Source organism: Scyliorhinus torazame, chromosome 9 (assembly GCF_047496885.1).
Source record: "Scyliorhinus torazame isolate Kashiwa2021f chromosome 9, sScyTor2.1, whole genome shotgun sequence".
In the NCBI taxonomy this organism is placed as follows: Eukaryota; Metazoa; Chordata; class Chondrichthyes; order Carcharhiniformes; family Scyliorhinidae; genus Scyliorhinus; species Scyliorhinus torazame.
The window spans coordinates 164,224,522-164,296,610 of NC_092715.1; the positions used below are offsets into that span (position 1 = coordinate 164,224,522).

Below are 72,089 nucleotides of genomic sequence, written 5' to 3' on the forward strand. Positions count from 1 at the left end.
TGAAGGGGTATTGTGTTATTGTTAATCTTTTCTTGTTACAAAAATGTTTTGTTCCGTTAAAGGTTCGTTGGCTGTCCTGTGACTCAGTTCATCCACATCTCTAAACAAAAATAAAAAAGTTAGGATCTGTTAAGCCAGGTTTCTCTACTGAATGAGTTGCCGTTACCACTGCAAAACCAGTTCTGGGAAAAGGGAACATGTTGGGCATTTTTTCTGATTTTCCTGTCATTCCCACCTCCAAAGCCGCCTCCATTAGCTAGGAAATTCAGCCCATGGCTTGTATCTCAAAAGTTAACATGCATCCTTTTCCACTAGAATATTAAAATGTCACTGTAGCTAATTCATCTTACTGTTAATTATTTTATGAATAATTTTTAAGTTTTAGAAAGAACAAAATAGATATTTTCACCTGATCTATACAAACATGGAACAAAGTCACAAACTAAAAGATGGATTGAAAGAGTAACTGATCCAAGTATTTATTTAGACTGCTTCATGAATGCAAGTTGTACAGAATTTGGGCACAGATAGTTACATAAAGACAAAAAATGTTGATCCCAGACACACTTCATCAAGAGCTTTAGTAATTATAATTACATTATCATTGGTATGATTTGGATTATCAAGTTGAAATGTTACATTGCACTGAAAAAAAGATTTGGTCCATGTATTTGGTCATAGTTTGTCATAGACATTCCATCATTGCGTTGCTCTAGTTACTTGCAATTGTATTTATGTACAATGTCAATGTATTCTTGAACATCCTCTGTGGATCCCATTACAATTGGTGCCCGCTGGTGAATGGATTCTGGTTTAATGTCCAGTATTGTCTCCGTACCCGTTGTAGCCATGCCTCCTGCTTGTTCTATAATGTAAGCCATTGGGTTGCATTCATACATCAGTCGAAGCTATAAAGAGAACATTCACCAGTTTATTTTGACTTGTAAAAACATCCAATATAGGTTTGCTCAATTTACTCTCCTTGCATCATCAGAAATCCCACCCATACAGCTCAATGAGCACAGAAGGCATTAGTGATCACACAGTAAACATACAAACCTATTTCCAATAGAGGTCGCTGTTGGGTGGTGATCTGAAATTTCCCTCCCTAGTCCCGTGTCTCGTCGCTGCTGGATCTGAGACCAGTTAACACAGCAAAGCTCAGAAAAGGAGAAACCTGACCCTTGCTACATCGTAAAGAAAGTGCACTCCAAATGTATAGAAGAAAAAAACTGGAATGAGGGAAAAGACTAAAAGCACTGCAGCAGTACAGGGCCTTGGTGAGACCACATCTGGAGTAGTGTGTGCAGATTTGGTCTTATATAGGAAGGGATATACTTGCCATGGTTCACCAAATTGGTTCCTGGCATGGCAAGAGCGATTAGGTCGACTGGGCCTGCATTCACTGGAGTTTAGAGGAATAAGAAGGGATCACGTATCTATTTCTGACAGGCTGGACAGATTGGATACAGGGATGTTGTTACTTTTGGCTAGGGGGCAGGGGGTAGGGGTCTAGAAAACAAGGTCACGGTCTCAGGATACGGGGTAGGCCATTTAGGACTGAGATGAGGAGAAATTGCTTCACGGAGGGTGGTGGGCCTGTAGAATTCTCTACAACAGAAGGCTGTGGAGGCAAAGTCACTGAACATATTTAAGAAAGAAATACATTTCTAGACTCGTCAATTGTGTCAAGAGGTATGGGGAGAGTGAGAGAGGGTGGTGTTGAGATAGAGGATCAGCCATGATCATATTGAATGGCAGTGCAGGCTCAAAAGGGCTGAATGGTCTACTCTTGCTCTGATTTCTATGTTCCTAAAAAAAAAAAATGCATTTTAAACTCCAACAATTGAAACCTGGGGAAATAAAAATCCACGTGTAAAAGCTAATTTTTTGTTCCAGGCAATTTGTTTCACAATAATTAAGCCTCAGAATGCTGTTAAAAATAGTATCTCGGAGTGACACTCGGCGCAGTGGTGAGCACTGCTGCCTATGGCTCGTAGGACCTGGGTTCAAATCTCGGCCCTAGGTCACTGTCCGTGTGGAGTTTGCACATTCTCCCAGTGTCTGCATGAGTTTCACCCCCACAACCCAAAGATGTGCAGGTTAGGTGGATTGGTCACACTAAATTGCCCCTTCATTGGAAAAAAAATTGGGTACTCTAAATTTATAAGAAAAATCCGTATCGAGACTGAATTGGATAAACACCAAGATTGCGGGAATTTGCTTCATATCCATAACCCAAGTTCAAGAACTTCATGTCGTTGAATGTTTGTGAGAGGCAGTCAAGAGGTCAATTTAAGATGCTAACAGTTGAATGTCACAACTTGGGCAGCGATCTCACAACTTTATATCAGCTTTCACCTCAAGTTGCTGCATAAATAATGATGAGCATCATCAGCCTCATGTTTATTTTGACAGTAAATTCTGGTCCCATAGAAATTTCAGTAGAATGAAAGCATTGATATTTTCCATTAAAATATTATTTTAAAACAGAAACTAAGATAGACATCACTTGAAGGTCAATATTTAGTACCCATTCCCAATTGCCATTGTGAATGTAGTGGTGAACAGCCTATTTATCAACTGAGTGGTTTACTTCAGAGGACAGTTAAAGTCAAGCACATTGCAGAGGGTGTGAATCACATACATCGCAGACTATCAGGCTGGTGGTTTTCCTTACCTAAAAGGACATTAGTGAACCAGATGGGTTTTAAATGTCAATCCGGTAGTTACATAATCACCATTATCAATACTAGCTTTAATTCTAGATTTATTTAATTAGCTAAATTTGAACTCCTCAGTTACCATGGTGGGATTTCCCCATATGGCTCCAGTTCATTTATCCAGGCCTCCAAATTACTAATCCAATAGCATAACAATTCTGCTACAGCCCCACGCAATCCAGGTATGACATTTAGAACATAAAGATCAGGGGCTGGATTCTCCGTCCCGCCGCACCACATTTCTGTTTCAGCACGCCGGCGGGATGCTCCGTTACGCCGGCCAGTCAATGAACCACTCCTCACATGACAAGCGCTCTTCATTCCGGGGATCATTCTTGTGAATGTCCTCTGGACGCTTTCCAAGGCCAGCAGATACGAGGCCCAAAACTGTTCACGATACTCCAAATGCAGTCTGACCAGAGCCTTATACTACTACTATTAATAATAATCTTTTATTGTCACAAGTATGAAGTTACTGTGAAAAGCCCCGAGTCACCACATTCCGGCGCCTGTTTGGGTAAGCTGGTATGGGAATTGAACCCGCACTGCTGGCCTTGTTCTGTATCACAAACCAGCTGTCTAGCCCACTGAGCTAAACCAGACCATATACAGCCTCAGAAGTACATCTCTGGTCTTGTATTCTAACCCTCTCGACATGAATGCTAACGTTGCATTTGCTTTCCTAACTGCTGACTGAACCTGCACGTGAAGCTTAAGAGAATCTTGAACTAGGACTCATAAGTCCCTTTGCACTTCTGATTTCCTAAGCCATTTCCCATTTAGAAAATAGTCTACGCCTCCATTCTTCCTACCAAAGTGCATTACCTCACAGTTTTCCAAATTTTATTCCAACTGCCACTTCTTTGCCCACTCTCCTAGTCTGTCCAAGTCCTTCTGCAGCCCCCGCTTCTTCAATACTACCTGTCACTCTTTGTATCATCTGCAAATTTAGCAACAGTGCCCTCAGTTCCTACTTCCAGATCGTTAATGTATAACTTGAGCAAAGTTGTGGTCCCAACACCGTCCCTGAGGCATGCCACTGCTCATCGACTACCATCCTGAAAAAGACGACTCTATCCCCACTCTCTGTCTTCTGCTAGTCAGTCAATCCTATATCCATGCCAGTATCTTACCCTTAACACCAGTGGCTCTTGGCTTATTTAACATCCTTGTATATGGCACCTTGTCAAAGGCCTTCTGGAAATCTAAATAGATCATGTCCACTGGTTCTCCTTTGTCTAACTTCCTTGTTATCTCATCAAAGAACTCTAACAGATTTGTCAGACATGACCTCCCCTTGACAAAGCCATGCTGACTCAGTCCTATTTTATCATTCACTTCCAAGTGCTCCCCAATCTCATCTTTAATAATGGACTCCAATATCCTACCAATGACCAAAGTCAGGCTAACCGGCCTATAATTTCCTGTCTTCTGCCTCCCTCCCTTCTTAAACAGGGGTGTTACATTAGCCTTTAGCCATTTTCCAGTCCTCTGTGACCCTTCCTGCCTCCAGTGATTCTGGAAAGATCACCACCAATGCCTCCACAATCTCCACAGCTGTCTCCTTTAGATCCCTGGGGTGTAGTCCAAAAGTTCCAGGTGATATATCCATCTTCAGACCTTTCAATTTCCCCAGAACTTTCTCCTTCGTGATGGCCACGACACTCACCTCCTTATGTTTTGGTATCCCGCTGGTGTCCACCGTGAAGACTGATGCAAAGTAACTATTCAGTTCCTCTGCCATTTCTTTATTTCATAATACTACTTCTCCAGCCTTATTTTCCAGTGGTCCAATGTTTATTCTTGCTCTCTCTTACCTTTTATATATTGAAAAAAAACTCTTGCTATCTTCTTTCATATTACAAGGTGGCAAACACTCACATTTCATCTTCTGCACCTTATTGCTTATTTAGTTGTCTTTTGCTCACTTTTAAAGGCTTCCCAATCCTCTGGTTGCCCACTAACTCTCGCCACCTTGTATGCTTTTTTCTTTTGCTTTTATGCCGTCCTTGACTTCCCTCGCCAGCCATGGTTGCCTCGTCCTCCCCTTAGCATGTTTCCTCTTCCTTGGGATGAATTTCTGTTGTACCTCCCGAATAGCCCCTCAAAACTCCTGCCATTGCTGTTCCACTGTCTTCCCTGCTAGGCTCTCTTTCCAATCAACTCTGACCAGCTCCTTTCTCATGTCTTTGTAGTTACCTTTATTCAATTGTAATACTGTTACATCCGATTCCAGCTTCTCCCTCTCGAACAGCAGGGTAAATTCTATCATATTGTGGTCACTATCCCCTATTGGTTCCTTCACCTCAAGTTCCCTAATCAGGGCAGCACAGTGGTGCAGTGGTAGCGCCGAGGTCCCAGGTTCGATCCCGGCTTTGGGTCACTGCCCATGTGGAGTTTGCACATTCTCCCTGTGTTTGCTTGGGTTTCGCCCCCACAATCCAAAGATGTGCAGGGTAGGTGGATTGGCCACGCTAAATTGCCCCTTAATTGGAAAAAATGAATTGGACACTGTAAATTTATTTTTTAAAAGTTCCCTAATCAGGTCTGCCTCATTACATATCACCAAATCCAGAATTGCTTGTTCCCTACTGGACTCTACCACAAGCTGCTCAAAAAAACTATCTCGTAGACATTCCACAAATTCCTTTTCTTGGGATCCGCTACCAACCTGATTTTCCAAGTCCACCTGCACATTGAAGTCCCCTATGATTATTGTATTGCCTTTCTTATATGTCTTCCCTATCTCCTGATTTATTTTCTGCCCCACATCCTGCCTACTGCAAGGGGGCCTGTACATAACTCCCATCCGGGTCTTTTTTCTTTGCGATTCCTCAACTCTACCCAGACAGACTCTATGCCTTCCGATCCTAAATCACTTCTTGCTATCGATTTGATTTTGTTCCTTACTAACAATGCAAACCACCCCCCCCCCCCCCCCCCCCCCCCCCGCCCCTCCCACCCATCTGCCTGTCCTTTCGATAGGCCACCTTGGATATTTAGATCCCAGCCCTGATCCCCTTGCAGCCACGTCTCTGTGATGCCCACAACATCGTACCGGTTAATTTCAATGTGTGCAACAAGCTTGTTTACCTTGTTCCGTATACTGCGCACATTTAGGTACAACACCCTCAGTCCTGCAATGATCATCCCCCCCCCCACCCCCATCTCATATTTGTCCCCCTTTTTGCTCTACCTGAAGTTAGATTCCTGCCACCTTCTCTACTCTGTTGTATTACGTGTTCTGGAAACTTTACTAATCTCTCCTGAGCCCTCGGCCCCTTAACTATTTAAAGTCTTCGTCATTAACCTGTCGTTCTACCTTCTCCTTTTACTTGTATTTTCTAATTCTCCATGCAATAGAACCCACCCCCCCACTATTTCTCATTCAGCTTTGGCTCAGCAATGGATGGATGGGGGTAGGGCCGGGTCACCCTTATGCCAGGATATTGGGGGCTGGGACATTTAGTGAATGAGGGTGGGTGAAGGGAAGGTTACCCCTCCAGGGTCGAGGGTGTTGCCCATGTCTACGGATGGGGGGGGCGGTCATGATGTCTGTGGGTGGGTGGGGGATCCCTCAATTTAAGTTTGAGATCTGGGCACAGTATAAAAAGGGCGATCCGATCTCCAAGGAGCTGGTCTTGCTGACATCTTTAGTCCTCCACTCCCAAAATGTTTTGAAGTGTGGGATTATTCATTGAGAATCTCCCCAAAGAGATTACTAAATATGGGTGAATAGCGATCTGGATCTGAACTCCCAAACACTCAGTGGGAATCGCCCTGCGAAGCCCATATAAAATGACAAGTCACTTTTTGGAAGAATCGCACCCTACGATTAACTTCTTAGATCGCAAGCAGACTTGTGCAGAAGGTGGTAATGATTCATCGTTTGCAAGTGAGCCGTCAGCATTCTGTAGGATAATTTTGCAGAACTAGAGTTTGGATGTTCTTTTTTCTTACCTTTCCTTTAGGACTTTTTGAATTTGCTGGGTACAGGAAGATTCCTCCATACATCAGAGTCCTGTGCACATCCGCAACCATAGAACCAATATATCTCGCACCATAGGGAGAGCTACCATCCTATGGGTTAAAGACAGATAAAGTGATTTCTTGAACAATGAGGCTGTTGATTTTCTGTAAATAAAGGTGATATTCTTGACCATACCTCAGGATATTTCTTCTTCGTCAGGTACTCTGTGACTGGAGTGTCAAAGTACTTTGCATAGCCTTCATTAATACTGTAAATATTCCCCTTCTTTTTCATTGTTACATTCCTGTTCACCAAAATGAATTCCCCAATAGCCTAATGACACAAATTATTGAGGTCAGTACAAGTGATAAACATACATTTCAAAGCGAAGGATGTACTGACACCTTAAAATTTAGAAACACTTCATTGCAAATCCTTTATACTACACATTAGTCGTGAAATTATGCTGCACTTTGACAGCATTTTAATTCCGACAGCTGACAATGACAGATGGCAGATTTGGATTTATACATTTTATTCACAGAATTTTTGTTGTCACGTCCTGGAGTTTTCAAGGTAGGTTAAACCTAGACAATTTGTTTGTCTGTACATCACAGAATGGCAGAGGAGACAATCACTTTTTAAAAAATAAATTTAGAGTACCCAATTATTTTTTTCCAATTAAGGGGCAATTTAGCGTGGCCAGTCCACCTAACCTGCACATCTTTGGGTTGTGGGGGCGAAACCCACACAAACACAAGGGAGAATGTGCAAACTCCACACGGACAATGACCCAGAGCCGGGATCGAACCTGGGACCTCAGCGCCGTGAGGCCGCAGTGCTAACCACTGCACCACCGTGCTGCCCAAAGGACACAATCATAACATCTCAGCCTGGAGTTTTGCTCCCGCATTGGGTAGAGGGATTCAGAAAATTTCCCTGCTCTCTGCCTCAAATGGTGGATACTCTGGGGTGGGGGGGTGGGATATCGTGGGGGATGAAGGAGAGTGCGGGATAGAGAACCCCAGGATGCAGAACAGAAGTGGCCACAGGGACTGCAGAGTGATGAGACAGACTGGTTAAAAGACCCATCTCGATTTTTCAGTTGTTTTCTTCAACATTAGATCCTCTAGCTCTCACCCTCACACACTCTCACCACCACCCCATCCACTGCCCATGCATGCTAATTCATGCAAACCCATATCTTCCACTTACTACCCTTTACCTTTCCACCCTACATGCCAACCTACCCAGTATCCACCACACTCAGACTTAAGGAGCCATGTTACGAATATCTATTATTAGCTTCACTGTATTAAAAAAATAATTCATGAAATCTAATTCAATAGATTTACATTCCCTCAAGTACTTAATCTCTTCTAAAAATAAGCAGTTATAGTCATCACCCCAAATCAGAGACCGCTAATCCGTGAATAACCTATTTGAGTGTCAATTAAACTGTGATCTTCGGATGATAGGTCATGGAAAGCAGCTAAGCATGAATAATGTTCTAATGATAGCACAAGGGTTATATCAACAAGCAGCTTTTGAAACTACCAGAACAATCTTTTTCAACTATAACACACCAGCAGTTTGATCAATTTTCGAAAGGGCTGGGCATTGAAGTAACTTCAGAGCTTGACAGTTCAGCAGACCTGATCTGCTCTTCAAGAAAATTCTGATCTGCTCTTCAAGAACATTTAAGACTTCTCGAAGTATTCATAACTCCCATAGACCCTTGCTGTAGTGAAAATAGGAAAGGATCTGTTTGAACTTGCTGAGTCACATCCCTCTCCCTTTCCCCGGTTGTCAAAAATGGGATCCGTCTGAAATGGGGGTGGTACTTCTTGATCCAAGACTGTCTGCCATTTTAGAAGGTCCCTGTGGCTCTGAAAATCTGGGCCCTACAGTTCATCCCAGTGCTGCTTGAGAACAGTGACAGAGCGACAATCAGCTCCTATATTGAATTTCTCCCGGCCCTACATGGCTGGCGCGGGTTCGCACATGCGCGCCATGGCAGTCTCCGCACCGCCCCCTGGGCAACATGCCGGAGCCCTACGGGGGGGGGGGCACGGAGGAATATAGGCCTCCTCCCCGGAATGAGCACGCTTGCCAATCGGTAGCCCCTGATCGCGGGCCTGGCCATCGTGGAGCTCCCCCGGAGTCGGGACCCCTCACCAGGACGGACCCAGTGGCCAGAACGCCGAGGTCCCGCACGGTGGGACCATATGTAAACCATGCCGGTGGGACTCGGCGGGCACTCGGCCCATCGAGCGCGGAGAATCGCTGCAGGGGCCGTTTTCAACAGCCCCCGACTAGCACCGTGGCGACCGCGTGGGCGTGATTGTTGCCAATTCTCCAGTCACCGGAGAATCGGCAGCCCGGCGTCAGAGCGGCATGGCAGGATTCTCGTGTCCCCCTGACGATTTTCCGACCCAGCGCAGGCTCGTAGGATCCTGGCCGTGGTTTTCTGGCTGCAGGCAGACTGGGGGCTCAGCAAGAAATGATCTTTATAGAACTTCCCCAATATCAATATGAAAATTAAAATTTCCCTTTGTAGTTCAAAACCTTTGCTCGTACTGTTTAGGATTTCTGTAAAACCTCACAGAAGAATGGCAATTGGTCAATGATTAGAAACCAATCTTTCCTTCTCTTTGTTGGAATATGAAAACATTATGGACTAAATGCGATTGAATGAGTTGGAGGGGGAAACACAATTCAGCATAAGATTTTTGCTAGTTTACAAATCACAAGAAAATTTAACTGAAATTTGACCGTCACTGTCAAAATTAATTTATAACACTGTAGCCATTGACAATAAAAATGAACATTATGATATCTTACTGGATCCAGCATGAAGCAGTTCACTCCATTTCCTGAGGATAATACCAGCATTGTGGCACTGCCGTACAAAGCATAACCAGCTGCTACAATGTTACGGCCTGACTGCAGAGCATCCTTTTCATTTGGCGGGTCACTGGAAGTCTTAATATAGAAAATAATGGTGATTATCAGATTGAATGATTACAAAACGCTACAAGTTACAATATAAGCATTGCATGGGTGAAAATTTATGTTGGTTTGGAATTTGCAGTGTTTTTGACAGCAAACTGTTGGCAGAGATGAGGGAGTTGTGGTCGGTCATACATTGCTCTGCCACAGGCTGTGGACCCCAAATGCCAGAGGCAGAAAACAATTGATCTGAAAAGAATTCCTTTTCTGTTCTATCACGGTTAAAAAAAAAACTCGTAAAAAGTTAAGCTTTATTTAATGAGGTGCAAATGGTTTTTTTTAATGGTGATCTAAGTAATAACTGCTGCTGGTCAACCAAACTGGCACTGAAAATATAATTTTATACTTGTGGAGTGTGGTTAAATGTACCAACTATGGGTGGCATGTGGCACAGTGGTTAGCCCTGGGTGACTGTGTGGAGTTTGCACATTCTCCCCATGTATGCATGGGTTCACCCCCACAACCCAAACATGTGCAGGTTTAAGTGGATTGGCCATGCTAAATTGCCCTTTAATTGGAAACAAATAATTGGGTATAAATTTAAAAAAGAATTTAAAAATGTACCAACTATGATTGATTATGGACCTTTAAAAATCCATCTTCTACCTTATCCCAACTGAGTGTCGCACTCTTTATTTTGCTCTCTACAATTTTTTAAAAAGCGATGGGGGTTTTCATTTTCTGGTTAGATGAGAATTGTTTAATATGACTGGCTGCTTGATGATGCCACTACAGCTCGCACTGGCAATCCCCATTAAAGAATGCTACAATCCACTTCAAAGCAGGAGAGGTAAAGTTCTCGCCCCAGAAATTGCAAAATCATTCAGCACAGCTTTCTTCAAGGTCAGCTGCTCACGTCTTTGCTTCATCACTAACCACATAAATCTATTTCCCGGATAATCTTTTTATCCCCCTCTTCTATCTGTATGTCTCAAAGATGGAAAATAAGAACATGCAAAATAGGAGCAGAAGTAGGCCTTTTGGCCCCTTGACCCTGCTCCGCCCTCAACAAGATCACGACTGATCGGTTTGTTTTTCAAATTCCACATTCCCATCTACCCCTTTGATTCCATTGCCAAACAAGAATCCATCTACCTCCACCTTAAAAATATTCAATGATCGTGCTTCAACCACCTTCTGAGACAGAGAGTCACATAACCCTCAGAGAAAAGATTTCTCCTTATCTCGGTCCTAAATTGGTGACCCCTAATTTCAAAACTAGGGTGTCCCCTAGTTCTGGACTCACTCACAAGAGGAAATATCCTTTCCACATCCACCTTGTCGAGACCATCCAGGATCTTCACTTTTATGTTCAATTCCATTCGTAATAAAGGATAGCATTCCATTAGCCTTTTCGATTATTTGCTGTACCTCCATAATAATGTTTTGTGACTCATGCACGAGAGCACCTAGATCCCTGTACACCTCAGAATTCTGCAGCTGTACTCTGCTGAAATAATATTCTGCTCTTTAATTCTTCCTACCAAACTGAACAACTTCACATTTTCCCACATTATACTCCACCTGCCACAGTTTTGCCCACTCACCCAAACTACCCATACCCATCTGCAACCTCCTTATGTCCTCTTTACAACATACTCATCTTTGCGTTATCTGCAAATTTAGCTACCGTGCCTTTGCTCCCCTCATCTAAGTCATTGATATAAAATTTAAAATATTAATGCACAAGCACAGGCCCCTGTGGGACTCCACATGTCACATCCTGACAATCAGAAAAATACCCATTTATGCAGACATTGTTTTCTGCCAGCCAACCATTCTTCTATCCATGCTAATATGTTGCCCCCTCCACCATGAGCTTTTATTTTCCACAATAATCTTTGCTGTGACACTTCATCAAATATCTTCTGGAACTCCCAGGTACAGTACTGGTACAGGATCCCCTTTATTCAGTGCATCTTACTTTTTCAAAGAACTCAATGTGATTTCCCTTTCATAAAACCATGCTGATTCTGCCCGTTCCCTTGAGTTTTTTGTTAAATTTAAAGTACCCAATCCATTTTTCTTCCAGGGCAATTTAGCGTGGCCAATACACCTAATCTGTACATCTTGGGGTTGTGGGGCAAGACCTACGCAGACAAGGGGAGAATGTGCAAACACCACACAAACAGTGATGAGGGGCCGGGATCGAACCTGGGTCCTTGACGCTGTGAGGTAGCAGTGCTACCACTGTGCCACCGTGCCGCCCCAACTGTGGGTTTTTCTAAGTGCCCAGCTATAACCTCCTTAATGATTGATTATAACACTTTCGCCATGACAGATATCAAGCTAACTGACCTAGAGGGCACGATTCTCCGGCCTCGTTGCGGTGTTGCTCGAGTAAAACAAGGCCGGTGAACAGTGGGAAAGGCTGAAAATGAGAACAGCACCAGGCGGCAAACAGTTTGCGATGCAACCGGCCCGCTTCTGTAGACCCAGACGGGGAGTTCCACAAGGGCCCAGGGTGTACAAGTATCGCTGGTCATTTGAATAGGTGACAGACAGCGCAGGAGGCTCTGCCTCAACAAAGAGACGGGGTGGCGCATGTGCCATGTCCTTGTAGACTTGGCACCTCATTTAAGAGGAGGTCACCCCTGCTCCCAGTTGCCATGAAGGCCACCGCAGCCCGGAACCTTTACCCCTCAGGATCCTTTCAGGACTTGAACAGGGACCTGTGTGGCATCGTGCATCCGACAGGCCATGGATGCCCTGTGTGCCCGGGCAGAAAACTACATCAAATTTAACAGGGACCAAGCCCAACAAGATACCTGGGCAGCAGGTTTCTCCACCATCGCCAGGATGCCACAGGTCAAGGGAGTAGTGGATGGCACGCATGTTGCCCTGTGCTCACCGGGTCATCTGGGGAGTGCCTGACATTAACAGAAAGGGGTTCCACCATGAACATACAGCTAGTGTGCGACCACCGCATGAAGATCATATCATGTATGTGTGTGCACAGTTTCCAGGGATTATGCATGACAGCTACATCCTGGGGCAGTCGGTCATCCCCAGCTGCTTTGAAGACCACCCTTGGATGGGTGGCTGGCTCTTGGGGGATAAGGGGTACCCACTGAGGACCTGGCTAATGATGCCAGCACGTAAGCTGGAGAACGAGGCAGAGATCCGGTACAATGAGGCCCATGTGGTCATCTGGACTGTGATTGAGCAGTGCATCGGACCTCGATGCGGTTCTGATGCCTTGACCACTCCGGTGGTGCACTCCAGTACACCCTCCGGAGGGTTGCCCGCTTTGTGTCCTCCATAACCTCACACAGCAGCGGAGCAACAAGGTGGAGGTTGGTGATGAGGAACAGGTGGCCAACTCTGAAGAGGAGGAGGATGAGGGTGATGAGGTGTCACCGGACCAGAAGCGCTGGAGCTCGAGCGCAGGGAGTAACCAGAGGATCAGCTGGAGGTTACAGGACAAGCGGCAGCAGCGGGGGTCCAGCAAGCTCAGAGGGCCAGGGAGGCCCTCATACACGCCCCACTTCACTTACGACAAGGCCTGGTCAATCATCGCTACCTTACCCACCCACATCTCCCACCCTCCCAGGGTCCGTGTCAAATCACTCCAGGGTGCTGGGACAATGTTGGCACCGTCAGTGGGTCACTGTGACCTACGCCCTCCCCCCACCCCCATGTCGTCAGTGATCCTTGATGTGCTTGGCCTTCCTAGCTCTACCGCTATGTTGAAGTATCTCCCCAGGATGCACATTGGAGGTGGAGGCAGCCAGCTGCTTCCTTGTTCCTTGGCCTTCGATGCCCCTGGTGGACGTCCTCCGGGGGCTCTAGGACTGGAGGGCCTCTGTTCACTTGTTCCCGGCACATGGAACAGCCAAATTTACTTACTCTTTCCTTTTTAAATATTTGTATAAACATGTTATCCTTTCTTTATATTTCTAGCTAGCTTCCTTTCACACTTTGAACTTCTTTCTCCTGATTAACCTTTCAGTCACTCTGCTGTTCTTTATATACTGACCAATCATCTGACTTGCCTTTCATCTTTGTGTTTTTTCTTGAGGTTTAATGTTTCCCTTAACTTCTTTAGTCAACCACGGATGGTGGGTCCTAGGTTAGGCTTGGCCAAAGTACAGTCCACAGGCCAGATGGGGCATGCAAAGCTCCTCTATGTGGTCCCCAGAACTGGATTTGAAAATACAGGTCAAACAGGTTAAGTGGAAAACTGTTTGGAAGTTCTTCCAGTCACAGGCTGTTTCTTCCTCATATGTGTTGCTGTCGGCTCAAGAGCTGATCAGCAGCAAATGCGGAAGAGGAACATTCTGAGATTGGAGGGCACTATCACGAGTGCTGGATGGCGGGATCCTGCGAAACAGCGGGCGGGGAACAGCCTGCAGGGGAGCGGGCTGGGGAAAACAGCCTGCAGGGGAGCGGGCTGGGGAAAACAGCCTGCAGGGGAGCGGGCTGGGGAAAACAGCCTGCAGGGGAGCGGGCTGGGGAAAACAGCCTGCAGGGGAGCGGGCTGGGGAAAACAGCCTGCAGGGGAGCGGGCTGGGGAAAACAGCCTGCAGGGGAGCGGGCTGGGGAAAAAACAGCCTGCAGGGGAGCGGGCTGGGGAAAACAGCCTGCAGGGGAGCGGGCTGGGGAAAACAGCCTGCAGGGGAGCGGGCTGGGGAAAAAACAGCCTGCAGGGGAGCGGGCTGGGGAAAAAACAGCCTGCAGGGGAGCGGGCTGGGGAAAAAACAGCCTGCAGGGGAGCGGGCTGGGGAAAAAACAGCCTGCAGGGGAGCGGGCTGGGGAAAAAAACAGCCTGCAGGGGAGCGGGCTGGGGAAAAAACAGCCTGCAGGGGAGCGGGCTGGGGAAAACAGCCTGCAGGGGAGCGGGCTGGGGAAAACAGCCTGCAGGGGAGCGGGCTGGGGAAAACAGCCTGCAGGGGAGCGGGCTGGGGAAAACAGCCTGCAGGGGAGCGGGCTGGGGAAAACAGCCTGCAGGGGAGCGGGCTGGGGAAAACAGCCTGCAGGGGAGCGGGCTGGGGAAAACAGCCTGCAGGGGAGCGGGCTGGGGAAAACAGCCTGCAGGGGAGCGGGCTGGGCAAAACAGCCTGCAGGGGAGCGGGCTGGGGAAACAGCCTGCAGGGGAGCGGGCTGGAGTAACAGCCTGCAGGGGAGCAGGCTGGAGTAACAGCCTGCAGGGGAGGGGGCGTGCAGAGGCCACTTTGAGGAGATGCTGTCTGCGAGGCCAGTGTGAGATGTTGTGGAGCCTTAGGTTGGGTGAAATTTTTAATTTTATTTACTAATTTACGGGATGTATGCTTCGCTGGTTAGGCCAGCATTTATTGCCCATCCCTAGTTGCCGTTCAGAAGGTGGTGGTGAGTTGCTTTCTTGAACTGCTGCAGCCCTTGAGGTGTAGGTGCACCCACTGTGCGGTTAGGGAGGGAGTTCCAAGATGTTGCTCCAGCGACAGTGAAGGAACGGTGCTATGTTTCCAAGTCGGGGTGGTGAGTGACTTGGAGCGGAACCTCCAGGTGGTGGGGTTCCCAGGTATCTGCCGCTCTTGTCCTTCTAGATGGTAGTGGTCGTGGGTTTGGAAGGTGCTGTCTAAGGAACCTTGGTGAGTTACTGCGGTGCATCTTGTGGATGTTACTCATGGCTGCCACTGTTTGTCGGTGGTGGAGGGTTTGAATGTTCGTGGTAGGAGGAGCAATCACGTGGGCGGCTTTGTTCCGGATGGTGTCAAGCTTCTTGAGTGTTGTTGGAGCTGCACCTGTCCAGGCAAGTGTAGAATATTCCATTACACTCCTGACTTGTGCCCTGTAGATGGTGGACAGGCTCTTGGAGGAGGGGGGGGGGGGGTCTTTATTATCTGAGGAGTTGCGAATGGTGCTGAACTTGTGCAGTCATCCGCAAACAATGGTAGTTGGACATGCTTACTGCCATCTGTGGAAGATCGAGTGTGTTGTGAGTGAGAGAGAAGTTGAGGGAGTGTGTGTTGAGGGTAGTGAGAAAAAACTGAGAGAGTGAAGATGTGTGTGAGAGAGAGTGTGGCTATATATGAGAGAGAGAGAGAGAGAGAGAGAGAGAGAGAGAGAGAGAGTGTGGATGTGTGTGTGAGAAGATCAAGTGTGTTGAGTGAGCATATGTTGGGGAGTCTGAGAGAGAAGTTGGCGGAGTGTGTGTTGAGGGCAGTGAGAAAAGTGCGAGTGTGTGAGAGAGTGTGGATGTGTGTGTGAGTGAGAAAGTGTGGATGTGGTGAGAAGAGTGGATGTGGTGTGAGAGAGAGTGTGGATGTGGTGTGAGAGTGCATATGAGTGAGAGTGTGAGTGAGAGTGAGAGTATGTGGGGATGAGTATGAGACTGAGTGAATGAGTGGAGGTGAGAGTGAGACTCTGGAGTTTGTTATGGTGAGTGTTAGTGTGCCTCATGTCAAATTGCTCACTCAACTCTCAAAAACCCACACACCCCAATGCATACACACTTCCCCCACCACATACACTGACCCTCTCACTTGCTTGTCATTTTTATTACTTATACTTTTCCTTAAACTTTGCATTGCCTTACTTTTGCTCAAAAATAATTTATTTCCTTAAAATCCCAATTTCTTTTTTGAAATTCAGTTTATTATTCAGGCAAACCATACCTTTGTGAAATTTGTAAATTGGCCCTCGAGTGATGATGATATTTATGCCTTACAAGCCAGCTGTTTAGCCCACTGTGCTAAACCAGCCCCTGGTTTATGCAAATGAAGCCCCCTGAGATAAAAGGTTGGAGAAGCCTGCACTAGGTCATCAGGAGAACTCACAATGAATTTTGAATATTGCAGAGCTAGTTGTTTGGCAATATGAAAAATTAAATATATCATCCACAAGAGCATAAGAAAGCAAGAAGGGCCTTTGTCATATTCATTAAAATATGAAGAATGAAATAGAATAGAAGACTGACTGAACAATATTTCCTGACAATTTATGTCTCCTGCAGCACATTAATGGGAAATAACACACTTGAATAGGATCAATTATTAAAGAAGCCAAAAGATTGGATTTGAGAAAAAAAACCAACACAACATGAAATAATCCCCAATTTAAAAACCTTTTGAGTCAAAGAGAACTGACCCTGATATTGGTAGTTGGTAGAAGACGACCCATAATTCTAATCAGCAAAGACCATGTTTGAACATTAATACGCTCACATTGCATTCCTCTGGGTGCTTTTCTAATACCATTACCATGACTTAAATTTTACCTGTAAAAGTAGTAGCAGTAAATAACATCAGTAACAGATTGCCCATGGCTAGAATGACCTGGCTGATGAATGCAAAAACAAAAAGATGGAAATTATTCTGGTCAATTATTACACTTGATATTGTGTATCCAGTTGATCAATTGTTTTCCTGGGGTTACCACTACTCTGGTTTTGCCAGTTTGAAGGTGTGAACCCGCCCCCTAACCTCCACCTCGCACCACTGCAATAAATCAACCCAGTCCAGGGAAAAAGAACATAAGAGCGAGGAGCAGGAGTAGGCCATCTGGCCCCTCGAGCCTGTTCCGCAATTCAATAGGATCATGGCTTTCTTTTTGTGGACTCAGCTCCACTTACCTGCCCACTCACCGTAACCTTTTATTCCTTTAACTGTTCAAAAATCTATCTACCTTTGCCTTAAAAGCATTTAACGAGGTAGCCTCAACTGCTTCACTTGAAAGTTTAACAGTACAAAAATAAAACAGAATTCCCAGTGAAACTTGATCTTTTTCTTTTTTCAAAAAAAGTCAATGGTAAAGAATTCTACCATAAGTAAAGTGTTACCTTTTTATAGATGGCAAAAATTGTTCCAATGGAAACAAGACAATCAATATTGGAAGAGCCATCTAGTGGATCAAAGCAGACAATATACTTCCCCTGAAAATTAATGATAGGTTTGTCAATACAGCAAAATTGATTCCTCTTCCACCCTATGCATTGCTAATCATGTACAATATATTACACTAGTACTTACTTATGTATACATTAATTCCAATTTTACAAAAGGTGCCGTAGCCTAGCAACTGACCTGTTGGTCTGGGTCCACGATGATGGCATTTTTTTCTTCTTCAGACACAAGAATACATGTGCTGAAGGAGGATTTTAACATGTTGATTACCATGTCATTGGAAAGTACATCGAGCTTCTTCACCTCATCCCCTGTCACATTGATTCTGCTTCCAGAAAGCCCATAACTAGAAAATAATTTGAATGTTAGCATCATTATTCAAGTAGAGTATGCGCAGTCATATATGCCAATATGCAATGTTTAAGAAATTATATGTTACTCCTTGTAGTATTGCCCTTTGTAACATTTTACTGAAGTTGCAACTCCTTTCCATCATCAATATCCCTATTTATACCTTTGAATCTGGGATTGATGTATATTATTGGTTTAAAAAGAGTCTTCAGAATTGGAAAGGTCCTTCCTTAATAAACAGAAAGGGAGAAGGGCCTTTGTAGCTGAATTTCATTTTTGTTGCGATCATATTGTGCGATGCTACAATGACTTGCCTACAGTTTGTCACTGTCGCCTCACAAACAAATGAAAATTGTCATTAAGACCAGAGTACTTTGTGCATCTCAAAAATGTTACTTTAAAGCAGGTTGCTGCAACATTATAAATTGTTTTATTATTTAGTTTAGTTTCAACATTTTAGGTGCAAAAGGAGGCTGAAGAGCTGTCAGATGAATAAGACTGGGGATTTATTTTTCAATTATTCTTATGTGGGTATCACTAGCTGGGCCAGCATTTATTACACATCCCTAATTGCCTTAACCCTTGGACGGAGTGGCTTGCTAGGCCATTTAACAGTCAACCACATTACTGTGGGTCTGGAGTTACATTACTGGAGTTAGGGGCTGGTTCAGCACAGCGGGCTAAACAGCTGGCTTGTAATGCAGAACAATGCCAGCAGCGCGGGTTCAATTCCCGTACTGGCCTCCCCGAACTGGCGGCGGAATGTGGCGACTAGGGGCTTTTCACAGTAACTTCATTGAAGCCTACTTGCGACAATAAACGATTATTATTATTGCTACATGTAGGCCAGACCAGGTAATAAGCGCAGATTTCCTTCCCTAGTTAACCAGATGAGTTTTCCCCACAATCGGCAATGGTTTCATGGTCATTACTAGAGTTTTAATTACAGATTTTTATTGAACTTCAAATTTCACCATCTGCCAAGGGATATTTGAACCTGGGTCCCCTGAACCTTACACTGGGTCACTGGATTACTGGACAATACCACTATACCATTGCCTCCCCAATATTATATTCACAAGGGCAATTGCAAAACCAATGAGCTTTGTGGTATAAAAGATGTAGCTGCCTTACTGGAATATTACATCATGCAAAGCACAAATAAACGCCAAATAGAAGTTAATTGCCGAGGGAACATTGATGTTTACTGGTGAGCAAAAATTACTGGTTTTCTTTCATACTTCCCAAGATGCCATTTCCTCCAAGTTGGTTGGTGATAACTAAAGTATTTGAACCAGTTAAGTACAAAACTGGCACAGCATTGAATGCATAATGGTTGTGTGATGGATGTACGAGACACCAGAAACACAATGAAAAATGTTACTTTTGACCAGAATGGCGTGAATTCAGCAGAGCAATTGTTGTCTGAAGCCCAAGCTAACTTGGTTTTCCACCTCATTTTAATGCTGCAGGCGAACTTGCACATAAAATGGGCACCCCACTGAAGTCAGGTGGTTGAGAATAAATCCCAGAGGGGCCTCAAAGTCACTACCAATAGGCTAACATTCGTTTTCTGTTGGGTGAGAGCCACATTTGCTGCTCCTGGACCCACAACAGCAGAAACGGATAAGCTTGGGCCTTTTTGAATTGCTTCCAGAAGTTCCTTTAGGGACTGTTAGTTAGGCTAGCGTTTTTCAAACTTTTCTTCCGGGGGACCCATTTTTAACAACCAGCCAACCTTCAGAGCCATGCTAGTCGACCGTCGCAACCCATGCCGGCCGACCTTTGTGACACACCATTTTCGCTTATCTTTAATGCGACAGGTGAACCTGCTTGGTCCTCACGATCTCACTTGCTTTGTCATTCAATGTTACATTTCTGTATGGGTTATTCATCAGAGGTCCTGGAGCTCACACCACCACTGCCTTGTCCTGTTGTGGACTCTCCTGCACAGCTCATACCAGCACTGCTTTGTCCTACTGTGGATTCTCCTGAGCCCCTCGCTACAGCAGGTTTAGTTGTGTGATCCTGGCCTGTTTGTGTCTCTGGTCCCCTCTTCCTTATTACAAAATGATCCATTTAAAATTTTTACAGTCCTGTTGCTTGTTTGCTGCTGACAAAATGAAGGAATCTCAATTGTGTCCAGAGCACGTGATGTCGGTGTTCGGGGTGTGTGACTGTTCTCTGCTGTCGTTTCAGACAGGAAGACTGCATTGAATTTTTAAAAATTTCTCCTGGGTCAGCACACTGATGTCAGGAGGAGGCATGTTTCTTGCTGGACTCTAGGCATGCGCACTGATGAGTGGCATACATGCACAGCGCGCACGCATTCTGAAAGCGGCTGTCATTTTTAAAAGCTGGCTGCTGCAGCCGTTGCGCATTAATTCCTGCGATCGGGAATGCTGCGATGGATAGCTCAGCAACCCTCCCGATACCCGCCTGCAACCCACCTGCGGGTCGCAACACTGGCTTTGAAAATGACTGAGTTAGGCCACTCAACACCAGTACAATTTGGTGGCACGCAAGTGGTACAAGCTCACCACTTTGTAGAACCCAAAATATGAAATTCAGGTAGAATCAGTTTAGAATCCTAAATTGCAGTTAAGTTGCCAAATGCCTGTTTCAGGTGGCACCCTAACTGACTAAAAATCACCTGGCCCAATGACAGTGACACAATTCTGTGTAAGATGAAATTCTTTTTATGAACAAAATAGGTGCCTGCAAGTTGAATTTCTTTCTCATATACACAATTTCTAAGTGGAGCACTACTGCCTGTTATCTAGGTGGTTACTTAAAGGTTTTTCACATAATATACAGAACAATCAACATTCCCCACTCTTGAAATGCAAGGGGCCTATAGTATCTTGAAAGACTGGTGACCACCAAGCAGATTAACAAATAAACAGCTTATTAAGGCAAATAACTATTTACAGAGTGTGAGATGAAGGTGACTGTAGTCCACGACTCCAAACTCCTAACTAAAAGCAAAAACCGTGCTCAGCTCTCAGATTCACGCACTCTGGCCTGGTTGGCCCTATGGGTCACATGATCCTCCGAGATCTCACCCCCTTAAATAAGTACGTTATGACATCCCTCCCCCTTTAAGTACCTGATTAACACATCAAAACAATGGAACTATTTAAATATTATACAGCAAATGGATCTCGGTGCAGTCAGGTATTAGGTAATTCATTAGCGGTTGCTCCCGCAGCAGAGGTAACTTCCGTTTGAACCTCAATGGTTTGACTCTCGGCTTGCAAATAATTTGCCCAGTTCCCCCTTGAACATTACTGGGCTCCACCTCGGGGTAACTTGCTGCAGCATTACTTTCATCTGTAGCAATATCACAGACAGGCAAACCAGGGACGGACTGCCTCACTGGTTTAATGTGCAATTCTCTCGGTCATGATATTCAAACACACACATCATGATAGACACACCAACAGACAAATCAGAACACACAACACCACAACCAATCACAGACAAGGACAGGGACAGTATAAAAGGACAAACACGACACCTGGTGGGCAGTAGATCTGGGGACAAGGACAAGGACAAGACCGGTTTTAACATCACAGACAGGGAGTCCCCACGTGCAGAGTATCAAGACAAAACTGTAGATAGTAAGTTTGAATAAAACAGCGTTGTACCAAATACAACTGGGTTGGCTCATCTGTGTGTCAGAGCGCCCAACACCACTAGGTACAGGAGTGGATCGATACCGGCCGACTAACCTGCCATTCTGGACATGGACTTCACCAATAAACCGCAGCCGTTGCAAGTCGCGGGGAACCTTGGTACCAATTGGAAGCTCTTCAAGCAGCGATTCGACCTGCACATCCGAGCCAACGAGAAACAGAGTGCCTCGGACGAAACAAAAATTGCGATGCTCCTCTTCACCGCAGGTCAGCACGCCATCGATGTCTTCAACTCACTGGGGTTCGAGGAAGGCGAGAACCAATCCAAGTATAGTAAGAAGTCTTACAACACCAGGTTAAAGTCCAACAGGTTTGTTTCGATGTCACTAGCTTTCGGAGCGCTGCTCCTTCCTCAGGTGAGGAAGGAGCAGCGCTCCGAAAGCTAGTGACATCGAAACAAACCTGTTGGACTTTAACCTGGTGTTGTAAGACTTCTTACTGTGCTCACCCCAGTCCAACGCCGGCATCTCCACATCATGGCAATCCAAGTATGACACGGTCATCCTCAAGCTAGACCAGCACTTTAATGTCGAACTCAATGAAAGTTTTGAAAGATATATCTTCCAGCAACGCCTGCAAGGTAAGGGGGAGCTTTTTCAACCCTTTCTGACGCACCTCCGGATACTAGCGCAGTCCTGCGGTTACGGCAACACCTCAGAGTCCATGATCAGGGACCAGATTGTTTTTGGCGTTGCCTCCAGTGGCCTACGCCAGCAGCTTCTTAAAATCAAAAGCCTCTCCTTAGCGTCTGCAGTGGAAGCCTGTGTCCTCCATGAGAATGCAACCAGCCGTTTTGCCCGATTTCAGGCGACCGAATCGGCACGGAGGGGGGCCCCAGCCGTCAAATCGGCAAGCCAGGCCGCCCACGACGCTGAACGCATCCAGGCCATCGATTATCTCCCGACCCGCGGCCCCGACGAGAGCGGCCGTTTCCCGCGGTCTCCCGCGCTTGTGTGCGCCAAAACTAACGGCAACATAGAGGGACGCACTGCGCAGGCGCGCCCGATGCAAGATCACACTGCACATGCGCAGTGGCGCAACGAACGTCGTGACGTCATGACGTGCGGCAACTGTGGAGCTGTACACTTAAAAGGGCAATGTCCTGCTAAAAACCGACAGTGCCTCCGATGTGGCAAGATGGGCCACTATGCTGCCTACTGTCGTGCGCCTCAACCCATGGATCCTACACATCTCCGACAACCTCGCAGACATGTCAGGACCGTCCAGCCCACGCATCAAGACTTCCAGCTAAATGATGCAGATGACCAGGATGCCTTCCACGTTTCCGTCATCGATGTCAACAAGGTCAATGCCATCAATCCAGCCGATGAGTGGTGTGCCACCCTGACGGTCAACCGATCGCACGTCACCTTCCGTCTGGACACCGGCGCATCCGCCAACCTGATGGCATATTCTGAATTCCATGCCATGAAGGTCAAACCACCCATCACGCCATCCCGGCTCAAGATGGTTGATTGTAACGGGAACGTCATCCCGTCCATGGGTTCTTGCCAGCTACAGGTAACTCACAAAATGCACACGGCCACACTCCCCTTCGAAGTTGTTGGCTCATCAAAAGATTTGTTGCTGGGCGCACAGGCGTGTAAGGTCCTTCACCTGGTACAGCGCATTATGTCTCTCTCTCCAGAAGAGATATCCGACTTCCCGGATGCGGAGTTCCACGCAAATCTCCATTCCCTCCTTGCTCACAACCAGGAGGTATTTGAAGGCATGGGGACATTGCCATACACTTACAAGATTCGCCTCAAACCGGACGCCATCCCGGTCGTTCACGCACCTCGCAGGGTTCCTGCGCCACTCAAAGACCGCCTCAAGTTGCAGCTGCAGGCTCTTCAGGACCAAGGGGTCCTATCCAAGGTCACGGAGCCCATGCCATGGGTCAGCTCCATGGTCTGTGTAAAAAAGCCCTCTGGTGAGCTCCGCATATGCATAGATCCTAAAGATCTAAATAACAACATTATGCGGGAACACTATCCCATCCCCAAACGAGAGGAAATCACCAGCGAGATGGCCCAAGCCAAAATATTTACCAAACTGGATGCGTCCAAAGGATTTTGGCAGATCCAACTGGACCCGGCCAGCCGAAGGCTATGCACGTTTAACACCCCTTTCGGCAGATTCTGCTACAACCGGATGCCATTTGGCATCATCTCGGCATCTGAGGTTTTCCACCGAGTCATGGAGCAGATGATGGAAGGCATCGAAGGGGTACGTGTATATGTGGACGATATCATCATTTGGTCCACCACTCCGCAGGAGCACATGCATCGTCTACGACACGTATTCGCCCGCATACGACAAAATGGCCTGCGTCTCAACCGCGCCAAGTGTGCCTTTGGCCAGACTGAGCTGAGGTTCCTCGGGGACCACATCTCACGATCAGGGGTCCGTCCCGCTGCAGACAAAATTAGCGCCATCACAGCCATGCCACGGCCGGCTGACAAAAAGGCTGTCCTAAGATTCTTGGGCATGGTCAACTTCCTCGGGAAGTTCATTCCCAACCTTGCTTCTCATACAACGGCTTTGCGCCATCTCGTGAAGAAATCAACAGAATTCCAGTGACAACAATCGCACCAGCTGGAATGGGAGGAGCTCAAGCACAAACTGGTCACGGCACCAGTGTTGGCGTTCTTCGACACGGCTCGCCCCACAAAAATCTCAACGGATGCCAGCCAATCTGGTATTGGAGCAGTGCTCTTGCAGAAAGATAGCACGTCGTCATGGGCCCCGGTTGCATATGCCTCACGAGCCATGACCCCTACGGAACAGCGCTATGCGCAAATAGAAAAAGAATGCCTGGGCTTGTTAACTGGCTTGGATAAGTTCCACGATTATGTGTATGGTCTTCCACGATTCACGGTAGAAACTGACCACCGCCCCCTGGTCAACATAATAAACAAGGACCTGAATGACATGACCCCTCGCCTCCAGCGCATCTTACTTAAACTCAGGAGGTATGATTTTGAACTGATCTACACTCCGGGGAAGGATCTCATTGTGGCGGACACTCTCTCCCGAGCAGTGAGTACACCACCAGATGCGGAGGGGTTCGTATGTCAAATTGAGGCACACGTTACTCTGACAGCAGCAAATCTGCCGGCTGATGATCCAAGTCTGGCCCGCATACGCGCAGAGACAGCGACTGACCCCTTCTACAGCGAGTGATGCGCCACATGGCGGAAGGGTGGCTCAAAGGGCAGTGCCCGCAGTTTTATAATGTGCGAGATGACCTTACCACCATTGACGGGGTCCTTATGAAGTTAGACAGGATTGTCATTCCGCACAGCATGCGCTAGATGATTCTTAATCAACTACACGAAGGCCACTTGGGAGTCGAGAAGTGCAGACGGAGGGCCCGAGAGGCGGTATATTGGCCGGGTATTAATGAAGACATAGCCAACATGGTGCTCAATTGCACAACCTGTCAGAGGTTTCAGCCGGCGCAACCTCCGGAGACGCTTCTACCACACGAGATGGTGACGTCCCCCTGGGCGAAGGTGGGTGTTGACCTATTTCACGCGCTCGGCAGGGATTACATCATTATTATAGATTACTTCTCCAATTACCCAGAAGTCATACCTCTACACGATCTGACGTCGTCCGCAGTCATTGGGGCCTGCAAGGAAACATTTGCTCGCCATGGCATTCCAATGACTGTCATGTCGGACAATGGACCCTGTTTCGCCAGCCGTGAATGGTCGTCCTTTGCCGCAGCATATGGTTTCACTCATGTGACGTCCAGCCCTCTACATCCACAGTCGAATGGGAAGGCAGAGAAGGGCGTTCACATTGCCAAGCGGCTCCTCTGCAAGGCGGCTGCTGCCGGATCGGACTTTAACCTAGCCTTGCTGGCCTATCGATCGGCCCCGCTAGCCATGGGTCTCTCGCCAGCACAGCTCCTGATGGGTCGTTCCCTCAGAACGACGGTGCCATCCATCCTGGCACCAACAATGGACCATGATACGGTTCTTCGTAAGATGCAAATGCAGCGTGATCGCCAGAAGAGTCTGTACGACACACGGGCGACGGATCTTCCCCCCCTGTCCTCCGGAGACAAAGTACGCATCCATCTACCGCATGGTGGCTGGTCAGCACCGGCCGAAGTTCTCCGACGTGTGGCTCCCCACTCGTTCCTGATACGCATGCCGGATGGTTCAGTGCGTCGCCGCAATCGGCGCGCCCTTCGCCGACTTCCACGCTCGCAGCCACACTGTACACACACGCCAGATCCTCAACAGGCTTCCGAGGATGACTTTGTGGAGCTGCCGCAGATCACGCCCCTTCCATCGCCACCCATGGCCAGGATTGCACATCAGTCGGTGGTTTTTGACCCACCCTTGAGACGGTCAACCCGAATTCGTCGCACACACATTAGACTGGACTTATAACACTGTTCATACGTTTAAAAGTTGAACACTACTGTATTATAACCTGTTGTTGTTTATCGTTCCAGATGTCATTTGACCGGACCACTATTCAAAGTTTTTTTGCATTCATGTTTTGTTATGGTACAACCTCGTTAGCATGACGCACCCGACATCGCCCCATGTAAATAGTTACGTCATATGCACATGCTGTACACACACACACACACACACTCTTAGATGCACTCACGACACGATTATATTTATAACCATGTAGGCACATATCCCCCCCCCCTTTTTACAAAGATGTCATGATATTCAAACACACACATCATGATAGACACACCAACAGACAAATCAGAACACACAACACCACAACCAATCACAGACAAGGACAGGGACAGTATAAAAGGACAAACACGACACCTGGTGGGCAGTAGATCTGGGGACAAGGACAAGGACAAGACCTGTTTTAACATCACAGACAGGGAGTCCCCACGTGCAGAGTATCAAGACAAAACTGTAGATAGTAAGTTTGAATAAAACAGCGTTGTACTGAATAAAACAGCGTTGTACCAAATACAACTGTGTTGGCTCATCTGTGTGTCAGAACGCTCAACACCACACTCTCCTCCTCAACTGGTCCAGGTGTTTCTTTGGACATCTATCACATATGACACTGGATCTGTTCTGACCATGAGCATTCCAGGGTTTCAATTTGGACCAGCACCAAAATTCTTAATATATACCAAGTCGTCCACCCCAAAATGTTCTCTCAAGTCGTGATACATCTAGTGTGCGTTCAGTTTTATCCGCTCCCCGACAAATTCGGAAACATCAGATCCAGCCGTGTTCTCGTGTCCCTGCCAATTAGCAGTTCAGTGGGTGTAATACCTGTGGTGACATGAGGTGTTGATCTATAGGTGAGCAGGAAACATAGAGAGACTGATGACTGTTTCTTCATGGTAGTTTTGAATGGTTGGACGGCTCCCAGCCTGTCCATTCGAAGCAGGGTGGTAGGGAGTGGATTGAATAAGTTGAACACCGTGGGCTCTCATTAAATGTTGGAACACTTCACTAGTAAAAGCAATCCCACTATCCGAGACCAGCACCTTGGGAATCCCGTGGGTAGCGAATGTCTGTTGCAAATTTTCTGCCGTTGCTGATGAGCACGTGAACTTCATTTAGTGTATGTCCAACCGCTTGGAGTGAACAAGAACATGGAGTCCATGAATGGGCCTACAAAATGACATGTAGTTGCATCCATGGTTGGCTTGGCCACTCCCAAGGTTGCATTAAAGGCCACAGACGGCAGGTTTTGCTGCATTTGACACTGGTCACATTGTTTGACTATGTTCTCTGTTGATATCCATCCCAGCCACCGTACATAACTGCATGCGAGCATATTCATCTTTGCCATCCTGCGATGGTCACAGTGCAGCTCTTGCATTAATAGCTGTTTAGCGGGAGAGAGAATGCCCACCTTGCTCCCCATAATAATACTTACTCGCCTTTTCTTATCCGCAAGGGTCGTAAACTGCTCTTTTAAAAAATGTATTCATGGGACATGGGCGTCGTAGGCTGTGCCAGCATTTATTGCCCATCCCCAATTGCCCTTGAGGGGCCAGTTAAAAGTCAACTCCATTGCTGTTGGTCTGGAGTTACATATAGGCCAGACCGGGTACGGATGGCAGATTTCCTTCCCTAAAGGACATTAGTGAACCAGATGGGTTTTTAACAACAATCAACAATGGTTTCATGGTCATCACTTGACGCTTAATTCCAGATTTTTATTGAATTAAAATTTTACCATCAACAGTAGCGGGATTTGAACCTGGGACCCCAGAGCATTACTCTGGGTCTCCGGAATACTAGTCCAGTGACAATACCACTACCCCACTGCCTCCCACATTCAGGCCTGTTTTTATGGTGCTAGCCATGGAGGGCCTGTGCTTGACTCAAGATAATATGTGGTGTTTTGGGGTCCAAAACGTGACCTGCCACGCCGACACTGACAATGTATCGAGAAAGTTTAAAGCTAGAACAATTTCCTGTGGAGGTAGTATACATTTGGGTAGGGGAAGGTGGCTTAAAGTGTCTGCATTTGAAATGTGTGTGCCCGGCCTATGTTGAAAAATACACTCATAAGCTGCCAATAATAGAGCCCAGTGTTGGACACTAGCTGAAGCTATTAGGGGGAATGGCTTTATTGCCCTAAATAAGCCCAACAGGGGTTTGTGGCCAGTAACTATTATGAAATGCTGTCCATAGACGTATTGTTGGATAGACGTATTGTTGGAACTTTTTCACTCCAATGATTATAACTAGTCCCTCTTTTTCGAGTTACAAGTCAGCTTCTTCAGCATTTGTCAGAATCCTTGAGGCACAGGTGGTAGGCCTTTATGCACCATCATTCATCTTGTAAAATAAACCTGCTCCGATTATGTAAGGAGAGGCATCGCAGGTAAGAATCTCTTTTGAAGGGTCAAAATGAACCAAGAGACTGGATGACTGTGAAACCAGTTTGACCTCAAAAGGTTGTATTCTCTGCATTAATCCCAATGTCAAGTGCCAGTGAGTATTGGAATAGAAGGATAGAGCCAATCAGTGCGTGGCTGAAGAGATGGTGTAGAAGGAAAGAATTTAGATTCCTGGAGCACTAGGTCCATTTCTAGGAAAGGTGGGACCTGTACAGATTGGACGGGTTGCACGTGAACTGGAACAGGACTAACATCTTGCGGGGGGGGGGGGGGGGGGTTCTAGAGCTGTTGTGGGGGGGTTGGCAGCTAATTTGGCAGCAGGATGAGATATAGAGTGGAGTTAGAGTAGGGGGTGATGCACAGACAAATATAAAAGAATAATCAAGCCAATCTGGAAAGCAGATTATAAGCAACTTAATACACACGGAAAAAATATGACAAGGCTGGCTGGCATTTATTTTAATTCAAGAATCTTGCGAGGAAGGCAGATGAGTTGAGGGTGTTGATTAACACATGGGAATACAATATTATTGCTACCAAAGAGACATGGTTGAGGGAGAGGTAAGGACTGGCAGCAATATTCCAAGGTATAGAATCTGCAGGGGAGATGCGGGGTGTAAAAGTGGAGGTGGTGTTGCAATATTGATCAATGAGCCGGTTACTACAGCAAGGAAAGATGATATCTTGGAAGGTTCCTCAAATGAGGGCATACAGGTAGGACTTCGAAACAAAAAAAAGGGGGCAATCACATTCCTTGGGAGTGTATTATAGACCCCCACTCAGGGAGAGAAAGAAGGGCTGATATGTAGGCAAATCTCTGCGAAATCTAAGAAAATGGGGTAGTAATAGTGGGGGATTTTAGCTTCCCCAATATTAACTGGAATATTCAAAGTGTGAATGGCTTAGAGGAGGCGGAATTCTTAGAATGCATCCTGGAGAGCATTTTATGCCATTACGTAGAAAGTCCGACAAGAGAGGGGGCAGTGTTGGACCTAGTTTTATGGAATGAAGCCGGGTAAGTGGTTGAAGTTTCAGTGGGGGAGCATTTTGATGACAGTGACCATCACTCAGTAGGATTTACGGTAGTTATGGAAAGGGGCAAAGATGGACTGAGAATAAAGGTTCTGAATTGGGTAAGGCCAATTTTAATAGGATAAGACAGGACCTGGCCAAAGTCGACTGGGAGCAATGACTTGTCAGAAAATCTACATCAGAACAGTGGGATTCATTGTAATAGGAAATAGAGAGACAGCGGAGCAGTGGGATTAATTGAAATAGGAAATAAGAGACCGTACAGAGCCAACATGGTCCTGTAAAAGGTGGAAGTTGGGAGCAACAAGTCCAGAGAACTCTGGATGTCAAGGGATATCCAAGGTTGGATAAGGAAAGAAAGGAAGAGAGACTTACGGCAGATACTGATGGCTCAAAACAGCAGAAGCCCTAGAAGAATATAGACAGTGCAGAGGGTTACTTAAAAAAAGAAATTAGGAGAGTGAAGAGGGGCATGAAAAAACACAGGTGGGTAAAATAAAGAAAAATCCAAAGGTATTTTAGAAGTATATTCAGGACAAGAGGATAACCATGGAAAGAGTAGGGCCCATTAGGGTCCAACTTGGCAATCGGTGTGTGGAGCCTGAAGATGTAGATGAGGTTTTAAATGAGTACTTGGATGATTTAGGTATAGAAATCATGGAGGGGCACTGAAATGCATTTGAACAAATGAGGAGGAAATATTAACAGTTTTAGCGGGCTTAAAAGCAGATAAATCCCCAGGCCCAGATGAGATGTATCCCAGGCTGTTCTGGGAGGCAAGGGAAAAGGTTTCAGAGGCTCTGCCACTCATTTTCAAATATTCTATGGCCACAGGACTGGAGGACAATTAATGTGGTGCCGTTATTCAAGAAGGGAAGTAGGGATAAACACTGAAGGGTGTGATTAGGGAAAAAACTATTGTCTACAAGGCTCGTAGAGATAGGGAAGAGAGGGCAGCTAGGCAAAAACTGATTGACTCCATACTGGATGTCAACAGAAGATACTCAGAGGTCCTGACCATAGAGCTTCTGGTGGAGAAGTAACACGCTACAAATCGACTTTCACCTGCTATCCCTCAGGAATGCAGTGTACCAACTCCACAAGGCACAGGGAACCTGCTATGAACATGGAGAGAAGGCTTGCTGCCTGCTGGCTCACCAGCTGAGAAAGCGGTGTAGCCATCTGGGATGGCCACATCCCGATTACAAAATGGACACTTGCAAAGAATGCAGGGAAAATTGGACAATGCTAAGAAACAAGCAGGTGCAAGCTCTGTCTGTTGATTAGAACCTTAAACTCTCAGACAGGACAGAAACTACCAAACAATCTACATACTAATGAGCCATCTCTGGGGACAAAAGGGAAACATTTAGATACACAATGTTAAGGCAGACTCCCCGGCGCCAGAAGAAGCGAAGACAAAGCTGACCGACAGTCACCAGGACACGCCCAGCGATCAGGGAACCACCCCTCTATTGGAGGAAAGTCGATACAGATGATTGGGAAAGACCCAATTAGTTGAGGCCAAGTTCAAGGCCCTCCCAAAAGCGCGCGAAGCCCTTTTCAGTATAAAAGGTATCCCCCAAGGGAGAATCCTCCTCCTTTGGCTTTGGCTCTCACCGAAGAGAGAGACCAGCCTAGCAGCTGCACCAGACCAAGTAAGTTCCAAGTCAACGCACGCCACGAGATAGACGCTCCTAGTTGCTACCCTGTAAACAGCTCAACCCAGCAGCCTCGGAACTGAGCAACGGCCATTGTTCCTCTGACTGAGTGGGCACCCGAAGCTAAGTATTTGCTTTAGTAATAGTGGTAGTTTAGTTTGTAGAGTTTATGCACGAGCAGATTTGACTGTGTAAATAAATGAGCATTGCTTTTGAACTTACTAACTGGTGTATCGAGACATTGATCAGTATTCGGTTCGGAACCTTGTGGCGGTGTCGAAAGATACCTGGCGACTCTTGAGCAAATGTGATTAAACAGAGCCAAATTAAGAGCCAACCAAAGGTTAGCAACAGCAGGTCGCCATGAAGGAGATAACACAAGTGAACGATAGTAGAGGCAGACTGATAGCCAAACCAAAAAGGGCCAACAAAGCTTTCAAGACCTTATATTGGGGACTGTACATCTCTAACGGGGACTCGGGATGAAACGGTTCTGCAATGGACTGGACATGCCAGTGTGGGGGGACAACAGACTGAGGGAGCTGGAAGCACCAATAGGACTGGGAGGGGTCATGGAGAGTAGCAACTCATGCAAATGAGGGGCGCGCTGGGACCCGATGGGTTCCCGGCGGATTTCTATAAAAAATGCGCGCGGCTCTAGCCCTGCACCTGCGGGAGATGTTTGCAGACTCACTAGCAAGGGGAACCCTGCCTCTAATGATAACACAGGCCACCATATCGCTGATGCCCACCCAAAAAAGACAAAGACCCAACGGAATGCGGATCATACAGACACATTCGCTGCTCAATGTGGACACGAAAATACTCAAACGTCCTGGCCAAGAGACTGGAGAACTGCGTCCCAAAGGTGGTCGCGGAGGACCAGACAGGCTTTGTTAAGGGTAGCATGATGTGGAGATTACGGCATTGGACTGGGGCAAGTCTTACAACACCAGGTTAAAGTCCAACAGGTGTGTTTCAAATCACTAGGTTTCGGAGCACTGCTCATTCCTCAGGTGAATGAAGACATGGGTTCCAGAACACATAGATAGACAAAGTCAAAGATGCAAGACGATACTTTGAATGAGAGTCTTTGCAGGTAATTGAGTCTTTACAGGTCCAGATGGAGCAACTGGAGAGAGGGATAATCACACGTTAAAGAGGTGTGAATTGTCCCAGGACAGTTGGTAGGATTTCGCAAGCCCAGGCCAGATGGTGGGGGGAGAATGTAATGCGACACGAATCCAAGGTCCCAGTTGAGGGATTAGCGCATGTGTGCGGAACTTGGCTATAAGTTTCTGCTCGGCGATTCTGCGTTGTCGTGTGTTCTGAAGGCCACCTTGGGGAACGCTTACCCGAAGATCAGAGGCTGAATGCCCTTGACTGCCGACGTGTCCCCCGACTAGCAGGAAACATTCCTGCCTGGCGATTGTCATGCGATGTCCGTTCATCCGTTGCCGCAGTGTCTGCATGGTCTCGCCAATGTACCACGCTTCGGGACATTCTTTTCTGCAGCGTATGAGGTAGACAACGTTGGCTGAGTTGCACGAGTATGTACTGCGTACCTGGTGGGTGGTGTTCTCACGTGTAATGGTGGGTACCTTCAAGAAAGGGAGAAGGAGGGCACTGCCCACAGACAAACATCAAACAACCACCCACGGTGAAGTAAAGGGCCGAGGATAAGACCCGGAAACAGCGAACGAAGGGGTGCCGAAAAGGAACATGTAAACTGTAATCATATCTATCCTAATGTACAGTGTAAAAATGTAAACTTTAATAAAAATATATATATTTTAAATTGCGGTTTTGGATTCTCAGGCTTTTCATTCTGGGGTAAGGGCAGATGTTGTCGCTTTTGCCTGACTGATAACGAATATTGCTTAGTTGGAGGTCTCCCATTCCTTTGAGTGCTTCTGCTAGGTTGGGCAATTTAATGTAATTTCTACGGAGAAAATAAAATTCATCAACAGGGGATCAGTGGGGCAGCACGGGGGCGCAGTGGTTAGCATTGCTGACTCACGGCGCTGAGGTCACAGGTTCGATCCCGGCTCTGGGTCACTGGAGTTTGCACATTCTTCCCGTGTTTGCGTGGGTTTCACCCCCCACAACCCAAAGATGTGCAGGGTAGGTGGATTGGCCACTCCAAATTGCCTCTTAATTGGAAAAAATTAATTGGGTACTCTAAATTAAAAAACAAAACAAGGGTCAGTGGAGAGATTCTACCGAAGAAGGCAACCATTTATTTCCTTTTGTAAGGATCTAAACACCTTCAGCTGTAAGGGGGATTAGTTATAGTATGTGTTTTTGATATTTGCTTGTAACTTTTGTTTCTGTACTCTTATGTTCTTGTCGGTTAGTTGGTAGTTATCTTGTTATTATGTAAAACTTCAATAAACATACTTTAAAACAAAGGCTTGGTGATGCCTAATTCTTCTAGCCACTTAAGTTCAGACTTAACCTTCTCAGGCATAGAGGGTGGGTGGGGCTCTGCTAAACTTGGGGTGGCCTCAGGATCCACGTGCAGCTTTATTTTCAGGCCCTCTATCCTAACTCGGGGGAAACCTCCTGGTATTTTATTTATTTTATAAATTTAAAGTACCCAATTCATTTTTTTTTCCAATTAAGGGGCAATTTAGCGTGGCCCATTCACCTACCCTGCACATCTTAGGGTTGTGGGGGCGAAACCCACGCAAACACGGGGAGAATGTGCAAACTTGACACGGACAGTGACCCAGAGCCGGGATCGAACCTGGGACCTCGGCGCCGTGAGGCAGCAGTGCTATCCACTGCGCCACCGTGCTGCCCTTCTTGGTATTTTATTAAGACATCATGAAAGTCTCCTTCATTAATTTTGAAGATTCCAACCAAATTAGTCTAAATTTGGCAAAGCCAATCTCAGCCCATCAGGCTTGGCCCTTGACTATTAGAGGCAGTTGAACTGACTGGTGCCAGTAGCTCACAAGCCTTGTGGTTGTTTCAGGATCCCGAGGTGGCTAGCCTGGCCGTCGTGCTTCTTAACTTTTGCTCACCTACAGCTGTAGCGGAGGCCACCCGGTCAACCTCCGTTCCAGGTGGCTCACGGTTGACCATTAACACAATTGTGATTGAGGCTTTCTTGCCCACCTTAAAAATGTTGTTCAAGCTGTATACTGCAGATCCATTTTCAGCATTATTCTCAACACTTGTGTACTGGAGTCATAATTTTATTTTTGTTGATGCGCTGTAGGCCCTGCCTAGCCTTGCACTTCCTCCTAATGTGCCCCTCCTACTGCAGGCATAACACCTTTCTCCTGGGGGTGGTCTCCCCCACACCACTTAACATTCTTCATAGCTCCTGATCGGTGGACCAAATTCCCTATATCTCTGCACTCTATTTTGCTCCAAACCTCTTTGTCCATTACTTTCTACTCCTTCAGCCCTGGCTCCACAACTGCCAGCAGGTTCCCACGGAACCTGGTGGACATAGTCTTCTTGAGTGCTCTGCAGTTCCACACCATCCCCTCACCAACCCCCATCCCCACCCCCTCTCCTTTCAGTACTACCATAGCCTGCATGACCTCTAATGCCTTCTTTAAAAGGTAATCATTGCGATTGCTAACAATTTATTTTGTATGACCGTGTTGTTAACACCATGGACTAGCCTAACTCTCAACATGTCATTGGGTGCAGTCCCGAATGCGCAACACTCAGCCATTTGTTTTAGGCACACCATTAACGGCGCTATTCTCTACCCTGGGACTCTTGTCGAATTAAATTTTGCATGATCACCGAAAGCTTTGGATAATAATGTCCTGCGACTAATTCCACAAGCTCCTCGAACGTTTTGGAGTCGGAGCATCTGGAGAAATAAAACTCCTAATCAGGTTATAGGTCGGGCTCTGCAGGCTGTTAATAGGATTACCCGCTGCTTCTCTTTATCTCCGCCCCCCCCCCCCCAAACCCCATTGCATTGGCCTTAAAGAAATAGCGCAAGTTTTTGACATAGAGCACCCACTGCTCCATGTTAGGATCAAATGGCTCAAGTTTTCCAAAAATGACATTTTAAACTAGTTCAAACTGCTGAAAATGTTTACTTCAAAGAAAAAGCTTCCACACGAGGTCTGCTCTCCCCATTTCTGTAGCAGCAGGAGGGCACTCTGATCTTCATTGCCAAATGTAGTATCATGAAAGATTGACAACCACCAAATAGATTAACGTATAAACTATTTATTAAGTTAAATAAATATTTACAGAGAGTGAGATAAAGGCTACTGTACTCCACAACTCCAAACTTCTAGCTAACAGTAAAACCCATGCTCAGCCCCAGGATTTGCATGCTCTTTCACGATTGGCCCTCCGAGAACTCACCCCCTTAAAAGGGGCACACTACCACAGGGTCATAGCCAAAGATGGCAGTAGATCTTCCTCTGGAGTTATGTTGACTATGGGGGACATCCCTGCAGATAACAGCAGAAAGACTGGGCTGGGAGTTGCTGTCATGTCAAGAGACTTAAGGCATTCAATAGCTAGGTTAGAATTGAGGCAGGCAAATTACACCACAAAATTATAACATTGCAAAAATGAACCCTATTAAATTGAAATTAAAATTTCAATCCCACAGTGGAATATAATCAATGGAAAATAGCTTTCAGGTTGCTGAAGAGGCAGTTTACTCCGCTATGTTTCTAGACTGTGTCAGCTATTCATATCACTTTCACTGAATCACAACCATCAGTGCAATACTGAAGGAGTGCTGCATGGTGGAAGGTGCTGTCTTTCAGGCAAGAAGATAAACTGGAGCCCCATGTGACTGTAAAGATCTCATAGCACTATTTCAAAAAAGAGCAGGGGACTGATCCCAGTGTCCTGGCCAATGTTTATCCTTCAATGAATCAACATTTGAATAAAAGATTATTTAGTTGTTATTACATTATTATTTGAGGGAGTTTGTTGTGTGTACAAATCGGTGTCTACATTCCCTTTGTTACAGCAGTGACAATACTTCAAAACCTGTGAAGTGCTTTATAATGTGTGGTGGTAATGAAAGTCGCTATATAAATGCAAGTCTTTTATTCCAGAATCCTACTGCCTGTTATGTTAATTTCCCTCTTTCCTTGAGGTGTGCTCCCCGATATAAATGAGCATCTGGCTGGAAGCCCATTCAATGAGCATCTGGCTGGAAGCCTATTAAAAATAATTAAAATAAGCCTGACCTGTTGAAATCAGTGATGTGGGCAAGGCTAGCTAATTCAAAAGTACTCTATGAAACTCTGTAAAACTATACAAATTGCATAACAGTCAAACCAACAAAAAACTAAAACGATATGTGACTAATAAAAGTGTGCAGATTAAAAAGTCATTATATTAATAGGAATTAATTTAAAGAAGCTCAATAAATATAAACCCAGTAAATGTTTTACATCTATTGACTTTCTGCTGTTAGCACAACATATCATTCTTTCATAAAAGCAAAGATGACTCTTTGTCAAAGTCATCCAGACTCGAAACTTTAGCTCCCTTTATCTCGCTCCACAGATGCTGTCAGACCTGCTGAGATTGTCCAGTATTTTCTGTTTTTATATCATTCTTTCAACTCTGACACATTGTGAATTAGAAGATAACCTTCTTTGTCAGCAAAGAAAGAATCTTTTAGACTCAACAAGTATGAGTTGATTTTCGGTCCCTGTTTTGGTTAGTTTTATGTACATTACCCGCAGGAAGTTAGATATTTGTCAGGTCTGTATTAGTCTATTATAAATTTCACAACAGTTCTCTTCAAACATAATTTGAATTTTTTTTTAAATTACGAGAAGTATTATACCAATAAAGGAACAAGCTACACTAACAACGAGACATTTTACAGTGAATTCTAATGTGTATGATTTTACTTCAGCCAAAAATGACACATACTTTGCAGAAGTAGGAAAGATGAAGGATAAAGATGAGGGTGAAAAGAAAGAGAATTAAGCAAGTAAAATATGTTCAATCCCTTCACATTGTACTGTTCTTTATGACAGTCAAAAGAATATTTCTTCTCCATATTTTATTCAGAACATGAAATTCTTGCAAACGTCCAAAATAGCAAAGTACATTGCATAACTGAATTTCTTTGTTCAAAATACTTAAATGATGTTTTGTTAATGTTATACAAAAGTAGCAGTTTTCAGAGCACAATCTGTTGAACTTTGAAACAAGCTAATAATTAATTGCTGTGCAAATATTTTCTATCCTCATTGCAGCAGTTTAAAAGCCCCATTGTTACAAAACAATGAACTTTTGACCAAGCTAGGCAAAAAATACTCCAGCATGAAATACAATCACTTGGAGAATTTAAAAAAAACTGTGTTGTAACTTTGCAAGTAAGCAGGAATGTCGCCACACCAGCACACAAACCGTAGGCTGCCACAGCCCAGGTCTCATTAGTTATTCAAGACAGGGCAGTGCACAGAACTAAACTACAATTCTCTGTCTCTAAAGAAAGGATAGTTGCAAGCTAACCGCACAATCATCTACACGGATCCCGTTCAGACAAACATAGATTTAAAGCTACCCATTAAAAATACATTTTGAAATTGGAGGTTCTACTTTATGAAAAATAAAATTGGACTTTCTTTACTGAATGATGTAACAGCATGGTGAATTAGCCTAGATAGCATTCCCAAAACACACACTGGATTTTACAATTATTAGACAACCTTATCAAAAGATATGTACGCTTTAAGGTAATGAAATCCCAATCATAGCTGAATCAGGAGGAAGTACAATTATTAGACAACCTTATTAAAAGGTATGTACGCTTTAAGGTAATGAAATCCCAATTATAGCTGAATCAGGAGGAAGCGTGTGTTACACAAGTACACTTGCACAGCCATTTCTTCCTCATATTTGGGATTGGGATAAATTACCTGCTCATTGCCCAAGAAAGCACTTGGAATTAGTTGCTTGAAGGAGTGCTTGAACATGGAACACTGTTGACCAGAATTTATGTATCTATTTAAATGGCTTCATTGTCAACAAGACAGGAGTAGGGATTAGCACTCACAAATTACTGGAGCATGGAGACTCCCCACCCAGGTCATCCTTCCAATGACCCATCACTTTCAAGATGCCCAGTATAGATGATTGCCTTTGGATGAAACTATTGTGACTGCTGCATGTTATATAGGCATTAAGCAGCAGAATGCATTGTTAGAAGTAACAGAACAGGGTCGGGATTCTCCCCTACCCGGCGGGGCAGGGGAATCCAGCGTAATGGAGCGGTGGGAACCACTCCGGCGTCGCGCCGCCCCAAAGGTGCGGACTGCACCTTTAGGGGCCAAGCCCTCACCTTGAGGGGCTAGGCCCGCGCCGGAGTGATTTCCGCCCCGCCGGCAGGCTGGAAAGGCCTTTGGCGCCACGCCAGCTGGCGGCAAAAGGACTTCGCCGGGTGACGCATGCGCGGGAGCGTCAGCGGACGCTCACGGCATCCCCGCGCATGCACAGTGGAGGGGGTCTCTTCCACCTCCGCCATAGTGGAGGCCATTGTGAAGGCGGAAGAAAAAGAGAGCCCCCACGGCACAGGCTCGCCCGGCGATCGGTGGGCTCCGATCGCGAGCCAGGCCACCTTGGGGCACCCCCCGGGGCCAGATTGCCCCGCGCCCCCCCCCCCCCCCCCCAGGACTCCGGAGCCCGCCCTGTCAGCCCCCGCCGATAAGGTAGGTGGTTCAATCCACGCCGGCTGGCAAGGGTTGACAGCGGCGGGACTTCGGCCCATCACGGGCCGGACAATCGCTGGGGGGAGCCCGCCGACTGGCGCAGTTCCCGCACCCGCCGATTCTCTGGTAGCGGAGAATTCGGGACACGGCGGGGGCGAGATTCACGCCAGCCCCCGGCGATTCTTCGACCCGGCGGGGGGTCGGAGAATCGCGCCCCGTGTTCGGGAGAAATTCCTTCTGCTCAGGCAGGACACTGTATTTGCCTAGCTGCTCAGATGGTTTTATGGGTATCAAAGACGGCAAATACATTTGGAAATCCAGCAATGGATTTGTGCTGGGTGAAAGTGTTACCCATTTGATACATATGCAGTCAGCTAATTTTAGATACAGCGAATGTTTCTTGGAAGGAACCAGAGGCATGATCATAGAGGCTATGGGTGCTTGACTGTTACCAGTAGTGCTCTCCCTATAGTGGAGATTTGGCTTTTGATTTCTTAGATGCAAATGGCACAGCACTGTAATTGCTTCCCTGTCTAACCTGAACCATGTAGATACCTTTGGTGGGACAATAGCCATCCCACCTCTAGAGTAGCTTTGTTCCTTTTCAGGCTTTACCATTAAGTCTGGTAAGATATTTGTGGACCTTTTTCAAATAATTTCTAATGGAATTTCTGGGATTTTATCTTTTACAGTCCCATGAATAATAACAGCTAAGAATCACTGTCAGAACAGCATTAGTATTGTTCAACCTTTGTTGAAAAATAGGTCAGTGGGGATGCCAAAGGTGCACACCAGAATTGCTCATCTCCAAACATGCTGCCAGACTTGCTGAGTACGTCCAACATTTCCTGTTTCGACATCAGTGTGGGATAATTCAGTTTTGAAAGTTAGATTCTCTTCTGAACAAGATTTGTTTTGGAAAGCATTCAAAAATGTTTCAATGAAACTTGATCAGATCCTATTAAAATAACCACACCTTTTTAATTGTGGTAGAATTTCAATATCAAATAGATGATAGAGTGAAGAATGACACAGGAAATGTAAGCTCACAAAGGGAGCGGTTATTAGACTGATATACAGTGACAGAGAGTGGCACTTGCCAGACCTGAAATTACATAGATCTTTAAGTGAGGTGATATTAGAGAGAAGGCGAGTAGGTGTTGTTTAGAGATAACTATTTAAATGGACAGCACGGTGGCACAGTGGTTACTGCCTCACAGCACCAGGGACCCAGGTTTAATTCCAGCCATGGACGACTGTGCAGAGTCTGCACCTTCTCCTCATGTCTGCGTTGGTTTCCTCTGGATGCTCCAGTTTCCTTCCACCTGTCCAAAGATGTGCAAGTTAAGTGGGGTTACGGAGATAAGGCAAGGGAATGGCGCCTAGGTAGAGTGCTTACAAAAGAAAGATGGCGCCGGAGTAAGGCGACTTCTTGCAAGCTGTGCCCAGCATACCCTCTAATTCTATCTTTTACTTTCGTTCTATGCTTCTAAAACTTAATTCTAACTCTTTTAAACTCTCTAACAATGTTCTTATTTAATTACTTACCTACTTCGTATTAAGTTGATCTTTTCTCTACACCTTGCTATAACTGTAACATTATATTCTGCAGTCTCTCCTTCCTTCCCTATGTACGGTATGTATTGTTTGTATAGCATGCAAGAAACAATACTTTTCACTGTATACTAATACATGTGACAATAATAAATCAAATCAAAATCTTTCAGAGGGTCGGTGCAGACGTAGAACATAGATGGGCCGAATGGCCTCCTTCTGCACTATAGGGATTGTATGGTTCTAATAGATAAAGGAATATTACTGCAATGCAAGCATGAGACAGCACGTTTGTACAAATTGTGCTCTCCGATTGGAAGATCCGCAGGACACACCTCCCAACTTTCAAAACGCTAAAAAGACTGGATTTAACTCCGAAACAAAGTTTTCTTTAAAAAGACACTTGCATGGAGTCAAAAATATGAAAAAAAGATGCATGAATATGTTTCCACCTCGCTCGTCAAAACTATATCATTCAGAATTAAACTATAAGCAAACAATCAACATGTGACGTGGTTAAGTTATTGCAATATTCAAGCTATGTTTTGGGAAGCTCTTCAAATTTTATCGCAGATTTAATTCCTCCAAGGAGCAGCTGTTGCAGAGCTACGCACATCTGTATCGTAAACGGTGGGTCAAAATCAAGCTGCAACTCATTAACAATTGAAGAACATTTCATTTGAAGGGCGGATGTCAAAAACAAAAAGTGAACACAAACTATCCGTTTCCTAAAACTGTGCAACCACTCCAAGTATTAAAACATTCAGGAGTTGGAATAACAATCTGACCCGAGATATCTCACAAGGTACCCTTGGGTTAAGGCATGCAGGAGAGGATACCTACAGGTTCGCGATGCCAGCCTTCCTGACGGCCGAGGAGATGGCTTTGACAGCGGTGTAAAGGGCGCTGAGAAGTTGATTCAATTCCCCGGTGCCTTTCGCCTTCCTTCCCTCCTCCAGCATGAAGCGGGTCACCGTGACAACATTGGTATCGAAAGTAGATTGGTCTGACATGCTTTTCTACTCGCTGAAACCCTGCAAGGAAGAAATGCACAGTTGAGGCAGGGGGAGGAAAGTGAACTGAATTGAAAAGCCACACCATAAACTTCAGGAAGGAGGCACCTTCCAGGTCACTACTTTTAAACCAATCGTGCGAAGATCCAGCCCAGGAAAGAGGAGGGGCTCCTTCACACAGCAAACCAAATCAAACCGAGTGGAACATCTGTCGCTGAATCTGGGCAAAGTTCACGAGAAATGGCAAACAAGTGGAACTGCATCTGATACACTCACGTTTTTTAAAACATATTTTTGTTGTTCTGCTCATTTGCATATTTAAAACACAGCTATCCATACTTTTATTGGATTACTGCAATGATGTATTATGATTACATACGGCGCCTAAAATACAGTCTCCTTTTGCGATACCATCTGTGTGATTATATTTGAATTGTAAAGTTAACATAGTGATTGTACCCAATGTGTTGGAGTGTGGAACTGCTGTCAGTTAATTTTAAATTCCAGGGAGTCGCCAGACACGTGCCCAGGCCAACTGTGAGAAGCTCATCTTATCAGATTGTGAGACCTCTGTTTCTGTGGCATCCTTGAAAACCCCTTTCAAAACTCCCACTTTTTAGTTCCTTTCTTCAAATGTATTATCTTGAAATTACATTTTAAACTGTTTATGGAATGTGATTAGGGGAGAGCTGCAAATTGCATTTGGCAGTTATATTTTACTTGAGTGATGTTAGCCCTGAAAGACATGTTAAAGCTGCGCTAATAACAATAATAATAATAATGGGGCTGGTTTAGCACAGTGGGCTAAATTGCTGGCTTATAATACAGAACAATGCCAGCAGTGTGGGTTCAATTCCCGTACTGGCCTCCCCAAACAGGTGCTGGAATGTGGTGACTAGGGGCTTTTCACAGTAACTTCATTGAAGCCAACTTGTGACAATAAGTTGTTATTATTATTAATCTTTATTGTCACAAGTAGGCTTACTTTTTAAAAAAATTTAGAGTACCCAATTATTTTTTTCCAATTAAGGGGCAATTTAGCGTGGCCAATTCACCTACTCTGCACATTTTTGGGTTGTGGGGGTGAAACCCACGCAGACACGGGGAGAATGTGCAAACTTCACACAGACAGTGACCCAGAGCCGGGATTGAACCTGGGACCTCAGCGGCGTGAGGCAGCTGTGCTAACCACTAGCAAGTAGGCTTACTTTAATACTACAATGAAGTTACTGTGAAAATCTCATAGTCGCCACACTCCTCCGCCTGTTCGGGTACACAGGTAGAATTCAGAATGTCCAAACTACCTAACAAGCACGTCTTTCGGCACTTGTGAGAGGAAACTGGAGCACCCAGAGGAAACCCACGCAGACACGGGGAGAACGTGCAGACTCCGTACAGACAGTGAACCAAGCCGTGAATCCTATCTGGGACCCTGGTGCTGTGAAGCAACAGTGTTCACCACTGTGCTACCGTGCCAACATTTCTACCCCCAATTGATTTTGTATGCTATGGGGGTTAATTTTAATTTTAATTTGCCATAGTACAGGGTGTCAATGTGGGCAATAGGTTAAGAGAGGGGGGGGGGAAGAGGCTGCGTGTCAGGCAGCCAGCAGAAACCCAACTGCTTTCTACATTCAACTCGAGTGAATTTATTCACGTGCGGGAAACCCCTGTGGGACAGACAGGCCTGGCATTTGGTGACATCTGAAGAAGAGTCATAGGGACTCCAAAGGTTTCACTCTCCACAGATGCTGTCAGACCTGCTGAGTATTTCCAGCACTTTGTTTTTATTTCAGATTTCCAGTATCCACAGTCTTTTGCTTTAGTGTTTAATTCACTGCCTATCCTCTTCCAGGAATGCCTACCTGGAAGAAGTTCTGCTATTCTCTCCCATGAGATTTCTGATTATCTCTTTCAGCATGATCGCCTTAGTTGCTTTCCATTTCCTTCTTGGTGTTTGACAAGGTGTTCACCAAAACTCACTTTCACAACCACATTTCCTTCCTCAACTATAGTCTCCATCTCTGATTTACCCCACATGGATTCCAACTGAAGTTCCAACCCTCAGAATGTTTTGAATCCACCCAAGATTACAGGTATCTCTGGGACATACAATGTTCCTCAGACTGTTATTCTTGGCGTATCCTGAGATCCCCCATCAGTGCCGTGGATTACCACATGTACACACTCGACCTCTCACTCCAGCTTCACCGACTCTCTCAAAGTCATTCCTGTGCCCAGTTTCATTTCATTCTTCGTCTCATCTGATGCCTTAAGAATAAAATTTTCTCTTTCTTTTAGATATTAAGGAACACAAGCTCCAACAACATATTGACCAATGCCCATCTGGGACCCTCTATCCCTTCCCCCAGCTCTGACCCCATCTTCTAATCCCAGCCCCTGCCGTGTATTCACAATACCCTCTGACCTTCCCTTCTCTGACGTTATTAAAGGCCGTCCCAGCGCATAGCTAGCAAACCCGGAAACAACCTTCACCCAGGTGCACCCCCTGGCAGTATCCTGGCATGACCCTCTCCCACATGAGTGCTGCACTGACCTCTGAGCTCCCCTGTGAGTACTGCTCATCAGCTGCATGCCTTCTGAGACCAGTTGTGCTTCACATTGTTTATAAGTTCATTAGATATAGGAGCAGAATCAGGCCATTCAGCCCATCGGATCTGCTTCGCCATTCTATCATGGCTGATATGTTCCTTATCTGCTACCTGCAATGTTACAGACCAAGAACTGGATTGGAAAATCAGCCAGAACATCTCCTCCCTAGAACACATGCCGTAGGTATGGGAGTAGGCAATCTAGCCTCCCGAGCCTAACACCCTCAATGTGATCATGGCTGATCCCCTAATCACATTCTGGCCTCAGCCCCACCGTCCTATCTGTTGTCCATAACTCTTCAACCAATTGCCAATTAAAAATCTGTCTAACTCCTCCTTAAATTTACTCACTGTCCCTGCATCCACCGCATTCTGGGATAGCGAATTCCACAGATTCACAACCCTTTGGGAGAAGTAGTTTTTACTCAAATATGTTTTGAATTTGCTACCTCTTATTCCAAGATTATTACCTCTCGTTTTAGAATGCCCCACAAGAGGAACCATCAGCTCCACATTTACTTTATCCATACCTTCTAGCATCTTGTATTCCCGAATTAGATCTCCCTTCATTTGTCTAAACTCTAAATAGTATAGGCATAAACGGCTCAATCTCTCTTCATAAGACAAATCCCTCATCTCTGAATCAGTCTAGTGAATCTCCTCTGAACTGCCTTCAATGTCTCTACATCTTTCCTCAAATAAGGGGACCAAAACTGTGCAAAATACTCCAGGTGCAGTCTTACCAATGCCTTGTATAGTTGCAACAACACTTCCTTACCTTCATACTCAATTCCTTTTGCTATAAATGCCAACATTCCATTTGCTTTTCTTATTATCTGCTGCACCAGCATGCTCGTTTTCTGTGACTCATGCACGAGGACACCCGGATCCCTCTGCATCAGAGCACCCACAAGTCTCTCCCCATTTAGATAAAACGTTGCTTTGCATTTTGTCGACAAAATGCATGACCTCACACCTATCCACGTTAAACTCCATCTACCCACTCTCCTAACCTATCTATATGCATTTGTAAGGTTCTTATTTCCTCATTGCAACTTACTGTCCCACCTATTTTTGTGTCATCTGCAAATTTGGCTGCAGAACCTTCTATCCCTGTATCCAAGTCGTTAATATAGATTGTAAATAGCTGAGGCCCAAGGACCGAACCCTGTGGCACCCCACTGGTTACATCATAGAATTTACAGTGCAGTACAGTGCCGTATCCTTGTACCGTATCCCTCCATACCCATCCTATCCATGTGTTTGTCAAGATGCCCTTTGAACGCCATTAATGTATCTGCTTCCACAACCTCCCCCGGCAACACGTTCCAGGCACTCCTCACCCTCTGCGTAAAAAAATTGCCTTGCACATCTCCTCTAAACATTGCCCCACCGACCTTAAACCTATGCCCCTTGGTGACTGGCCCCTCCACCCTGGGAAAAAGTGCTTGCCCATCCACTCTATCCATGCCCCTCATAATCTTGTAGACCTCTATCAGGTCACCCCTCAACCTCCTAATGAAAACAGTCCGAGTCTATTCAGTCTCTCCACATAGCTAACACCCTCCAGACCAGGCAATATCCTGGTCAACCTCCTCTGCACCCTCTCCAAAGCCTCCACATCCTTCTGGTAGTGTGGTGACCAGAGTTGTGTGCAAAATTCCAAGTGTGGCCTTATCAAGGTTCTATACAACTGTAGCATGACTTCCCAGTTTATATACTCGATGCCCCGTCCAATGAAGGCAAGCATTCCGTATGTTTTCTTTTTTTCCTCCTTTTTTAAAATATAAATTTAGAGTACCCAATTTATTTTTTCCAATTAAGGGACAATTTAGTGTGGCCAATCCATCTACCCTGCACATCTTTGGGTTGTGGGGGCGAAATTCTGTATGCTTTCTTGACTACCTTGTCCACTTGTATTGCCACCTTCAAAGATCTGTGGACCTGCACGCCCAGATCTCTCTGACTTTCTATATTCCTCAGAGTTTTGCCATTTACGGTATATTTCCCCTCTATGTTAGACTTACCAAAATGCATTACCTCACATTTTTCCGGATTAAACTCCATTTGCCATTTCTCTGCCCAAGTCTCCAACCTATCTATGTCCTGCTGTATCCTCTGACAATCCTGAACACTATTTGCCACTTCACCAACCTTGGTGTCATCCGTGAACTTACTAATCAGACCAGCTACATTTTCCTCCAAACTGTTTATGTATCCCATGTAATCCCATGCGATCTCATCTTGTGAATCAACCTTCTGTGCGGCATCTTATGAAACACCTTCCGGAAGTCCAGATATACAACATCTACAGGATCCCCATTATCCACTTTGCTGTTTACATCTTCGAAGAACTCAAGCAAATTAGTCAAACATGATTTGCCCTTCATTAAACCATGCTGACTGATGGATAGTGCTTTGGCTTTCCAAATGTCCTGATATTACATACTTGATAATTGATTCTAATAATTTTACTTCCAACAACAGATGTTAAACTAACTGGTCTGTAATTTCCCACATTCTGCCTCCCTCCCTTTTTGAATAAGTGCGTTACGTTAGCACTTTTCCAATCCATTGGAACCTTTCTCGTGTCCATGGAATTTTGGAATATCATAACCAATGGATCTACTACCACTGCTGACACTTTTCTTAATACCCTAGGATGTAGGCCATCAGACCCTGGGGACTTATCTGCCCTCAATCCCAACAGTTTGTTGAGTACCGTTTCCCTATTGATGCTGATTGTTCCAAGTTCCACCCTTTCTATTACGTGTGAATTGCCCGTTCCTATAGGAATGATACTAGTGTCCTCCACCATGAAAACTGAGGCAAAGTATTGATTTAGCCTCTTTGCCACTTCTGTGTTCCCCACTATTAACTTATCAGTTTCATCTTCCAAGGGGCCAACATTCGCCTTAGCGACTCTCTTCCCTTTTATGTACTGTAAGAAGTCTTACAACACCAGGTTAAAGTCCAACAGGTTTGTTTCGAATCACTAGCTTTCACCTCGGGATTCACCTGAGAAAGGAGCTATGCTCCGAAAGCTAGTGATCCCGCATAATTTTTATCATAGAATTTACAGTGCAGAAGGAGGCCATTCGGCCCATCGAGTCTGCACCGGCTCTTGGAAAGAGCACCCTACCCAAGGTCAACACCGCCACCCTAAGCCCATAACCCCTCCCAACACTGAGGGCAATTTTGGACACTAAGGGCAATTTATCATGGCCAATCCACCTAACCTGCACATCTTTGGACTGTGGGAGGAACCCGGAGCACCCGGAGGAAACCCACGCACACACGGGGAGGATGTGCAGACTCCGCACAGACAGTGACCCAAGCCGGAATCGAACCTGGGACCCTGGAGCTGTGAAGCAATTGTGCTATCCACAATGCTACCGTGCTGCCCCAAATAGCGGGTGCTGGGGAAGATCCCGGACCTGGACTCGCATGGCTGATAATGGAGGGGATTTTAATATGGTTTTTCAGCTGAAATTGGATCGGCCCAGTCCGCGGTCGGGGTGGGTATCGGCGGTGGTGAGGGAATTGAAAGGGTTCATGGAGCGCATGGGAAGAGTGGATCCGTGGAGGTTTGGAAGGCCGAGGGTGAAGGAATTATTGTTCTTCTCCCATGTACATAGGGTGCATTCCTGGATTGACTACTTCGTAATGGATAAGACTTTGTTGGCGGGGGTGGTCAGCTCGGAGTACTCGCCGATTGTGGTCTCGGACCATGCGCCGCATTGGGTGGAATTGCAAGTGGATCGGTTGTGGGGGGGGGGAGCACCTGCAGTGGAAGTTAGATGTGGGATTATTAGCAGATGAGGAGGCTTGTGAGCGGGTGAGAGCTACTATTCGTGGGTATGTGGAGCTGAATGACATGGGGGAGATCTTGGTCGCATGTTATGGGAGGTGCTGAAGGCAATGGTCAGGGGGGTGTTTATGTCAATACGGGCGCATAGGGACAAGAGAGAGTGGGTTGAGATGGAGAGGCTAGTGGATAAGATCCTACACATTGATAGGAGGTATTCGGAGGCCCTGGAGGCTGGGCTGCTGAAAGAGCGGCAGAAACTCCAGATGGAGTTTGGACTGGTGTCTACGTGCAAAGCAGTAGGGCAGCTGAGGAAGGCCAAGGGGGCAGTCTATGAATATTGGGAAAATTGAAGTAGCAGGCGGCGGCGAGGGAGATCGGAAAGGTGAAGGATAGGAGCGGGGAATATGGGGCGCGATTCTCCACTCCCACGCTGGTTGGGAGAATCGCCTGGGCCGCCAACATTTCCGGGGACGCCGGTCCGACGCCCTCCCGCGATTCTCCCAAGAGGCGGGAACGGCCCAGTCGAGTTTTGCGGGCCGCAGGCCGGAGAATCGCCGGAGACACACAAAATGGCGATTCTCTGGCACCCCCCGCTATTCTGAGGCCCGGATGGGCTGAGCGACCAGGCCAAAATGGCGGGTTCCCCCCGGCGCCGTCCACACCTGGTCGCTGCAGTCGTGGGTGGTGCGTGAACGCTGGGGGGACAGCCTGCGGGGGGGGGGGAGGGGGGATCTTGCACCGGGGCGTACCTCAGATGTGGGGTGGCCCGCGATCGGTGCCCACCGATCGTCGGGCCGTCCTCTCTGAAGGAGGACCTCCTTCCTTCCGCGGCCCCTCAAGATCCGTCCGCCATCTTCTTGCGGGGCGGACTTAGAGAGGACGGCAACCACGGCGCCAACCCGCGCATGCGCGGATGACGTCCGTTATGCGGTGCCGGCCACGTCATCTATGCGGCGCCGCTTTTACGCGGGCGACAAGGCCTGGCGCGGGTAGATGACGCGGCCCCGATACTGGCCCATTGTCAGGGCCTGAATAGGTCGGGACCGGGGCCATTCCGCGCCGTCGTGAACCTCGACGGCGTTCACGACGGCGCGGCCACTTCGGCGTGGGGGTGGAGAATCCCGCCCAAGGTCTTAGACCCGGTGGGATGAATGGGGTATTTGAGGACTTTTTCAAGAAGCTATATGATTCGGACCCCCAGCCGGGGTGGAGGGAGTGAGGCGTTTTCTTCGGTTGGAATTCCCCAAGGTGGAGGAGGACCTGGTAGAGGGGCTGGGAGCGCCCATTGGATTGGTGGAGGTGATAGAGGGCATGGGGGCGATGCAGGCGGGGAAGGACCTTGGCCCGGATGGCTTCCCGGTAAAATTTTATAAAAAGTTTAAGGGGGACCTGTGGCCCCTGTTGGTAAGGGTACTAAATGAGGCAAAGGAGATGGGGGAGCTTCCCCCCACATTGTTGCAGGCCTCGATTTCCTTAATTTTGATGAAGGATAAGGACCCGGAGCAGTGTGGGTCCTACCATCAAATTTCATTGCTGAATGTAGATCTTGACCTCGCGGATTGAGGACCGTGTGCCAGGCGGGGGGTGATTGGGGAAGACCAGACGGGGTTTGTTAAAGACGGGCAGCTAATGGCCAATGTTAGAAGGCTCCTAAATGTCGGCCAATATTAGTCGTTTGTTAAACGTTATAATGATGCCCCTGAAGAGATGAAATAGAACATAGAACATAGAACAATACAGCGCAGTACAGGCCCTTCGGCCCACGATGTTGCACCGAAACAAAAGCCATCTAACCTACACTATGCCATTATCATCCATATGTTTATCCAATAAACTTTTAAATGCCCTCAATGTTGGCGAGTTCACTACTGTAGCAGGTCGGGCATTCCACGGCCTCACTACTCTTTGCGTAAAGAACCTACCTCTGACCTCTGTCCTATATCTATTACCCCTCAGTCTAAAGCTATGTACCCTCGTGCCAGCCATTTCCATCCGCGGGAGAAGGCTCTCACTGTCCACCCTATCCAACCCCCTGATCATTTTGTATGCCTCTATTAAGTCTCCTCTTAACCTTCTTCTCTCCAACGAAAACAACCTCAAGTCCATCAGCCTTTCCTCATAAGATTTTCCCTCCATACCAGGCAACATCCTGGTAAATCTCCTCTGCACCCGCTCCAAAGCCTCCACGTCCTTCCCGGTGTGGAGGTAGTGGTCGCTATGGACGTGGAGAAGGTCTTTGACTGGGTAGAATGGGACTACTTGTGAGAGGTGCTGGGGTAGTTTGGGTTTGGGCAGGGGTTTGTGGATTGAGTCCGTTGTACCAGGCGCCGGTAGAGTGTACGGACGAACCGGGTGAGTTTGGGATATTTTAGGCTGCATCGTGGAACTAGGCAGCGATGCCCACTCTCCCCACTGCTTTTTGCCTTGGCGATAGAACCATTGGCAATGGTGCTTAGAGCGTCAAAGGGTTGGCAGGGGATAGTGTGGGGGAAGGGGGATGGAGAATAGTTTCCCACTCTATGCGGACGATTTATTGCTTTATATTTCGAACCCACTGGAAGGTATTAGGGGGATCATGGACATATTGGAGGAATTCGGCCGGTTCTCTGGGTATAAGTTAAACATGGGAAAAGTGAGGTCTTCACGATCCAGGGGAGGGGGCAGGAGAGAAGGCTGGGTGAGCTGTTGTTCAAGAAAGTGGGGGTGGGTTTCAGGTATCTGGGCTTCCAAATGGCATGGGGATGGGAGCAGCTACATAAATGAATTTGGTATGACTGGTGGAGCAAATGAAGGGGGATTTTAAGAGGTGGGATGTGCTCCCACTGTCGTTGGAGGGGCAAATGCAGTCTGTGAAGATGACGGTTCTCCTGAGATTTTTATTTGTATTCCAGAACCTCCCGATTTATATTCCAAAGGCTTTTTTTAGGAGGGTTAATGCACTGATCCCGGGGTTTGTGTGGACGGGTAAAGCCCCACGGGTAAAGAAGGTGCTGCTAAAGCAGGGACGTGGGGGATATGGACTGACCCTGCCAAATTTGATGAACTATTACTGGGCAGCAAATATAGCCATGGTAAGGAGGTAGGTAGTGGGGGAGGAGTCGGTATGGGAGCGTATGGAGGCAGCCTCTTGTAAAGACTCATGCTTAAAGGCACCGTTGAAGGCGTCTCTGCTGTTCTCTCCGGCCAGGTACTCCACAAGCCCGCTGGTTGTGGCGGCTCAGAGGGTGTGGGGACAGTGGCAGCAGCACCTGAGGCTGGAGGGTGCCTCAGTTTGGGCACCGATTTGTGGGAATCATAGGTTCACTCCGGGTGGGCTAGGCACTGGGTTCCGAGGGTGGCGGTGGGTGGGGATTGAGCGTTTTGGAGATATATGTTGAGGGCAGCTTTTCGAGTTTGGAGGGGCTGGTAGAAGAGCATGAGCTGCCCAGTGGGAATGGGTTCCGGTACTTGCAGGTGAGGGACTATGTGAGGAAGCAGGTGGCGTCCTTTCCCGACATGCCGTCTCCTGGGTTGCAGGACAAAGTGGTTTCGAAAACAGGGATTAACGAGGGCAGAGTGTCGGAAATTTACAAAGAACTAATGGACTGGGAGGGCAATTCGATAGGAGACGTCAAGCACAAGTGGGAGGAAGAACTGCAGGGGGAGTTGGAGTGTGGGCTGTGGGGGGAGGCTCTCAGGAGAGTGAACGTATCGTCTTCATGTGCGAGGCTTAACCTGCCTTATTCAATTCAAGGTAGTCGACAGGGTACATATGATGGTGGCCAGGATGAGTAAGTTTTTTGTAGGGGTGGAGGATAGGTGTGGGCGGTGCACAGGTGGGCCCGCGAACCAAGTCCGCATGTTTTGGGCGTGTCCGAAGCTGGAGGGATTCTGGCGGGGGTTTGTTGACATTATGTCTGATGTGTTGAGGATGAAGGTGGTCTCAGGTCCAGAAGTAGCAATCTTTGGAGTGTCGGAAGACCAGGGAGTCCAGGAGGCGAGAGAGGCCAACGTGCTGGCCTTTGCCTCCCTAGTAGGCCGGAGATGGATCTTGCTGGAATGGAGGCACTCGGGGGCTCTGAAACTGGGGGTGTGGGTGAGTGACCTCACGATATTGGAAAAGATCAAGTTCTCCTTGAGAGGGAACGTGGAGGGGTTTGTTCAGAGATGGAAACCATTTATCGACTACTTCAGGAATAATTAAGATGTAAGCCGGAAAGTGGGGGGGGGGGTAAAAAAAAAGAGGTAGGGTAGATGGATGGTAACGGCAGGGAGGGTGGGCAGTGGAGTGTTAGATATTTATTTGCTATGTGAATTCCTGTTTGCTCTCTTTTTGGTTGTGTTTGATGTATATATACAGATGCCTTAATCAACACATTAAAAAAAGAAAATCCCAGTCATAGTGTTTATGTATTGTTAATCATTATTTTGAAGTTGAGAAACAATTGTTGATGTAAGACTGCTATCTGATATGTTTGATGACTTGACAAGAAAAAGTTAACTCATTCACTCAGCCACTGGTAGGTATAAGTTCATGGAACCAAAAAGGAGCATTGTTCACTTATATGCATAGATCTAGTGGCAAACTTCAGACACGTCCTTGGCGAGGAGATACATGAAGACTAAATGATTTGTCTCTTGCCTGCATACCTATCACCCAAAGCCCAGATGAATTCAGGTCCTGACTCCAGGCCTGTGCTGTGTTACTCTCACAATGCTAATTTAAATCCAAATTATTTAATTGGCCAGGAATCAGGGTGACCAAAGTCTATGAAATAAAATAAGGAACACTTGGACTATGGGGTGTGGAGAGGAAGAGGGAGGGGAGAAGGGGATTAGTTGCTGGTTAACATAAGAGTGAATTTACAACTTACATTGTGGAATCAGACAAAACATGATCATCTCACTGTTGGCCAACTCACGGGCCCTCATCAAGTCAATTGTTATGCTATGGTAGGTAGTAATTGCTGAGCTGACCAAATCCCAAAGGGAAACTTGGTCAAGCTATCATAACGATTTGCAATTTGTATTTTATTTTGGGAAGTATGCATTAAAGTCAGGGGTAAGAATTCCAATAACACTCTTGTAGATTTTAAACTAAAACTTTTATTAACAAAAAGGAAAAGAAAACTTAAATACACAATATTACACCTACAATGCTAAAAGTAGTCCTACAAAGAATTCCCAAAGGATTTCTGCTTAGTTAACTTCACAACCAAACACCCCTTTTCAGGCAATAGTTCCTGAAGAGTTTTAGTCTATTAAAATTCTAGTTTTATATTACCATCTACTGTCGCTATAGGGAGGTGCTTCACAAAGCCCTCTTTCCAAAACACATCCTTGATTCTGCCTGGCCGCCTCCTCTGCAGGCTCCCCCTCAGTACCCTCCTGCACGTCCTCCTCATCCAAGGAGTTATGCCATTCCTGCAGATCGTAGTCTTTTTTAAAAAATATATATTTTATTGACATTTTTCAAACAGAGATTTTCCGTTTTTACAACTTAATAAAGGAATATGCATTAAACATTATTTAAATATATTAAACTAACAACAAATGAAAAAAATAAATAAATAAACAAAAACACAGGATAATACCCCCTCCCCCCGCCCCTGGGTTGCTGCTGCTGTCTTTTCAGTTTTTCCATTATCATTCCGCGAGATAGTCAAAGAACGGTTGCCACCGCCTGGTGAACCCCTGAGCCGATCCTCTTAACGCATATTTTATTCGCTCCAGTCTTATGAACCCTGCCATGTCGTTTATCCAGGCCTCCAAGCCCGGGGGCTTCGCTTCTTTCCACATGAGTAGAATCCTTCGCCGGGCTACAAGGACGCAAAGGCCAGAACGTCGGCCTCTTTCATCTCCTGCACTCCCGGTTCTTCTGCAACCCCAAATATAGCTAACCCCTAGCTTGGTTTGACCCGGACCCCCACCACCTTTGAGACCACTCTTGCCACACCCTCCCAGACCTCACGCAGTGCCAGACACGACCAGAACATGTGGGTGTGGTTCGCCGAGCTTCCCGAGCACCTCCCACACCTATCCTCCACCCCAAAAAACCTGCTCAGTCTTGCTCCCGTCATATGCGCCCTGTGTAGAACCTTAAATTGAATCAGGCTAAGCCTGGCACATGAGGACGAGGAATTTACCCTGCTTAGGGCATCTGACCACAGCCCCTCCTCAATCTCTTCCCCCAGCTCCTCTTCCCATTTTCCCTTCAGCTCCTCTACCATCGTCTCCCCCTCGTCTCTCATTTCCCTGTATATTTCCAACACTTTACCTTCTCCAACCTATGCCCCCAAAATCACTCTATCCTGGAACCCTTGCGTCGGGAGCTGCAGAAATTCCCTCACCTGTTGCCTCGTAAATGCCCTCACTTGCATGTATCGGAAAGCGTTCCCTGGTGGCAACTTATATTTTTCTTCCAATGCTCCCAAACTCGCAAACGTCCCGTCCACAAACAGGTCCTTCAGCTTCCTAATTCCTGCTCGTTGCCAACATTGAAATCCCCCATCTATCCTCCCCGGGACGAACCTGTGGTTATTCCTTATCGGGGACCACACCGAGGCACCCGTCACTCCCCTGTGTCGTCTCCACTGCCCCCAGATCTTCAAGGTCGCCACCACCACTGGGTTTGTGGTGTACCTTTTCGGGGAGAATGGTAGCGGCACCGTCGCCAGCGCTTTCAGGCTTGTTCCCTTACAGGACGCCATCTCCAGCCTTTTCCACGCCGCACCTTCCTCGTCCCTCATCCACTTACAAACCATCGACACATTAGCGGCCCAATTGTAGTCACTCAGACTCGGCAGTGCCAATCCCCCTCTGTCCCTACTACGCTGCAGGAACCCCCTCTTTACCCTCGGGGTCTTTCCCGCCCATACAAAGCTCGTAATGCTCCTATCTACCTTTTTAAAAAGGGCCTTAGTAATCAGGATGGGGAGGCACTGAAACACGAAAAGAAACCTCGGGAGGACCACCATCTTGACCGCCAGTACTCTGCCCGCCAATGTCAGGGGCACCATATCCCACCTCCTAAAGTCCTCCTCCATCTGCTCTACCAGTCGTGTCAGGTTAAGTTTGTGTAGGGTTCCCCAGTTCCTGGCCACCTGAATCCCCAGGTATCGGAAATTTCCTGTCACTCTCCTCAGCGGCAGAGCATCTATCCCCCTGCCCTGTTCCACGGGGTGCATCACAAAAAGTTCGCTCTTTCCCATATTTAATTTATATCCCGAGAACGCTCCAAACTCCCTGAGTATCTGCATTACCTCTGGCATCCCCTCTACTGGGTCCGCCACATATAGCAGTAAATCGTCTGCATACAGTGACACTCGATGTTCCTCTCCCCCTCTAAGCACCCCCCTCCACTTCTTAGAGTCCCTCAGCGCTATGGCCAATGGCTCAATTGCCAACGCGAACAGTAACGGGGACAGGGGGCATCCCTGTCTTGTACCCCTATGTAATCGGAAGTAACCCGATCTTTGCCTATTTGTAACAACGCTTGCCACCGGGGCCCCGTACAGGAGTCTAACCCATCTAATGAACCCGTCCCCGAACCCAAATCTCTTCACCACCTCCCACAGATAGTCCCACTCCACTCTATCGAATGCCTTCTCTGCATCCATCGCCACCACTATCTCTGCCTCCCCCTCCGGTGGGGGCATCATCATCACCCCCAGCAACGTTCGTATATTGGCGTTCAATTGTCTCCCTTTAACAAACCCTGTCTGGTCGTCATGTACTACCCCTGGGACGCATTCCTCTATCCTTGTCGCCATCACTTTGGCCAGCAGCTTGGCATCTACGTTTAGGAGGGAGATGGGCCTGTATGACCCGCACTGCAGCGGGTCTTTGTCTCGTTTCAGAATTAACAATATCGTCGCCTCCGACATTGTCGGGGGTAATGTCCCCCTTTCCTTAGCCTCATTGAAGGTTCTCGCCAGAAGCTGGGCCAGCAGGTCCATATACTTCCTGTAAAATTCCACCGGGAACCCATCTGGTCCCGGGGCCTTCCCTGCTTGCATATTCCCAATTCCTTTGATCACCTCCTCCACCTCAATCTGCGCCCCAAGACCTGCCACCTCCTGCTCCTCCACCCTCGGGAACTCCAGCTGGTCCAAAAAGTGTATCATTCCCTCTTTCCTGTCTGGGGGTTGGGACTTATACAACCTCTCATAAAATGTCTTGAACACCTCGTTCACTTTCCCTGCTCTCTGCTCCATATTTCCCGTTTCGTCCCTAACTCCTCCGATCTCTCTCGCCGCCCCCCTCTTTCGAAGTTGTTGGGCCAGCTGCCGACTCGCCTTTTCCCCATATTCATATTGTATTCCCTGTGCCTTCCTCCACTGCGTCTCCGCCTTTCTCGTGGTCAGCAGGTCAAACTCCGTCTGTAGTCTTCGTCTTTCCATGTATAGCCCTTCATCCGGGGCCTCCGCATATTGCCTATCCACCCTCAGAATTTCCCCGACCAATCTCTCTCTTTCTTTACCCTCTTGTTTCCCCTTGTGGGCTCTTATGGAAATCAGCTCTCCTCTAACCACCGCCTTCAGCGCTTCCCATACTACCCCCACCTGGACCTCCCCACCATCATTAACCTCCAGGTATCTTTCGATGCATCCCCTCACCCTTCCGCATACCCCCTCGTCCGCCAGTAGTCCCATGTCTAATCTCCAAAGTGGGCGCTGCTCCTTTTTCTCTCCTAGATCCAGATCCACCCAATGTGGGGCGTGATCTGAAACGGCGATAGCCGAGTACTCCGTTCCTGCCACTTTCGGGATCAGCGCCCTTCCCAAGACAAAAAAGTCTTTCCGAGAGTATACTTTATGGACGTGGGAGAAGAAGGAAAACTCTTTCCCCATCGGACTAGCAAATCTGACGGATCTACCCCTCCCATCTGCTCCATAAATCCCTTAAGCACTTTGGCCGCTGCCGGCCTTCTCCCGGTCCTGGGTCTGGACCGGTCCAGCCCTGGGTCCAGCACTGTGTTAAAATCCCCCCCCATTACCAAGCTTCCCACCTCCAGGTCCGGGATACGACCCAGCATTCGCTTCATGAATCCCGCGTCATCCCAGTTCGGGGCGTATACGTTCACCAGCACCACCGCCTCCCCTTGCAGTCTGCCACTCACCATCACGTACCTGCCCCCACTGTCCACCACTATGGTCTTAACCTCGAACAATACCCGTTTCCCCACCAGTATTGCCACCCCTCTGTTTTTCGCATCTAACCCTGAGTGGAATACCTGTCCCACCCATCCTTTCCTCAGTCTAACCTGATCCGCCAATTTCAGGTGCGTCTCCTGGAGCATAACCACGTCCGCCTTCAGTCTCTTTAAGTGCACAAACACCCTTGCCCTCTTAATCGGCCCATTAAAACCTCTCACATTCCACGTGATCAGTCGGGTTGGGGGGCCATTTACCCCCCCCCCCCCACCCCCCCCTTCGTCGACTAGCCATCCCCTTTTTTAAGCCAGCTCCTCACCCAGGTCCCATGCTCCCGTCTGTCCCCAGACGGCGCCCTCCCGTCCCGACCACCTCGTCTCGTATCAGCTCCCCCTTACCCTCAGCAGCAGCAACCCAGTTAATCCCGCCCCCCGCTAGATTCCCCTCTAGCTTGATTGCTCCCCCCATATTGCTTCCAGGAGTCAGCTAACTCTGGCTGACCTCGGCTTCCCCCGTTTATCCTTTGACCTCCCTGCGTGAGGCCCCCTTCCTTCCTGCGCCCTTTTCCCGCTATAATTTCCATAGCGCGGGAAAAAACCCGCGCTTCCCTCTCGGCCCCGCCCCTAATGGCGCAGTTCCCTCATTCCCCTTCCCTGTCCCCTTTTCCACCGGCGCCCACATTTCCCCGTCCAACATTCTTACATATTAGCCCTCCCCTCTCCCCACTTTACATTTCTGTGCCACCACCTCGCTGCCTCTCTCCAGACATCAATTTCTCAAGTCTAGTCCAATTTCTCTTCCTGAATGAATGTCCATGCCTCCTCCGCCGTCTCGAAGTAGTGGTGTTTGCCCTGGTGTGTGACCCACAATCTTGCCGGCTGCAGAATCCCAAATTTGACTTTCTTCCTATGGAGCACCGCCTTGGCCCGATTGAAGCTCGCCCTCCTTCTCGCCACCTCCACACTCCAATCTTGATATACGCGTATCACCGCGTTCTCTCACTTGCTGCTCCCTGTCCTCTTAGCCCAACTCAGGACCATCTCCCTGTCCCTGTAGCGGTGGAACCTCACCACTATTGCTCGTGGTGTTTCCCCTGCCTTTGGTCTTCTCACGAGGACCCGGTACGCTCCGTCCACTTCCAGGGGGCCCGTTGGGGCCTCAGCTCCCATTAGAGTATGGAGCATCGTACTCACATACGCCCCAGCATCAGCCCCCTCTGTCCCTTCAGGGAGACCATAAGACCATAAGACATAGGAGTGGAAGTAAGGCCATTCGGCCCATCGAGTCCACTCCACCATTCAATCATGGCTGATTTCAACTCCATTTACCAGCTCTCTCTCCATAGCCCTTAATTCCTCGAGAAATCAAGAATTTATCAACTTCTGTCTTAAAGACACTCAACGTCCCGGCCTCCACCACCCTCTGTGGCAATGAATTCCACATACCCACCACTCTCTGGCTGAAGAAATTTCTCCTCATCTCTGTTCTAAAGTGACTCCCTTTTATTCTAAGGCTGTGCCCCCGGGTCCTAGTCTCCCCTGCTAATGGAAACAACTTCCCTACATCCACTCTATCTAAGCCATTCATTATCTTGTAAGTTTCTATTAGATCTCCCCTCAACCTCCTAAACTCCAATGAATATAATCCCAGGGTCCTCAGACGTTCATCGTATGTTAGGCCTACCATTCCTGGGATCATCTGTGTGAATCTCTGCTGGACCCGCTCCAGTGCCAGTATGTCCTTCCTGAGGTGTGGGGCCCAAAATTGCTCACAGTATTCTAAATGGGGCCTAACTAATGCTTTATAAAGCTTCAGAAGTACATCCCTGCTTTTATATTCCAAGCCTCTTGAGATAAATGACAACATTGCATTTGCTTTCTTAATTACGGACTCAACCTGCAAGTTTTCCTTTAGAGAATCCTGGACTAGGACTCCCAAGTCCCTTTGCACTTCAGCATTATGAATTTTGTCACCGTTTAGAAAATAGTCCACGCCTCTATTCTTTTTTCCAAAGTGCAAGACCTCGCACTTGCCCACGTTGAATTTCATCAGCCATTTCTTGGACCACTCTCCTAAACTGTCTAAATCTTTCTAAAGCCTCCCCACCTCCTCCATACTACCTGCCCCTCCACCTATCTTCGTATCATCGGCAAACTTAGCCAGAATGCCCTTAGTCCCATTATCTAGATCGTTAATATATAAAGAGAACAGCTGTGGTCCCAACACTGAACCCTGCGGGACACCACTCGTCACCGGTTGCCATTCCGAAAAAGAACCTTTTATCCCAACTCTCTACCTTCTGCCTGACAGCCAATCGTCAATCCATGTTAGTACCTTGCCTCGAATACCATGGGCCCTTACTTTACTCAGCAACTTACTTAGATTCTTCCTCCTCGAGCTGTTCTCCAGGGCTTCCAGCCTTTCTATGCACCTCTCATGTAGTGCCTCGTGTGTCTCCGTTTTTACCACCAGGCCCTGTATCTCGTCTTCGTTCTCGGCTGCCTTTGCCTTCACTCCACGGAGTTCCATCGCCTGGACCTTTTGTGTTTCCTTCAATCCCTCGATTGCCAGTAACATCGGCACCAGCAACTCTTTCTTGAGCTCCTCCACACATCGTCGGAGGAAGTCCTGCTGTTCCGGGCCCCATACCATCTGGGCTCCCTCGGCCACCATCTTGCTTCTCCCTTCTCTTCCCTGCCGCTGCTCCAGAGGATCCTCCGCAATCCGAACACTGCTGTCGCTCCTTTCCATCCACACCCGGTGGGACTTCTTCCCTTGTCACTTCACACTGGGTTTGGCCGTAAAAAATTTCCGTTGGGGCTCCCGATAAGAGCCCAAAAGTCCGTTGAAACGGAAGGTGCCGAAACGTGCGGCTTAGCTGGTCATCGCCGCAACCGGAAGTCTCCAGATCGTAGTCTTTGACAGCTCCTCAATGCGTTGCAGAGCCAGGTTGAAGAGAGCACAGCAAACCATCATAATGCTGGAGACCCTCTGGGAGCTCTTTTGTAGGGCTTCACCAGACCTATCCAGGCAGCGGAAACTCTTCTTCAGGAGGCTGATGTCCCCTCAATGACTGTGCAAGTCACAGTGTGGTCTTCACTGTACCAGATCTCTGCTGCAATCTGTAGCTTCCGTCTTGGCGCTATGCTTGAGGCGATTACTCTTGTCCTTGAGGAGCCATACCTGTAGCCTTGGGTGTCCCTTGAAAAGTTCAGGCATCTGGGACTGCCCAAGGATGACGCTGTCATGGACGGTCTCCAGGAAATGGGCACACACGTACATGATGTGCATCGTGTAGTTGCACACCAACTGCACATTGTATCCCTTTCTGTTGATGAAGGGGACTGCCTGTTGCAATGGGGGCAGAGGTACATTGGTGCAATCAATTGCCCCCTGCACCTGTAGCAAACCAACTATCTGCCTGAAACTCCTGGCTCTCTCATTCTGGCTGGCCTGGTCCAGGCCAAAATGACAATGGCCCTTGCCCTGGCAAAGAACGCATCCGTCACCTCATGGATGCCCTTATGAGCGGATGCCTGTGAAATCCCATAAAGGAGCACTGGAAGGATCCAGGCACATAAAAATTCAGAGCTGCAGCGACCTTCACAACCACAGGCAGTGGGTGCCCTCCTGCGCTACATTACGCCAAGTTTGCAAGGACATGACAAAGGTGCCTCAACATCTCCCGAATAAGTTGGGGTCTCTGGCAGCAGATGCTGCTATTAGCTCCAAGAAGAAGAGTTGAGTACGGTAGACACTTGGCTGTATTACAATCCCAGACCAGACCTCAACAGTGGCTAAGATACTAAACCAAAACTCCAATATTTTAGTTTATTTGTAAGACTGCGGAAAGAATGATTCACTCCAAGAGTGATTGCATGAAGAAATATGGCTTTGGTATTTTTAAAAAACTTTATTATGAATACAATATTAAACTTTTTAACCTAACACCCATAAAGAACAGCTTACAATTACCCCTTAACCACTACTACTCACTTTCCCATTGAACAACAAGAAAATAAACATATAGCTTTCAATCTTTCTTAAAATCAGCATGGAAAAGCTTAATATTTGCTTTACAAAACTGATTTGGCTCCTGTTCGAACCCCTGGAGGGAGGGGGAGGGAAGGGAAAGGAAAGGAAGGGGGAAGGAAGGGGGAAGGGAAGAGAAGAGAAGAGAAGAGAAGAGAAGAGAGGGAGGGGAGTTGAGTTGAGTTGTAGTTCTGTTGATAGTGTATGCCATAGTGTATGCCATAGTGTTCAATTCTACCCTACTGTGCTTTCCTCTTGTCTCACCCTCCGATTCGACAGCTAAACTGATGACTTGAGCTGCCTTAACCTCAGGCAATTCATGACTTCCTTAAACAGCTGTGATATGAAATTAGAATCTTGATCTAACTGCATTTCCTTTGGTAAAGCGTATCTTACAAAGAATTTGCTCAATTCTTCTACCAACTCATAAAGGTATCATTTCTAGGAATCTAGGGGACGGATCCACTATTGTCAGCACGTACAAGTGTCCACTTTTCGTCTGAGAAAGGGACCCAAGCAAAAGGTTCATCAAATGAGGGAATTGGAATTAAAGGTGCAGGTTCAATTGTTGCTTGAGGTTTTCCTATCATCAGGCATATGTGACATGTTCAACAGAATTTGACTATGGGAGCGATTCTCCGGCCTCGCTGCGCTCTCGCTCAAGCAAAACGAGGCCGGTGAATAGCGGGAGAGGCAGAAAATGAGAATCGCGCCAGGAGCCAAACAGTTTGCGATGCAACCAGCCCGCCCCTGTAGGCAAAATCGGATCTCACCATTGGTGAGAAACCAATTATCACCATTTGAGCCCTATTTCCATACACTTAGCGAGAGCGACCCCATATCCAACAGCCTCCTGTGATTCAGCGGCCTCCCCAGCAAGTGCTCATGCTGGCATGGATTAGTATCCTTTTGAAAAACGTGATCCTGGTGGAAGGGCTTCTGTGGGGAGCCAAGGAGGTGAGTTGCCATCTTTGCTCACAGGCAGAGAGCCCAGGGGCACTGGGATTGCCACCCCACTGCTCGGTGGCGCTTTGGGGAATCCCAGCTGGGGGTGGGCGACCCTCCGCAGGGGTGGGCGGCCATGGGAGGGTGGGGGGGGAGGCGCTGGGGGGAGGCTGTGTGCGTGGCACCACCATGTCAACCCCTGGATCGTGTGTATCCATTCCTGGAGCAACCCTTGTCTCTGCCTGTCTGCCCCACCAATCACCCACAGCCCCCACCAACTGCTGAGGCCTCAAGCTGTGTGGCTGAAGGCCACATTGGGAATTGGCAATCGTGATTAAGTGAGCACTTCACAGATGCCAAGTGGATTCCCGTGGGTGGGCGTGCCATGTAGCATGTGGGAGTTATTGTCTAGCATCCCACTCACACCTTGATGCCTGGACACTGTGCTTGAACACTGCAGGAGGCAACATCACATACAGAACAGCCAACATCCAAACACCAGAGGATGGGTGAGTGCCACGTGGAGGGGGAGGTGCCTGGAGAGATGGGACAAGGGTTCGGAGGTCAGTCTGCATTGCGGAAGAAAGTGACAGAGGCATCATACTAGTCATAGAATTTACAGTGCAGAAGGAGGCAGTTAGGCCCATCGAGTCTTTATTCGGCCCTTACAAAGAGCACCCTACTCAAGCCCACATCTACCCTATCCCCGTAACCCAGTAACCCCCACTTAACCATTTTGGACACTAAGGGCAATTTAGCATGGACAATCCACCTAACCCGCACATCTTTGGACTGTGGGAGGAAACCGGTGCACCCCATACTAGTTGTGCATAAAAGTGTTTATTGTGTTTTGCAATTTCCCACCCTCCCGATAGTGCTGCTCCTCCCTCACCTTCAGCCTCCTCATCCCCTACCTACCTCCACACCCCCTCCCCCCCTCTCCCGGTACCCTCAGCGATCCGCGATGTTCTTTGCCCTCCATGCTCTACCAGTACATCTAGGTGCGTCCACAGGATGCACATCTGAGGTGGAGGCAGCCAGCAGCTTACCACATCCCGTGACCTTCGATGCCCTTGGCGCGTATCCTCTGGGGCCTCTGGGCTGGAGGGCCCCGGCTCACTTGTCAGTGGCACATGCACGGCCGTGCCGCCCTGTCCCGTGTGCTGACCCCGATGTGTCTGCGGCCTCATCAGAGGGGTGGAACTTGAGGAGCTGGTGGCCACCATCGCCACTCCATGGGACGGGCACGGATTGCCACCCAGCGCCCCTTCCTCCTGCCCGGTGCTCAGAAGGTCCTTGGGTTCACCTTGGGATGGAGGGGCAGTTGGTTTTAGCCCTGGCTGCCCATGCATCACCTGACTCTGCCATCCCTGGTGGTTCCCCATGGTCTGCACCATTGTATCGACACTCTCGGCAATGCTCCTCAGTGATTGGGCCATGCTCTGCAGAGCCTCGGCTATACCCACCTGCAACTGGGACAAGCTCCGCAGCGCCTCTGCTATGTCCCGCAGAACCTCATCACGATCGGCCTGATACTGGGTGACATCCCCCAGCGAGGCAGACATTCTGGCAAGACCCTCAGCAATGGTCGGCACCGATCGCGCAACACCTTGGACTCTTCACTAACGGTGCCGACGTTGTGCACCAGGCTCCCCACTGCGGTCGTCACCCTAGCAGTGTTGGCCTCGGTGTCACTCATTGCTGGCAACATCTCCTGAACCCGTAGCCTCTGGGACTCCTCCAAGCGGCTACGGATCTGCTGGAATGACGCTGACACCTCTCCCTGAATGTCCCGGCCACACCCTAACGTCTCCATCAGCTCGGGGATGGCCTCTTCCACAGGTTCAGCATCAGGCTGGGACCCAGCTGGTTCCTGAGATCCAGCAGACCTATGACTGCTATCTAGCCTGGGGGTTCCTGCCTCCGCCTGATGTATATCAGCAGCAGTGTGGAGTTCACCAGATTGTGCCTCCGAAGCCTGTCCACTAACATTTCCCAACGAGATATGTGTCTCTGCGCTGGTGAAGATGATAGCTGTGACACAGCTAATACAGTGGAATCCTCGGAGCTCTCCTCCGAGGTGGTCTCATGGGAGGCTGGAAAGGAGGCTACCCGGGGTGGGCCGGCTGGATCACCTGTGGGAGAATGGACATGTGGTCAGTGGGAGGGATTGGTCAGTCAGTAAGGCAACAACAACTCACGTTCGACATGTCCTCCGGGTGGAGTCTGGTGGTTCCTCCAATCTGCGGCGTCCGCCAGCCTCTGCATGGTGACTGCCTTGTCGTCGGCCACACCGGTCACCTCCAGAGCACGCTCTTTGAAAGTTGTGAGGATTTTTATGTCCGGCACCCCCCCGCCAGTCTGGGCCCTCTCCCAGCGATTGTGGGAGAGCTTTTCCTGAGGAGACAAGACAGGGTTCACAGGGGGTGCGAAGGAAGGGTAGGGGGGTTGAAGGTGAAGGGGGTGGAGGAAGGGTTACGGGGGTTGAAGGGGAGGGGAGGTGGATGTTCCGTGGGGGCGGAAAGGTCTCGGGTATGTGGAGGGGGGGCGTTGGTGACTACTCACTCGTGCTGTCCAGTGGAGGTCATTGACCTTTTCCTGCACTAGAGGCCAGTCCTCCTGGTCACAACCGGCGCTCACAGCTGCCACCACCTTGTCCCAGACAGCTCTGGACCCTCCTGGACCCTCAGGGAACAGGTCATCCCTCCTGGCCTCCACAGCACCTAGCAGCTGAATCTTGGGGCCGGTCTCCTGGATGCTATTGTTGCGAGCTGGCTGGGGTTGGCTGAGCAAGTGCTGCCTAAGTGCTGCTTGACCTTGTTAGCGGGGGGCTGGTGAGCATGGAGCCGGCAAATCAGCTGGCGAACCTTTATTGTGGCGAGAAGTCAGTCAGGCCTCGTTAAGGGGACCAATTAACGTTGAATAGCGTTGTCGGCATTGCCGGGATGCTCGCTGCAATTCCCGCTCGCTACAACACTTAGACATCTTTCCAGAGAATCGCGCCCTATGGGCTGGATTCTCCGATATTGAGGCTGAGTCCTGAAGCCGGCATGGGAACGGTGGCATTTTACGATTGAAAATTCAGCGAAAACGGCCACTGATCCTCCGTTTGGCTGGGGGCTAGCAGCCGAGCAGCATAGAGCACCCGGCTCCTGAACCCCGGACCAACCCCCAACAATGCCCCCAGCCCCCGACAGAGACCCCCTGCCCGTGATTCGGCCCTCCCCCAACTGTGGTGGCGCTGGGCTGAGTCCGCAGCTGCCACGCCGTGTTCCCAACGGATGAGACCACGAGAGACCCACGGCGTCGGGAACCCGGCCGGTCGGGGCGGAACATCGGGGGGTGGACCTCAGGCAACGTCCTGACGCCATCGGTATGGCACGTAGTGGAGGGCGCGGAGCATCGCTAAAGCAGCCGTTTTGGTTGCAAACGGGGATTCTCCAGCTGATCGCTGAACGCGATTTTGTCGTCAGCGACAGGAGAATCCCGACCCATATCTTTATGCAGTTCAGGCCAATAGAAATCTTATTGTATTTCAGCCTGATTTCTCCTGATTTTGAAATGCCCAGCTACTGAAACTTCATCTGCTGGATTCTCCGTTTCAGAGACTATGGGCGGGATTCTCCGCTTGGCGACGCCAAAATTACGAAATTCGATTGGGCGGAGAATAGCTTCCGACGCCAAAATTGGGATAGGCTCAGGTTTGACGCCAAATCGGGATGTTCCGGCACCCCAAAAATGGCGTAAATGCGTCGCTCACTGTGCGGGGTTAAAGTACAGTAGGCATATCATTATCGGGCCTGACACCCTAGTCACTGGGGCCTCCGAGATTCACCGCATCCAGTGGGCCGAGTTGCCGACAGTGTGATTCACTTGTGGTCTCAAAATTGTGAACCTGGCGTCGTGGCTGCTGAGCGAGAGCAAGGAGGTAGGAAATGGCGTGGAATGACTGCAGGCTGCTGGCCCGGACACCGGCCATGCTGGCTGCAGTATGGGGCCACCAGCCAGTGCCAAGGAGGGGAGGGGGTTGCAGGCCGAACAGCCGGGGTCCCGCCCCCACAGGACTGGGGCGGTGTCAAGGCCATTACGGCGGCCATCTTGGTAAGCACCCACTGTCCACCCACCTCGGCCATTGGTTCTACACAGTGACACCTGCCGTATGGGCGCGCCCACCCCCATACCCCACACCCCGCAACAGCGCACCCCCCCACCCCCAAACATCCCGCCCAACCTGCCACCACCTCACCGGCAGACCACCAGGGCCACACCCATGGCAGCCCCCAGTGAGGGCGGTGCCAGCCATTGGTACCCTTGGCAGCAGGGACAGGCGCAAGGACCGGGGACACTGACAGTGCAGATACCGTCGGGGCAGGAGTGCGGAGGTGGGTGAGCAACATGCATGGGTGGAGCCCGCAGTGCCAAATGGGGCCACCATGTAGCCCATGGAACCTGGTTTAGCACAGGAGTATGCGCCATGCTAATAAGTTGGCTTTCCATCCCCTGCAGACAATGGCCTTTGGCGTTCAACCAATAATGCTGGCCGCCGTGGTGATGGTTGCAGCTCTGCGAGATGCCCTGTGGCTCCGTGAGTGTGGGCCATTCGGAGAGGAGGGTAAGGCTGCCGCAGTGGAGCAGACAGCAGCAAAGTAGGCAGCAGATGAACGGCCAGCAGAGGACTGGGCTGCAGAGGGACAGGTGGCGGCCGCACAGGCTGTAGGTCTGGCCTCCCAACAGGCCGAGGAGGAGGAGGTGCCAAAGAAGCGCCTCATGAGGCCTCGTGTGTACCAGCACCACCTGTCATTCGAGGACCTGCCGGACCAGGCATGCCATCGGAGACTCCAGCTGAGCAACACATCTGCCAGATGATGGCACACCTGGCACTGCGGGGGTATGGGGGAGGACACCTGTTCCTGGTGACGGTCAAGGTGATGGTCACTCTGTACCTCTATGTGGCGGAGTCCTTCCAGTCGCCGAGTGCGGACCTGTCCAGGATTTCACAGACCTCGGCGCACAGGTGCATCCATGCCGCCACGAAAGCCCTATCTGCCCAGGCGGATCATTACATCCATTTCCATGTGGACTGAGCCCACCAGGATGCCTGGGCAGCATGGTTCACTACCATCACCGGGTTGTCCCGGGTCCAGGGGGCGACAGACAATATGCATGTCGCCCTATGGGCACCTGCGGATAACGGGGCGCTCTACACTAACCAAAGTGGGGTACCACTCAATGAACATCCAGCTGGTCTGTGACCATCAGCTGCGCATCATGCTTGTCTGAGCCCGATACCCAGGCATTGTGCATGATTCTTTCATCCTGGCACACTCGGTGATTCTGACATGTTCCAGGGGCACCCCCACCCCCTGGCTGAGAGGTTGGCTCCTGGGCGACAGGGGTTACCCGCTGTGGCTGATGACACCTATCCGGAGGCCACAGACCGACGTGGAGACCCACTACAACGACGCCCATGCAGCAACCAGGGGTGTGATCGAGCAGTGCATCGGCATCCTGAAGATGCGCTTCGGGTGCCTGGACCGCTCTGGAGGGGCCTTCCATTATGACGCTGAGAGGGTCGCCGCATCGTCGTGGCCTGCTGCGTCCTCCACAACATCGTGCAACAGAGGGGCGATGTGCTGGGGGAGGAGGATGAGGAGGAAGGGCAAGCCTCGTCCGACGAGGAGGATGCGGGGGAGGGGGATGATGAGTAAGGACATGAAGCTTGGGCAGGCAGGGGAGGCCGCATGACATTATCACCAGGGCCACCACTCACGGGACGTTCTGATCTCCTCCAGGTTCATTGACGAGAGGGTGGGGTTACAAGGGGGGGGGATGCTGACCAGGGGCAGGGGCACCACACCCCAGATCCACAACCCCTCACCTGCTACACCGCCAGACTGCCCGCTTGCACACCCCTCCTTTATTCATACCTGCGGCGCTATGAGGTGGGGGCTCTGGGTTGGTAGTGACAGAGAGTCTGGTCCATAGGATGGAGGATGATGACAACCCGCTCTGTGATGAGCTCTGGTGCTCCACATTGTGTGACAATGGGGGGCACCAGCTCTTGCACTGGCTGGGGGCGGGGGACACCGGATGGACCGACCCCTTCTCCGGCAGGTCCTGTAAGTCACAAGATGACATGTGTGATTAGCTAGCTGGGGGAGGGGGTGGGTTGAGGGGGATGAGGAGTGTGAGGGGTGAAGGGGTTGTGGGCTGAGGAGGGTGGGTGGGCTGAGGGGAGTGCGGGTTGAGGGGGTGAGGGGTGAAGGGGGTATGGATTGAGGGGAGTGAGGGGGATGTAGACGGGCTGTCCATACATGTGAAAAAATGAAATGAAATGAAATGAAAATCGCTTATTGTCACAAGTAGGCTTCAAATGAAGTTACTGGGAAAAGCCCCTAGTCGCCACATTCCGGCGCCTGTTCAGGGAGGCTGTTACGGGAATTGAAGCCGCGCTGCTGGCCTGCCTTGGTCTGCTTTCAAAGCCTGGCCAGTTTAACCTTCTGATACTTCACATGGGTTCTATTACCAAAGGAAGTACATTTTTCAATTCCTTGAAAAGAATTACTTCTCTAAGGGCTGTATATGTTATCTCTATCTTACTGAGGGTGGAAGTGACATAAAAGATTTTGATCGATGGACTAGCACATAATTATCAACTATATCTGCTGTTTGCCTAGCCGTTTTAATCTTCTGTTATTTCACATGAGTTCTAATGCCAGAGGAAGTGAATCTTTAAATTTCTCCAAGAATCACTTCTCTTACTACATTACTGAGGGTGGAAGTGACATTCGAAGGCTTCGCCAACTTCTCCATTTCCAATTTCCTTTTCGGTTTTATTTCTCTCTCTTTTTCCCTTTCTTGCCTTTCTGTTTTCTCCCTTTGAAATGTTCTTTCTTTTCCTTTTACTGTCAATTCAATTATTTGCCTTTCTCAATCTCTTCCGACATCAAGTTGTTTCATTTGTAACTGAATTGTAGCCCATGTAATTGACTTACCCTTTGGAGAACTTGATCGTTCTGATATCCCTTCTAATTACAAATGCTGCGCTTTTATGTCTGCTTTCCTCGCCTTTGTGGCTAATCCTAACCGTAACCTATCTGTTATGGAGCCATGGTTACTTTTTGTAAACCAGTCAGTGTTACATCTTCCACTCCCAGAAAAGTCAGCAATTGCCAAAGCCATTTTGCAGTCTAACCACTTTAAAATCCTACAACACCAATTCTTGATTTCAATGTTCCTCTTGCACTCATAGCTGTTTGGATTCACCAACTCCAAGCTGTGGAAGAATTATTTTAAAACCGGCACTCAATCTTGCTATTATATGGCAGGTGGTAATTGCTCGGCAGACCAAATCCCAAGGGAAACTTGATCAAGCTATCACAATAATTTGTAATTTGCATTTTATTACGAGAAGTATGTGCACTTAAGTGTGGGGTAAGCATTTCAGTACCACTCTTGTAGATTTCAAATATTACATCAAAACATTTTTAATAAAAAGGAAAGAAAATATAAACAGCTTACATAGCTAAAAGTAGTCCTATAAACATTTCTCAAGAGGTTTCTGCTTAATAAACCTCACAACCAAACACTCTTTTCAGACAACAGTCCCTGTAGATTTTTGATCTATAAAAATTCCAGTAATATTCCAGGACATCCGCTGTTGCTATAGAGCAGATATTCACAAGGCTTCTCCCTCTCCTACTCATTAAAGGAACTCCAAGATTTGTAACAAAACTTTAGGGGGAATTTTCCAGCTCCCACGTGGCGTGTTTTCTGGCGGCAGAGGCAGCTTCCAGTCCCACTGATGTCTACAATATTTTGCGTGGCTTGCCGGCTGCACCACCAGGGAACCTGGCATGGGGGTCACCTTCGGCGGGACTGGAAGATGGTGCTGGTGGGAAGGGCCTGGAAACCACACCCGTTGCTTTCTAGAAGACAAACGCTTTTCAGAGCATGGCGAAAGCCCACTTTGTTTCTTTCACAGATGTCCTAAACACGGTGCATTCGTCAGGACAACACATGGCCACTCTCTACTCGCTCAGCTTTTCATCGCCTTTAATATGTTTTTTCCCTTTCATCTTTAAACCCATTGTTGTTATCTTTATGTGGAAGGTACGTTTCCCAGGATATAAAAATCTTTCCTGTTATTTTTATGGCTACTACTTTTGGGTAAAAATAAACAAAATACATTTGCTTTATTTATTTATGATTTTTATCAGTTGTACATTTTCCTTTTGAAATACAACAGATAAACTTAAACTCACCCCATATTTCTTAATGCAAATCTTTATTCATGCCATTGGTATTCCATTTTAGCTCTTCTCATATCCACTTCAAATGCTTACTTTACTTAAACCCCATTTTGATTATTTACATCTTACAGTCTAACTGTCTTCAGTTTGATTAAATTAGTCACAACCAGACAGACACACACACACAAATGGTCCACAGCCTGTTTCACCATGATATTGGGAAAGTATATTTCTCCACACATTCAACTGAGACTTGCAGGCTCCCACAGGCTATGCTATAAATATGGGACAAGAGGCATTCCTTAAGGAATGCAGAACAAAGAGTCAAAATAATGGACAATCCCTTAAAATACTGGATAGTTGATCGTCTGCCGATGATGAGCTCGGCACTCAGCTAGAGGTGCTGAGCACCTCCAAGGGGAAGGAGCTGCCTACCTTGCACCAATTGCAATGCTTTGAATGGCAGCTTTTAAAAACTTTTTCTGGTGCCATTGTTCCTATAGCATTCATTGGTTCTATACAGAGTGTATACTGCGTGAATAGGCAGGTAAGTGGTATGCATTAACATGGAGGGTATGATGGGCTATTGGCAGTGGTTTGGGGGCATGGGCGTTATGAAGGACAATGTGGGCCACTAGAGGCATCGGTTAGCATGAATTGAGCATGGCGAATGGGTGGAAGGGTTGATGGGGTATGAGGGATGAGAGCTAATGAGCCTAATGTTTAACAAAACTATTGGGATGAAGTTCTGGAAGTGAGGTGGGCCTTTTAACTGCCCACCTCAAACTCGGCAGCCATATCTGACCTGTGTCTGGAGGGAGTGTGCCCGACAATATCTTGCACCTACACAGTCCTCCTACCCCAGAATGAAAATTGCGCCATTTGGAGCGCTTTTTCCCAAGACGGGAGAGCCGAGCTGGATAATTTACCAACTCAAGCTATCTGCCACTAAGAAGAAATTATGTCACTCCTACCCCAGTCTCTGTGACCCTGTATGTTCCCAATGAAATTCCCGATCCACAACGGGAATGTTTAATGATTCTTTTAATATCAACAAACCTGCAAAACCTTGTGGGTAACCATGTGCACACCAAACAAGGTTTGTTGACATTGTCTGAATGAGGTGTAAGTGCAGAAAAGTAGAAAATCAACTTTATACTCTAATTCATTTGCAAAATTTCAAGCTGAATGAATGTCAGAAACTGTGTATCACACATTAAAAAATTAATCAGCCGCACCCAGTTTCTGATATGCTGGCTAACTATTTTAAACTTCTAATCCTTACGAAAATATCAGGCGGGGTTACAAAGATTTCAAATATCTTTGTCTTTTGTTATGCTCTTGACGTAGCATAAGCTGCTTCCTTGATGTGCACTCTGACAAAGGAAGGTTCAGACTTGGAGATAGCTTCAACACGTTTATTGAACTATTAACAATTCGCCTACTTGGATTCGACGCTACTGTTAATCCTGTTATAGCTACTCAGACTGACGAACCAGTCTGCTACAATCCATGTGGTGGGAGTAATGTGTTTCAATCAACCCTGAGTCTGTGCTCAATGAGAGTCTCCACTGGAAAGAGGAAGATCATGTGTGTTGTGTCCTTTTTATATGGATTGGTGTAATGCCCTCCTGTGGTGGTGTCACCTCTGTGTGTATCGTGACTGCCCATTGATCATGTCCTATCTTACTGACCTATTGGTTGACTGTCTGTGTGTCATGTCTCTGCTGTTCCCTCTAGTGTCTAGCTAGGTGTAGTGTCTAAACATGAACCCTTTGTGTACTTACAGTGATGTATATCACCACATCCCCCCTTTTTTCATGTTCCATATTTTCTGTACAGTGTTAAAGAAAATTGAACAAACTAGGTAGATGAGTGATACTCTGTACAAGTTATGATAACAGTGATCATTAAACAATAAGTCCAAA

The 72,089-nt window shown here is 47.8% G+C and overlaps 1 protein-coding gene across 1 annotated transcript; it reads right to left on the minus strand.

Annotated features, from left to right (window-relative positions):
* Positions 1 to 454: 454 nt before the first annotated feature.
* LOC140429560 (fructose-1,6-bisphosphatase 1-like) lies at positions 455 to 41,470 on the minus strand. Its single transcript, XM_072516721.1, has 7 exons — positions 41,206 to 41,470; positions 17,709 to 17,874; positions 17,465 to 17,557; positions 9,538 to 9,678; positions 6,889 to 7,026; positions 6,684 to 6,803; positions 455 to 908 (listed from the first exon to the last, which is right to left on the minus strand). The coding sequence occupies exons 1-7, from the start codon at positions 41,373 to 41,375 to the stop codon at positions 717 to 719; spliced, it is 1,020 nt and encodes a 339-aa protein (XP_072372822.1). The 5' UTR covers positions 41,376 to 41,470; the 3' UTR covers positions 455 to 716.
* Positions 41,471 to 72,089: the final 30,619 nt, after the last annotated feature.

Coding starts and splice junctions, on each gene's coding strand:
- LOC140429560 (XM_072516721.1), bottom strand. CDS start 41,375: ATGTCAGACCAATCTACTTTCGATACCAATGTTGTCACGGTGACCCGC. Junction 7,027..9,537: donor ACTGCTTCATGCTGGATCCA/GTAAGATATCAT, acceptor TTGTGTCATTAG/GCTATTGGGGAATTCATTTT. Junction 6,804..6,888: donor CGAAGAAGAAATATCCTGAG/GTATGGTCAAGA, acceptor TTTAACCCATAG/GATGGTAGCTCTCCCTATGG.